This window comes from Gallinula chloropus (assembly GCF_964237585.1).
Source record: "Gallinula chloropus genome assembly, chromosome: 5".
Taxonomy (NCBI): Eukaryota; Metazoa; Chordata; class Aves; order Gruiformes; family Rallidae; genus Gallinula; species Gallinula chloropus.
The window spans coordinates 38,841,903-38,913,991 of NC_140090.1; the positions used below are offsets into that span (position 1 = coordinate 38,841,903).

At 36.6% G+C, this 72,089-nt stretch overlaps 1 protein-coding gene across 2 annotated transcripts; it reads right to left on the reverse strand.

The window, feature by feature from the left end:
• Window positions 1-15,089: 15,089 nt before the first annotated feature.
• TFPI (tissue factor pathway inhibitor) lies at window positions 15,090-44,269 on the reverse strand. Of its 2 annotated transcripts, XM_084265374.1 has the most exons (9): window positions 44,211-44,269; window positions 38,470-38,589; window positions 28,991-29,191; window positions 25,548-25,586; window positions 22,382-22,558; window positions 20,755-20,850; window positions 20,176-20,268; window positions 15,744-15,926; window positions 15,090-15,378 (listed from the first exon to the last, which is right to left on the reverse strand). In XM_084265374.1, the coding sequence occupies exons 2-9, from the start codon at window positions 38,582-38,584 to the stop codon at window positions 15,266-15,268; spliced, it is 1,017 nt and encodes a 338-aa protein (XP_084121500.1). In that variant the 5' UTR covers window positions 38,585-38,589; window positions 44,211-44,269; the 3' UTR covers window positions 15,090-15,265. The 2 variants fall into 2 exon arrangements, with proteins under 2 accessions (XP_084121500.1, XP_084121499.1); XM_084265373.1 differs by lacking the exons at window positions 15,090-15,378; window positions 15,744-15,926 and adding an exon at window positions 19,279-19,511.
• Window positions 44,270-72,089: the final 27,820 nt, after the last annotated feature.

Here is a 72,089-nt window from a genome sequence, read left to right on the forward strand (position 1 = left end):
ACACTTCATCTTATGGACAGCAGTATACCTTGACATGCTCTGGTGTCCCAGTGGCCCCACAGAGACAGCACAACTATTTTGCCATCCTTCCAACAAACCCTGAATTACTGCCATGCCCTTCACTGGGTTGTAATGTGACTCTAGGAAAAGCTTAGCATGTCAGCAGACTATTTTATCTCTGCTGCTCTAAATAAAAAGTGTCCAGTTAAAAACATTGGCTGAATCCTACCCGTGGATTGCATGCATAGTTTTTAGAAAAGTGATCTTCTCTAGATATGAAAGTCTACTTGAACAATCTATTCTGGAATAATGGGGGGGAGGGGAGGAGGGGAGAAAAGAAAAATACCTGGGCCCAGCAGCTACCCCAGTCGATCAGGCTGAAAGGTTAGGAAAAATCCGAATGATGTTATTCTACCTATGTTCCTAGGAACTTTGAAAATGCTAAGATAGCACATGCAATGCGGGGGGACATAAGGCCCTTGTAAGACTGTGCTGTGACATCCATAATCAATTAAAGAATGACATTGCTGAGATTTGAAGATTGCTTTAGTCAGAAATTAAGCTTTTCCAGTATAAGAAACTAAACATAAATTTAAATTAATATAAAAGAATAGCCAATGATTTACTCCAGACAGAATTGTTTGATCTTCCAATTACAACCATTACTCTTGTGTTACATAAATCCTACATTGTGATACCAAATAGAAATTAACAAGTTTTCTATTTCTACTTTGCTCACTGGTGTGTAATTTGTTTCAGTATAATTACGCTTATGACATGCAGAAAATGACATAAAGGATACAACCTTTCAGATCTCCCGTAGTGAACGAGAGGATGAGATTCCCCAGCTCTGTGGGGCAAAAACTCTGCAGAGTTTGACTTGACGGCAGTTCTTACTCTAATTTGCATATTGGTTTCCAAAATTATTCTAGGACTATAATTTTTCTTGTTTGTATTCAGCAGAAAGGTTTTTGCACGTACACAAAATCCCTCTTTACACACTCCTTCCCCATAGTACTGAAGGGAAAAGTAACCAAACCAACAACCTAAAGGAAAAAAATAACACCCCACCCCACATCCCTCAAGCCCCACACTACACTGGCATGCCCATAAGCACAAGAAAGGCTGCAATTTAGTTCACTGTTTAAGTGCTCACTTGGTGTTAACTATGTGCTTTTTCCTACTGCTACCAAACTACACAGAAAAGAACAATCGTGGTAGCCATCCACGCATTATGATGCAATAAACAACGCATTTAATCAAAAATGAAGAATGCAGAATGGCGGCCATGCAATGAGTACCTGAATAACACTCAGGAAATAGCCTTAATTTTGTTTTTCCTGAACTTGATTAACTTTTCCCCCAACAAAATACTAAATCAACTTTAGAAAGGTTAACAGTCTTAAGACTTTATTACAATACATGAATCTGTTGTTCCTCTTCAAGGAAGATGACTATGAATTTCAATACATAGTCATTTATGGAAAGGGTTCTCACCCCCACCTCCCCCTTCCAAGAAACTAGACATGTGAAGACAGACATTTCTCTTTGAGAGGAAGGATAAGGCAGAGGTTAATTTCATCTGCCCGAGCCAGTGTAGGATAAGCTGTTGGAAATATTGTCAAGCCACATTCTTAATGCCTGGCAAAGTGACTCATTCAGAGTCATCACAGGAAAGGAAGTTGAATAGAATAAAAACGGAACAGGATGGGGGCTTAAACAGGAGAAAGAAGTGAGAGAAAGGAAACTGGATTGTTTAAAGTGGCCTGAGGTTACAAGTTCTATAATGAGATGATTTTTTAAAAATATACATGTACGATAAACCCATGCATATGTAAAAAAACAGATATAAATTTATGTATATATAAAAATACACATATGCATGTTTGCATGTATTCATGAGAAAGAACTTTCTGTTTGAACAGACACTGGTGTTTGTGGATTGCCTTCCAAAGCAGCCTGCTGAGGTCCAAGGTGGCATTAATGCAGTTTGGGAAATCAACAAGAATCCCCTCTAGAAACACACAGGTTTTTAACAATCATGCTCCTATTCCACACAGTGTGGAATCCACAGGATATGGAATTACACACTCATGTAAAAACCCATCAGAATGCAACAAAGACATCGTTGCACCATTGCCCTGCACAATAAAAAAAGACTTATAAAATCATTTTTCAAAAAAAAAAAAATACAGCAGTTACAGTTTCTGTTCTCCAAATATTTTTACAGTGAAGTTTTCAATAATTAGCCATCTCTCATGTCAATTTTAGCTAATTAAAACAGAAAACTATATGTAGACTGTTCCAGCAAATACATTCACTTACAGCACCCAAATGCAGAGCACCTCCTTGGATTCGTCATAACCAAAACCACATTATTTGTGCAACTAGAATTTCCTCTCACAAAAACAACAACTTTACTTCCTGGAAAAAAAAAAAAATTACAAAAGCATTTTTTGATATTATAAGGGAAATATTCAACTGATTCCTAAGTCTTTATGTTTCAAAATTGACATCTGTGAGTAAACCTTCTCATTGTATAATCTAATACTAACTGCTGTGTCATTTTTAATATTCAAAAGGGTACACCCATTAAATCACATAATTAAAAAAGGAAACTTAAAAATTAAAAACGCATATATATATAGTGAAGAAATTATCCTGGAAAAATGTATTAGAATAAATACTTGGAAATTTTATATCACATATCCCAAGCAAAATTATCTGTTTGTGAAATATTCCTTATTTAATCCCCAGAGTGACACCTGCTGGATTTACCTAACAGAAGCAAAAGGGGCATCCTTATTATCCAGAACACTTCAGGATAACCGTTGCAAAAATGTGCCCTTTTAGTAATTAACGTGGCACATTATCATATTATTTGCTCCATTTAGGGCAGTAAATAAATACATAAAAGGAGTAGGATGTCTAAAGCTCTTAACACTGAAATACTTATTCTTAAATTTCTACCTAGAAAGGATTATAGAGCATAACATTAGGAGACACAAACTACATTCACTGCTGAAAATATAAATATGAAACATATTTGTGAAGCCTCAAATAAAATAGTGTTGGTATAACAAATATGTTCTCAGTACAGCTTTTGATTTGCTTTACTGAATCTCTACCAGCATTGTCAGTATTAAAATAATACAAAAATTACTAATTACTAAGGTTTTACCACCATAATCTCGGATAGAAGAAAAAGTGATGGGAAAATCTAAATGGTAATACAAAGATTGACATTTTAAGACCATGCAAGTATCAAGGTTGTACAGTTTTCAAGCTAACAATCAGAATACATGGACAAGAATATATAGTTTCTATGAACTAAAAAGATATTAATCCTAAACACAGCTGATGGCATAGCACAGAATATGAGGTACATAAAAATCAATAAAAATATATTACTAATGACTGTGTTTCACTCTTTGCCTTTGGTATTATATAGGAAGTCAGACTGGTACGTACTTCATGAAACAAAACTGTCATTAATTTTGTTTGTGATACTTTTTAAATAAGACCTGCATGATCCAGGCATAAATCCAGAAACACAACATTGTTTTAATTTCTAAAATAAATTAGTACCTTAATGGTCAGCCAAAAGAATGGACAAAAGTGTCAGAAAAGTCATAGGTGACATTTATGCAACATTTCTGCTATATTAAAAGGTAACAGCTTCAGAGGCACATGCAAGTTTACACCAGTTGAGAATCTACTCTCTTTTCTTGGAGTGAGTACATTGCTCTTCTTATGGAAAGCCTTTTTGTAATGCATTACCTTCAGTTAAGTGCATTTCAAATGCATCTTTCCAGGGAAAAGCAACCCTAAATAAATCACTCCTGTTCTTCAGGACAGCATATACTACAGCAGTGATTGAAAGTGTTTGCACAGAACTAGGACAGAAAAAGAATGACTTTGCTGGGAAAATGTAAACAGCATAAACAAGCTTGTGAGACTAAAGCAGATGTGCATGAGAGATAGCTGTGAAAACACAACACTGAAAAAGTGAAAGTTTAGCCTTCCAGTTTTGCACAGATTCTAAAATAAAGCAGAAAGAAAAAAGTATTGCTAAAAAAAGGGCTCAAATGGAAACAAATTTAATAAGATCTTATATTGTACTGCACTGACTGTGGAATTCTCCATTAAGATAACAGGTAAGTAATAGGCTAATCTCTGCTGCTCTTCGCATAAGCCTATCACACGGAAAACATCAGAATTGCCACCATGACTACAAAGAAGAAAAAAAAATTGATTCGTGAACACCCATGGAAAGCTTTCTCCTTTTTCTTTTAAATATAAAAATGAATCAACACTCAAATGTATTCAATTTAAACTATTAACTCTCATGACTCACTGTTTTCTAAACAAAGGATGATGTTTAGGACTAATTTACTTAGCAAGTCTCTTAAAACATGAATATTCTCTCTTTATCTGACACATCAGCAATAATAACAGTAAGTATGATAGAGTCCTGCACATATTATACATATGTACAAAGAAATACTATACTATATATATTATACATCTAATTCACATTAACACATATACAAACACACTTCCAGATTTATTATTTTACTGCTTAAAAGTAGTTTGTTTGTCAATTCACATCTGTTTTGGTAATAGAAGACTTAAAATATTTCCCACTAACAGCATAGTTACACGAGCAACTAAGAGACTGTTTTCAGTAAGCATAAAGTTTAACCAAGGAAACTACTACTACATACTGAAACCAAACAACATAGCTACACATGCTTTTAGAACCGAGGTGGCCATAACACTGAGGTAATGCCAATATTGTGTACACACTCTATAGGAATGACAGCTAATCAGAAGCACAGAAGGAATTTTGCTAGCAGATCCAGAACACTATAAACATATTGGGAACAGATGGTAACAGCTTCTTAAAGAGAAATTCAATTTTGTTTTCCTAACTGTAGTCTTGAACTGCTCATTGGAGAAATTCCTTTGATTGCTTTCATGAATAGCTTATGTTCAGTATTTACTATAGAAGTGACTAGATAGATAAATTTTAAATATCACTGTGTACATGTTATTACTAAAAACAATAGTTCCTTCCAAATAACCGTAGGGTGGTTTGAAACTTATCTGTATGATTTCCCAGACTCTTTTGGGCTCAATCCTACTCAGCTCTTGCACATGCTAGTAATGCTGTTGGAAGCAGCCAATTACCTTGAATGCACAGCATACAGAACTGAATTAGTAATTAAATCAGTGACAAAGTATTAATGTGTTTTCTTCCCTCAGTTTTGTTAATTGTGTCCTAGTCTGAATCCATATTGCAACACCCTGACAGCCCAGAGCACAACGCTGCATTCCCAGAGTACACCCCCATCGTTTAGCCAGGTAAGACATTAGTTCCCCCAGAACAAGACATGCAGATGTACACATTCCAACTTGGGCATTCAGAAATTACAAAGTTATAAAAACCAGCTGCCAACAGACTGCAGAACATCAGTGACTGGGTGCATGATGTATGTGTAAGCCTTTCAACAGAAAAATACCCCCATTTAGGAATATCTTGCCCTTTGACAGTCAGTGGAAAAATTCCCACTGACTCTCAGCGGGACAGGATTTCAACAGTGGTGTGGTATCTGGAAAAGCCTATTCAAAGGGAGAAACACTATATTTCTTATTGCAAGGGAAGACTCCAGCTAATTGGGAATTCAAAATATAGTAACATTTGAAGTGGAGAGGACACACATCATGCAATTCTTGAAATTACAATGTATGTTCTATATTTAGGTACTTAGTTTTGTCCACAAGAAAGTGCAATCACACTGTTCTACATCACTATCCTGCCACTGGCTTTGCTTAATCTGCAAATAGTGCAGGTTCTGGCATCAAACCTGCAAACACATGCATGGCTGACACTTCCCATGTGGGCAGTCCTACCACAACCTAAACCAGTTACTTGAGACTCTAAATCATTTAGCTAAAATACCTCAGAAGACAGTTGTTCCTACTGCACTGATCAGTAAAACCACATGAAAGCTTTTTATCTGAAATTTCATCTTGTTTAATATCACCAAGTGCTTTTTGTGCTGAAGATTTTTGAAGTTGGATAAAGACTTTGGGATTCCTCTAATATGCAGTGAAGTCAGCAACAGTTTAAGCACACTACAAAAGCATATACTTTGAAATCAGAGACCACTATTTTTAATTGAGAATTTCAGCCAGTACTGAAAGAAAGCACACATTCAGACCCGGTCTTACTCATCACTAACAGATCTAGTGTGTCTAGACCTCAGATTCAGAGCAAGTCAATCACTGATCTATACGGGTTTGAGCTGTTATTCACATTATTACTGCAAATGAATGACAGGATCACCAGTATGCACAACATGACTGGAATGATTCTGCAGTGGTGGAGCAAACTGGCCCCCAAGGTGTCTGGCAGAATTTTTTTTAAAGTAGAGAGAGAAAAAAAAATCACTATTATTTAAATCTCAACCCCTATAAAAAGTATGGATGACTAAATGAATTGCTGTAGCTCAAATCTATGTGTGATTTATAGCCTACAGCATTTCTTAACTATCCTTCAGAAATGAGATTTCTTTTCCTGATTCCACAGATCCATTGCCTACACACACAAGCAAACAGATAGACGTAGTAATCTCAGTAATGCAGCTGTATTTTTAAAAACAGAGGATATTGCATCTGTTATGGAAAGTAAAATAAGTTACAAGAAACTGAACTGTCTCTAAGCTGATGCTGGGAAGGCAGAGTCAGACACTTTCTACTGTTCAATAGTTTGTTGAGGAAATGAAATAGTGGACAATTACCTTTCACTGAATCATTTTGGTGTTTGTGGGGGAAAAACTCAAAAACACTAACAGCCCAGCAGCACACAAGCTTCAAACTCTAGCTAACTTTTTTCTCAGGCAGAAAGTCCAAACAAAACATAAGCTTTATCTTTTTACTTGTGTAATTACAACACAAAACCTAATTATGAAATAACTCAAGTATGACCTCTTTCGGTACAATAACGTCAATAAGATTAAAGGAATACTCAGTAAGAAAATCTACACCACTTTATCACCTAATTCAGCTCCTTTTGACAGAGCTCCAGTTGTATTGAATTAGTCTTAAGGACTCTTTTCAAATCAATGAGCCTCTAATTCTCTCCAGATGCAAAGACAGAAATACGTTTAGCTAATATTACAGGGGTTTAGACAGAATCTAGTGGTGAATAGAGTATTTTATCTCCCTTTCTACCTATTTATCGTTGATAAGATCCTTAAGGATATATTACAACAGCACCAATTATAAAATCAGCTCTACATCTTGCTCACTAAAAATAAACGAAGCTTTTCCTCACACCCCTTTCTCCCTGCAGATTACATCTCGCACGTTCAGGATAATGTGAAAGCATGCACACAGGCGTAACTGCGAACGCATGCAGAGGGCACAAAAACATTGTTGTTACGTAAAACAATGAAACAGTTTTGATCAGTACTCACCGCACCGAGTTTTTACGAAAACGGGTTCAGATAAATCAGTTTGATTTCCTTTTTCAGTCAGCGAGAAAGATGATGTTTGATTATCTCACCTCCCCTGCCAAATGAGATAGCTAGGACAGCCCGATCCTCCCGCGGGGTATAATCCAGGTACCGAGCCTGCTGGCTGCCGGGGGAGAGGTGCCCCGGCCGCGCTCCGCGGAGAAGCGCTGCTGCGGGCTGCGCCGGGAGCGTGTCAGATTGTACGCGGGGAGCGGCGGCAGCAGCGAAACATCAGAGCTTCCTGTTACATCACCCTGACCCCGCCTGCAGTCAGCGTTAAGTTACTTTTCTTTCTCAAATGGCACGTCCCAGGGAAGCCGGGCTCTTGTGGTATTTCTAGGCAGGAGCGGGGAGCTGCCCGAGTCCCGACGGTTGCCATCTGCTATCTGACGGCAGGGCTCCCGGCGGGAGGCGGTCTGCCCGCACCTTACCCGAGGTCGGTAGCAGCTCGTCCACCCAAAAAAAAAGCTAGCACTCTGAAACGAGTAGGAAAATACTCACCCGTCGTGTTGGAAAGAAGACCACGGGACCTATCTTTTCATGCATCGAGCCTGGGAGATTTGCCCTCCTTCTCAAACTAGAACCAGAGAAATACGCCAGTTTGAACCACTGTTCAAAGACCGATAATATATGATAGCCACATTCCTGTTTAACACAATTGAGCTGAAACACCTCTGCCACAGATCACAGGGGCTGCATTATGTCCCATACTGTAACTGTTGAAGAGATAGCACTACAGAGTAGCACACTGTTATTCCTCAAATGTAAAAAAAAGGTCAGAAACAAATTTCGAAATTCAAGCAAGTGCATAATTTCCAGTGTCACTTTGTTTCATACCCAGGGTAAAAAACCCAACATATTTGTATTTAAGTAAATAATTCTTTGAAACACAAGGGTAGAGAAAAGGCAGCAGGAATATTATTACTGCTGCACAGAACCCCTGGCTGTTATTTTTTTTAAATACCAGGGATTTGAAAGCTCACATTAGCTACCTGGTTTGAAAACTGTCATAGCTGAAGACAGAACAAAATTAATGGCAGCCCTTCTACTAGCTTCAAAGAACTTTGCATCAGCATCTAAAGATGCTTCAAGAGCATTTACAGGCAGGGTTGGTTTGGAACAGCCCCTAAAACCCATCTAGTTCCAAACCCCCTGCCATGGGCTGGGACACCCTCCGCTAGCCCAGGCTGCCTAAATCCCCATCCAGCATGGCCTTGAACCTTTCTAGGGATCCAGAGGTAGCCACAGCTTCTCTGGGCAACCTGTGCCAGGGCCTCACCACCCTCACAAGGAAGGATTTCTTCCCAATACCTAATCTAAATCTCACTTCCTTTGGCTTAAAGCCGTTGCCCCTTGTCCTATCACTCCATGCCCTTGCAAGCAGTCCCTCTCCAGCTTGGCTGTAGCCCCTTTAGGTACTGGAAATCAATAGACAGTTGCTGTGCACAACTAACAATTCTACCTTGAACCAATAAGGAGTTCATGGAGCATTAAGTTCAAACAATATTAACACCCATAACACCACCACCCCTTATGGAAGGCCATAAGGACCTCCCAAAGCTAGTGTTCTTTTATAAGCACTCATCAAGATTATAACCCTTTAATTTGCTCTTGAAACAAGATAAAGTATTCTGCTTGATCCTCACTACCTGTTACACACCCACTCTTTTTACCAGCAGAAACTTTGTAGAACAAGTTGTGAATTGGAAGAGGGAATTCATCTGGCCTTTGAAAATCTTTTCGTCAAAAATGGTAACAGCAAGAAGCCCAAAGTAAACAACCCCAAGCCAAGATCAGGAAAAACTGGATGAGGGAAAAAAGGAGCAGGAATACTTCAAATCCATTCAGCCACTGGATAATACAAATTGTGAAATCACACTCTAAGGTCACTAAAAGAGCAGGCATATGACTTTAATTTGGCACATATGAGTGTTGGTGCTTCTACAATCTTACATCAACAGGAGAATGTTTGAGTTTTATAATCAGTGAAGAACTAAGAACTGGCATGTTAAACTTCTAAGCAATGTAAACAGATACAAACCAAGGATTAGCTCTGATTCTGAACATCGATGGAAATTGACTTTTCCGAAGTAAATGGTATCACCTCAAGCAGTAGGATTTCATCAGAAGAGAGCCTGCCTGCATCATTTTAGACCAATTAAGACTAGGCTATAGAGTACAAGACAGTATGTTACACACTTGTGACCTACAGAATAATCCATGTATTCCAGACAAACATGCATTCAAGACAATCGTCTGAATTAGCTGGAGAGATTTATTACATAGACCATGTTTGATTTGGCATGTCAAATTCATTGGACTTGTGTAAGGTTTTAGATTTTTAAAAAAAAAACATTTAAAAGTCTCATATTCTACTTATTTAGTTATTGTTGGAACTTTCTCACTCCTACTCTACAGGTATTTGAAACATCTCAGCTGGTGTAATCTGCACTTCAAAGACTGTGAAGGCCCCCACATTACATCAGCTATCCCTTCTTCTGGCTGAAAGGCACATAAATTACACCAATACAGGCTACCTTGGTTATCAACAGCGTGGGCACGAGCAGTTCAAAAGGGATCTGAATGAGCCCAACTGACTGTACTTTAACCAAGAAAAGCTTAAACCCGTGCAAAGGAAAAAAAAGATAAAATTCTTCTACTTATAACAGATCTGATCTGAAAAGTTCAGGGACAAATATTGCTTTGCAAATAATGAGACTACTTATGATGGGCGGTAAGAGTCTCTCCAGCACTACACTTGGGACAGACGCCTCTCCCGTGACGATAAACAGACCGCAGGGGCAGGCAGTTTTTCTCCAAATTTCCCTCCCGGGCGGGCAGTACAAGCATAGCAGTGCCCTCACACGGTCTGCTGCAGAGGCCCAACTCGCTGAGCAGCTCTTGCCAGCGGTGCCCTGCAGCAGCGGGCCTTGTGCCCCGTCCCGCGGGGGGCCCGGCCGAGGCCCCGCCGCCCCACACCTGCGCCGGGCGTCCTGCGGCGCCCCCGCGCGGCAGCCGCGGTGCGGTGCGGTGCGTGGGGCCCGGTTGCGCGGCGCGGCGCTGCCACCTAGCTGCGGCCCGACCCCCACCGACGTCTGCACCTCGCGGGGAGTACCGCGGGAATATCCGTACGGTGCGGCTCGTTCCTCTGGCGGCAGGATGCCTAACTCACGCGTGGTCACTGACACCACAGCCGTGTGAAAAAAAAACCGTGGCAAGGGACCCGCACTGCGGCATTGTTACGGCTTCAAAAAGGATTACGGGATAAACGAACCTTGCACTCCCCAGGTCTTGCTTATGTATAAAATATTAAGAGTTCATGTGGAAATACTCAACCATAAATGCCTATTCCACTTTATTTGAACCTGGTTGTCTCTCAAAGAAGATATAACCAAGCAGCTGGCTACCAAACATAATCCTTATGTCCCCTTTAATATGTGTAAAGGTAGAATCTAGAAAGATTAAAACATTCTCAAAATGTAAATAAATCTATCAGTTTGGAAATAGTAGCTTGATTGGAGATGGAGGGAGAGATGCTGCCTCAAATGAACTAGAAAGTAAAAAGAAACAGGGGATAGAAAGTAAAAAGGAGAATAAGGAGGGTGTACCAGAAAAAATGTGAAGAAAAAGAGAATGAAAAAAAAGTCTTTAAATAATTCCTCAAAGACATTTTGCTGCTTCATCTGTATGGACTATGGGCACATACCAATTTATTGCTGGTCAGATGATATGTGGAAACACATCAAACCTCTGTAAAATTGGTTCAGCTTGTTGGGTTCCATCACACAAAGTGGGAGAAATTTCACAGGCCTTGCATATTTCCTCCAAAGCAACCGGGGTAGGTTGTGGAATGAAATGACTGTACGAATGGACTTGTTAATTGGAAACGTACAGTCACCGTAACTCCTTAGCATAGCTTCGTTTTCTGACCCCCGTGCTATTCAACCATCTGACTCCTCCTCTTTTCTCTGTGCGGTGGATCAATTACTCCTCTTTCTGCACTCATACTTTAATTATCTTTTAGTAATGCATAAATCTTTTTTTCTTACTTTTGCATTTGGTTATTCTGCACATATTGAGGATACAGCAATGAACCGAATCAAATGAAGGATAAGAACACAAAATAAACTTCCTGGGTAGCTGATGAAGATCAGATCGCATTGCAACTTGAACTTTTTATGGGAACCAATTCCATGCTCTGTAGAGCTACACAAAAACAAGATAGGAATACAGCTGGGCAGCTGGTATGGTGGCCAAACTGAGCACACATGAAGAGCATGCACTCTCAGATTAAATCTCTACAATTATAATCAGGTCAGTTATACAGTATACAACATTCCAGTCTTCTTTCTCATTGCACTAAGCAATGAGGCTGCAAAACAATTCACTTTGTAACATTTTCTTAGACAACTAAAACAGAAGTACAGTTGAGAGGCTATAAAGCTTTTTTCTGTCTCAACAACAACAAAACTCTCAATGGATCACTTGTTTAGTCACTGTTACTACAAAATGAATGCACAATAAATTTCTTTAGTATAACATAAGTAGGGAGAGTACCTGTTAGTCCTGTCCTAACTACAGCAGTTCTGGGAGAAGACTGCATACTTCTGGACAGCAACTAAGCACAGTCAGTAAGGACACCTTCTTTAGTGTCCAAGAGAGCTCAGCAAGCAGGAGACATGGAACACTGGCAAGCAGACACACAGCCAGGTTTCTGCAGGGACAGTAAGGCTGATTTTTTCCTACACTTCCAAGGTGGATTTTGTAAGTGTTGAATCCAGGCAGCCAGGGACAAGTCACTGAACCAAGAGGGAGCCATGAAACAACACAGTGATCACAAAGCACTATGTGTACAAATGCATCTATTCTTTCCTAAATTTTGTATCTATTGTCTCATTCAGAATATTCTATTTTAGAAATCTCACCATTCTACTTCATAAGACTTAGACTTTACAAATCCTTGTTAGCGTTCTTAGGGGGACTGCTTTAAGCATGGGCAAACCCTTTCCCCTTCCTCCCATCCCCTGCAAGGCTCCAAAGAGAATTGCATCACAAGTGAAACCACCATCAGGTTTAGAGCTGTAGTCACAGCTAGAACAGCTGGAACAGCTGGAACAGCTCTGTTCCCCCATCACCTTTATTTGGTCTTGATGCTGAGAGAAAACTCTCCGTAAAGAAACACTGCTACCAATAATGCAGACTCATATAAACACTAGTTACCTGAATGTTCCAGTCCCACTGCTAAAGAATGAGTTTCATTCTCTTCTACATTAACATTCTAAGAAATGTTTTTAGAGCAATGTGAACCATGGCCAAATACTTAAGAACTACGCTAGAGACTACCACCTTTCTTTGTAAAATGTTTTGAACATGGTGTAGGACTGCCTATGTGTCAGACAACAGTGATAGAAGGCAGCTGTTGCAAATGTGTTGCTTACCCAGCACTTCACAACTTTTTCTGCTTTCATCTGAAACCACAGACCCAGAACATCCTTACTGAGTCACTGAGCTGCTGGAGAAACCAAGTTGCACATACCTCAGCTCTCTCTATTACTAGGTACACAACACAATCTATCAATTCCCTAAGTTTTAAAACTGGTAGCCCATGGGACATTATTATGACTAAGAATGAAAGATTAGATATTTTACTGCCTTCATGATAAAACTTATACAAGAAAAGAGGCAAGCACTTGTGCACTCACCTGCACTCCTAACCAGGCCAGTGTCAGTGCAGAAGCAGGGTAAATGTGGCATCAGTAGGGTGTTCAGCATGCTGGGAAATCTTGACTCTCCCACATCTCCTGTGGCCAAAGCAACTCTTGCTTTTGAGGGCCATGTACCCTACTGTACTAAAGCAGCTGCTAGGCTGGGAGCATCTTAAACCACAGACTCTCCTGCTTGTCTGCAAGGACAAACTGCAGTTGGAAAAAAGTATTCAACCTACTGCTCTGCTCCTGTGCAGTGCAACTCACATCTACAGACTAAGTCCCGGCACACGGAGTACAGATGGGAGTAAGGAGAGTAAAGTCAATAAAAATGATCAACTACAATAGGAAGATATCAAGCTAGAACCAAAAGTGACTGGTAACAATGCACCAAACTAATTCTATGTAGAGAACTGATGTTAGTTTTCAGCAGTCTATGGAGTTTATAAGCTTCCTGTCAGAACTGCACTTCTCTGATTTATATAGTTACTGCATTCTAAGTCTGTTTCTCATACATTTCATATGACAAGAGTCTACATAAATATTTTCTGGTGTTCATTTCAGTTTCATGAGCCTTTTCCAAATCAGACTTAATAGATCCTAGATTAAGAGAGTCATGAAGGGACTTAGGCACCAGAAAATATATTTGGACAGTATTTCTGTGAGTTTTACTTACCTCCTTAGATTTAGAATGCATAAATGCTTTCATTTTCAGCAGTAAAGCTTAGCTTCTTTATAGAGATAGCCCCAAATTTATCACTGTGGTAGTTAAACATAGGTTTTCTGCAACCACACGTGCAATTCATAATGCACAGGAAAAGTCAGCTCGGTCCAATAGATCATTTGTTATTCTGTCACTGCTGTCCTTGGTCCTTGCTGTAATAACTGAGCTGCTCACATCTATTTTAGATACTTCTTTCCACACCACCTCTCTCACAAACAGCAGTTTAACTATTCTCAGTAGTTTTAACCATGAAAAGATGTGATACATTAAAAACAAATAAAAATATTTACAACATCAAAGAAGAGTTTCAAAAATATCCTATCTTTTGTTTCATAGACAGCAACATTTTTCTAAAAACCTTAATAGGAAACGAAGTTGGTTTTTTTTTTTTTCCTTTAAAAATATAATCTTATCATAAAAGATTTACCCAAGATCAGAGAAAAACCTCACAGAAGGGCAGGAACTGTACCATTGTTTCATGTCAGCCTTAAAAGAACCCAACCAATCATCAAAACCAAACCAAAAAAACCCATTTGAAGTCAACTGAAGAATAAACATAGTGTTACCTCTAGAGGAACTGTACTTATTTCTACGACAGGAATTTGTTTTGTTTTTTATAAAAATTTATTTCTGGAAATTATTAACTTGCTAGCCATGAGTCTAGTTCAGTAACAAGGACAAACACCAATCACCCCAGCAGATATATTTTAAAATCTTTACAAACATCCATCACATAGCTTCACAAATTTACAACTTTAATACTTGATGGATTTGGGTGGGTTAATTCTGACCTCCCTCTCATTTTACAATAGTGTAATTATAGGCACTTTGATGGAGTTAGTTTCAACTTGCATAACCTAAAATAAATCTGATTAAAACAAACCCAGAGTCAATTTCCTCTTTATAGCAATAGACTTATCTTTTAATCTATGACTGAAACAATCATGTCTGACAAGTGATTACTCTCTGACAAGCATTATGCTTTCTTTAGCACAAAAACAGATTTAAAAAAAGAATAATGGGGCAATAAAGTAAATTTGAATCTTGTCTACTTTTTAATCATTTTAAGTTATACACCCACACAATATGCTCTGTCCTGTTTCAGGACAATTATATACAATTAAACTACAATTTAAGAACTTTTATCAAAGTTAATGTTTATTAACATGAATAAGGAATACATAATAAAATATAATACAAGCAGCTTAATAATATGTAATCAAAATAATCGGTACAGTAAATACATTTAAATGTTGTATACTAAGTCTTTAATTCACAGGTGAGTAGTAGGTTACTTCACATCTCCATAAAAGTCAAACTTGTATTCTTTCAGGGATGATTTCCTCACCCAGAGCCTTTACTGGCTGTTTCTTTCTCCTCTTCTTGATTTTTATTAGTCTTCTTTCTCCTTTTTTTGTATTGAATCCTAAAGGAAAAATGAAGAAAGTAAGATTAGATGCTGTATGGCTATCACACACCAAATTATCAGAAAAGAGACAAGTCTTATGTTCAAGAAATATTCTTAAAAAAAGAAAAAAGAACATTGTCTTACCTAAAGTCTTCTCATGCCTGACCAATGCCAAGTTGTCTTATGTCTGTTCTCGTACACTGTATTTTACAGTCCATCTTTCTCTACCTCTGTCTCTCTTCTGATTTCCATTTTCTCTTTTCTAAGACTTTCAACTATTACATCTTATCAGGTCACTGCTTACTAATGAAAGTTGCAAGAATGTTTCAGACTGCACAATGTTTACCTCTTACTATAGCCTGTGACTGTGTCACTGCCCATACCTTTGTTACAGATCCTCAAACATGACTTTCTGGAGGTGAAATTATTTTCATTTCCAGCGCAACCACTGTAGCTAAATGGGCGACATCTTCCAGTCGAGTAATTGTAGAAAAATCTTAACTCCTTGGCTCTACAAAGTCCTCTGTCCATGGGGGTCATGCACAAAGAAGGGATAGGAGGTGGTTCTAGAAATTCCAAGAAAAACAAGGTTAGAGACAATACTGCAGTCTCTACCAGTTTTCTGTTTTGTTGATATTATATTTAAAATTTGAAGCTCACAGAATGTTGAATTTTTTATGAAATTTACTGGAAAATTTAACTCTGTCCTCTTGAAAATACAAGATATTTTATATAAGTGTCTTTCATTGATTACAAAAAAATACCACAGCAAATATTATTCTCTTTCTGAATTCCAAAAGCCAGCAAAAGCTTACCTCAAAGCAAGGTTTGTTTCCTATATATTTAGTGATGAAATTGCCATATCTGTGATAGGAGATATTATTCAAATTCAATTAAAGAAGTTTTAAGTGAAGTATTTGTGGAAAATGAAGTTAAACAAAACTTGGACAGCTTTAATAATATGGTAAATATTTATGATCATTAATTAAGTGAATTTTTCTAATTACCTTCTATTTCATTTCAGAACATCCAATAGTATAAGTATCCAGCATTTCCAACGTAAGATGCAATATCTTAGTATTGGATTTGTCAATGAATACAGAAAGCTTGACCTATGTAATACAATCATAGAATAGAATCATAGACTATCTTGAGTTGGAAGGGACACATAAGGATCATCAATTCCAACTCTTGTCTCCACACAGAGCCAACCAAGACAGAGCCCGTGACTGAGTGCATTGCCCAGATGCTTCCAGAACTCAGTCAAGCTTGGTGCTGTGATCACTTCCCTGGGGAGCCTGTTCCAGTACCCAAACACCCTCTCAGTAAAGAGCCTCTTCCTAATAGTAGAATTTGGTCTACTAGAAAACGCCAAGCAAGTATCATGAAGTAGCTTTTAAGTTGCAGAAAAACAAAGAAATGAACGTGAAGAATAAGCGCACAAAGTGACTAAGATTGCGGTGCTTTAGTGCTGCTCTTAGGTCTTTACCATTCCAAGGAGAAAGCAGATGGCTTGTTTCATCCGTGTTGCTGCAAGTGAGAGTATGAGAACTGAAACACTGGAAGTGAACTTTGGGATATCCGAAGTATCTGGGCACTGGAACAAGTTCAAGAAGCAAATCCATGCCAGAACTCCCAAACCCGGAGAAACTCCATCATCTGCCACCCTGGAGTGACTCATACACAAAATCAGAACCAACACAACTGCTGCACAGGATGGAACAAACTGATTGGGAGCTGTTATATCATCAGTTATAAGGGACCTACAGGAGTACCATTTTCCTTCAAGTAGCAGCAGAACTGAGACAGCAGAGATCTGAATGCATAAATGGAAACATGAAGCTAAACAATCTAACTAATGCTACCTAAGCAATCTTCAAATGATTGCAGTTTAAGATTTAATTATTATAATACATCCTTTTCTTGAATTCCCTCTGTGGTGTGAACAGATGACATGATCATACTTCAGGTTCTCTGAAACATGCATATTCAGATACAGATTAATACTTATCAAAAATGATCCCAAACCTGCTTTGCAACAATAATTGTTATCTCTCAGGCTTAGCTGGGGCTGTGTGACAATAAAATGTTAATTGATCACAGTACAAAAGAAGCTTGAAATGATCTTGGTGAGCGGGATGAGAAACAACATTTACTGCATTTTCTTTCACTAAACACAGTGTGTGACACTCATGAAGCTTCAGATTTTTTGCTAGATTTTTGATATACACGGACTTTGGCATCTCATTTCTGGTTGCAGCAAAGAGAAAATAAAAGAATCTTCAAGTAGCCAAGCTATTACAAAAATGAGTCACTTGCACTTGACAGTACTCTATAGGTATAACTTGGTGCAGATCCATTACAGCAAATAGAACTGTGTCAATTTATATCAGCAAAAAATACGGCCCTGACTTTGAGAAGTAATAACGGGAACTGCCGCTGTGTGCTATTTCATATTATCTGAGTTGAAAATTGACTTTTGATCTTGCATCCCACTTAGATCTCACAAATCAAATGTAGAGTATAGCACTCATAATTTCCCACTATAGATCATTTGATGTAATCTAAAAATGAAAAGTTTGATTCTTGGCTTCACTTTCTCTTAGCTTTCCCAGAATAAAAGTTATTTAAATCTTCCACCCAAGTAAGACCAGAACTTTACTCTCTGCAGAAAGTTCATTGCTGAGAGACAGCACTAGAAGTTTCATGTTTATACACAGAAAAAAGCTGTTTGTTTTGTTCAGCCATAGAAGAGCTTAATCTTCTGAAGATCAAGAACTTGGTTGGAAATCTGTTAATCTGATATCATTGCAGAGTTACAGATATCACCAATAACATGTTTGAGGGTTTTTTCTTGAAATCAAGATAAAATAGCATTTCAATTGTGAGGTAAGGTTTTCTATGTGAAAAAAAGTGTCAAAACCCCTTTTTTGACAGTCATAGGTACATAGTCAGGCCAATATACATGTAAAACAGATGTTATAAATGACAGACCAGCTACTTTGCTTGTGCTTGAGAAGATGGGTATCAGCCACTCCATCGCAAACAGCCCATTCTGACCCTCATAAGTGCACAGCCAGATTGCTGTCCCTCACTAAGGACCATGGGGTTTCATAGGGCACATTTGTGTGAGATTGCTCGCTCTACATTGCAACTTCAGTTTACATCTCTACCTCTAGTAATAGCAGGAATGGAAGCTATGTTCTCTCCATCCCTGCAGAAACATCAGCTGTCAGTTTTGGCCCTACCCTGTAGTGGGACTGCACAAGGCACAAGATTTTAGCCCAACCCAGTAGCCTGAAAGGTACAGGCTGATAAACAGAATGGCAGCAGGTGGGTGCACAAAGCAGGCCAGTACAAGACAGACATAGCTGATCTAGTAGGGAACAACCTGTGGGGTCTTCAGACTTTCTGCTGCAACACACTGGTCCTTCCAAGACCATGTTTCTTACCTGATCCATCCAGCTACACTGACTTCACCCACCCTTGATCCCTGAGTTCTTCCACCAACTTTCAAGTTACCTCTCCCTCCCAAAATCGGTTCTACCAGAAAATTCACTACTGCTGACATAATCAAGAACCCTTCAGTTTCCTCTGACAAAACATAATGAATTATGTCCCTTTGCTTGCATTGATCAATTGTTTTGGGGATTTGAGGATTCATATTATGAGTAAAACCCTTCAGAGGAAGTGTACACTCTTATGTCCCTAGAGTTATTATCAGGCCTTAAATCACTAAAATATTTTTTAGTGAAATAAGTTGCCAAAAGCTTTACTGTTTTATATTTGGTGATTTTAGTAAGAGTGCTTTGGTGTTTACTCGTGCTAAGCAAACAATCCAACTATCACAGAAACTGAACCCAACATTAGTTATAGATGACAGTGCAGGCAAAAAAAAAAAAAAAGAAAAAAAGAAAATACAACACACATTCAAGCTTTATTAAACATATTCTAAACAAAGAGCACAGGAATGTTATCCTACATATCCATTATCTTGCAGATCATATTAAACACAACAGCCTTAGTGAATTTGTAAGCCATCACTCAGTCCCCAAAAGCAAAAGAAAGTGTAAATGCAAAAAACCCCAACAGAAATACTTGGTAAGAACGCTCAGGCTTTTTCCAACTGTTTCTTGTTTCCTCTTGCATAACTGTGGATCATAAAAATGACATGCCTCAAATTCAATCACCCTTTACAGCACGAGCAAGTACGAGCAATCTACAGTGGACAACCTCCAGCTGTAGGAGCTGTTAAAACCTGGCCCTCCCTCTACTGTAAAGATTCAGATTCTCATCTGCATTGTAACACACAGTGCAAAAATACCCTGATGCAGAGACAAACTTAGTTCACTTAGATTATATTCCAAGAACTGAGTTTAGTATGGCCTTAGTGAAAACAAAATTGTGATGAATATATTGTACCGTATTTCAAAATACAAATATGGTCCTTTTCTAACTGTTAAAAGGAGATTCAAATCAGCTGCCAATTAATTACCCCCTCCCCCCCAATACTAATTTTGACTAAAAGAATTTGCATCATTGCTTTCAGTATTTAAATTTTTGCATTTTTTTATTTATCAGACCTTCAGGAAGTGCACACTTTCAGAAGAGCGTGAGATGTGGTCAGTCTTTCACTTTTTGATACTTATTGCTGTAAGTAGCAACATATTTCATTGCTTTGACTTTCTCTGCTTACCAAAACATTTGACATAAATGGAAGCCCATTCTTTAGTCTCAGATAAATGGGTGGAAATGGAGCAATCCGGAATGCATATGAAAGACCAAGAGCTAAGTACTGCAGAAGTGAATTCTTACCAAAAAAAATGGGAAAGTGGTTGCGCTCCTCCTTTGGGGAACTACTGTTCAGAGTGTTTGATTTCTTATTTGGAGCAGTTGACAACAAATTCACTAAAATTAAAAAAAAAAACAAAACAAAACCAAAACCAAGTTGAAACATTAAGTGACAGGTTATCCAGATAGAGCAAAGCTCTGAAAATAAGCTGTAATTTTTACTCGTTAGTCTTGCTCTATGCCAATATTCATACCACTAAAAGGGAGCATTTATTTAAGTTCCAAAGGCACAGGACACTGATGTCCTGAGGCAACTTTAAGATGTATTTCTTTAATTTTACTGATAGCAGATTTAAACCAAACATGGCTTGGTAAAGTTCTATTTAGGTAAACTAGCATTCTAAGCTTTGCAATTGTAAGTTTTTTGCAAAATACGTATTACTGACATGAAAATGGCTATGAAGCTAATTTTAATGTTACTGAATTCACTGTGCTTATATATTTCAACTAACATTCATATCTTCAAATAAACAGGAAAACAAGTGGACAAGACAAGGTTTGTCTGCATTAAAAAAGGGATAAAGAGGAAAATCCAATTCTTACCAAAAAGTGGAGAAAACTGTTTGGGTTCTTTCTCTGGGGAACTACTGTTCATATTGTTAGGATGCTCCTCAGATGGAACAATTGGCAATGAATTTGCTAGAAGAAAACCAAAATGAAAACAATGAGAAAAAACACAAAACCAAATTGGTATCAATGATTTAGTATCACTAAAGGTAAAACCTTTGATCTATTTGTACCATGGCAATAGTCCTTAATCCTCTCTTTCTTCTTGGGTATTCAAACAAATTTACAAGGAGATGTTACTTCAGATTAAAGTCTGATAAAGAATAAAATTCTGCCACTTTTAGTCTGGAAGGTAAAAGTGGAATCAGAGCCCAGGAAGAAATGCTTCAGCAAAAGTAGGAGAAAAGCATATTGCTCTACATGTATACCTCAGAAACCAAACAAACCCATAGCACGTCTTTCCTTTTCTACATGTCAAAAAGTTCAAGCACCCCTTGCCAAAATGACAAATGTGAAGCAGTACTGGAAAAAGTCCCATTAGAGACAAGCAAGAAGAAAGGGTCTGGAGGTGCTGGGTGGGAAGATGTATTCATTTTAGGAATAAAATTAAGTACTTTCTGAAAGGTAGAGGAGTTATGAAGACTACCGTATTCTCATATAGAACAATTCATAGGAGCTGGTAGGATAAGGAAGCAGACAAATGATGTCAGTCAGTCTGAATGGCTATTTTGCACCCCAAGCTGCACACCACATCATTCAGAAGTGAGGGACAGATTTCCCATAATTCTTTAGTGGAACATTAGCAACACACAATAAGGAAACTGTAAAACCAGAAATTCCTACATTGGCACCTCTTTTCATTACTAGACTTGGCTTGAAAAAGATGTATGGGTTAAAAAAAACCAAGCACAAACCCACAATGTTTTATGATACTATAAAGCCAAACAGCTGGCAGAGTTTAGATTAGAAAAAAAGATTTATGTGTCTGTAATCAGAATGGGTCCATTTCTTCATTCCCTGTCATTATAGTCTCTATTACTGTAATCTCTCTACCTTCCTCAATATAGGTAGCAACATTTTTACCATTTCAAACGTAATTTCCCCAAATTTCCATCCTAGAAAGTGTGTTCATACACTTTTTCCTCTAATGGTAAGTTTAATGGAGAATTGTGATGCTCTAATGTGAAAGCCAGGAGAGAGTACTCGCTATGGACCAAATTCCCTCTCCAATTGAAAGTGATGTTATTTCAATTACTTAATCTTTCTGTATTGCTTTTAAATGCTTTAATTTCAAATTATAGAGCATAAACTATTGGTTTTAACTTATATATGTTAAACAAACAGTATACAGATTACTGAGAACCTTCTTGTGCAGATAGATTTAACAAATATTTTGTATTAACATATATACAGAGAAATAGCTGTCATGAGAAAAGTAACAAAGGACTCCTTTAATATTAATTAAAATTAATAGTACCTATCAGGGCTATTTTTTAGTTTGTATTTTTCTTTTTGTATTTATCTTTAAACATATCTATTTAATAATTAATTTCTGACATAAAATATTGCCACCTCAGGGTTCACTAAGTTGTCTTTTTTTCATGCAAGACACAGCATTGTTTATATAAGAATGAAACTCTGAATAATGAGGACAACAACTTACAGTTGTCTTGGCAGGTAGTCTGGCATTCTTCCAAATTCTTGAAGTTGTTCTGGTTTCCAAGGCACCCACCATACTTGAATACTTCACATACCTTTGTCTCTTTGTTGTAGAAATACCTGGAAAAGTACCCACGGCAGATTCCAGGGTCTTTCTTATGAAAGCAGAAGTCGGGCTTTTCTGTGAATAACAGCAAATGATGAGCATGGTGGAGGAAGAAAAGGAAAAAATCAATAGACTTCCAAAGACAACAATAGAACTGGACAAAGTTTATACAATACACTTGCAATTTGGGATTAAAGACTAAGTATAAAATGATTGCTGCTTCATTTTACGTCTTTTGTTCTATATATAACCCTGCAGTATTATGCTGGAGCATCCAGGGGATATTTTATTACTTTTCCTCTTTTCAAGCTGCCAGTAAATTGTATCTTGAAAAATGAGAACTAATGATTACTTTAAGTGTCCTCCCACATTGATGCTCTAAGAAGAAAATTCTTTTTTACTATGAATGAAAACAAGATTTGCATCTCAGCTAGATCTAAGTATACATTCTTCTCATTTATGTAGTCATTTTAGTAAATGTTAGTATGAATTATATAGAAAGCAATGTTAAAATAGAAGGAAAAAGGAAATGCTTTTAAAAAAAGAACAGAAAAAATATCTAACAATGATTTTGTCTGGGACAGTCTGCTGCTATAAAAGGTTACAGGAAACTGGGAGACAGAGCAACTATTCTAACTTCATTTTTCAGTCCCAGTTCCTAATTTACAATGAGTAACTGCAATATCAATCAAGAAAAAGTTAATATGAATATCGAGGCATGATATCGTGCCTTCTGGCAGAGAGGAAAACCACATAGACATAAAACAATCCACAAATGTTGGCTTCTCACTACATTATTTTTTTTTCCTCAAAATTATATTCTTAAAATAAAAGAATATAACCAATAATGAAATATATGTGTATTCTCAAATTCTTTCTTTTAATTAAAAATATGATTCTTGACTGAGGTGGCTTGCAGAAGAGTATTTAGCCATCACATAAGACAATTATATCAAGTGTCACACAAAGACCTTTCTTACCTGTGAAACTGAATAGGACATTGAGACTGAAACAGCGCAGAGGGCTGCTTTTTTAATAAAAATGTCTGCAGAACAAGTACTTTGAAGTCCCTAACATTTTTGAATAGGTTATGGAGTTGTGAGGAAGTTAATCCAATTACATGTATTTTAGACAAATAGCAAGAACAAGAATAATATTGATACACATCATATATTTATATAAAACATTATAGTAGCTCATAACTAGTGTTTTAGCAAGAAATCATTGTCAGTATCTTATATGTCAAGTGTTATAAAGCTTAATGAACAGCAAAATGTCATTTTCAGAGATCACACAAAGTGAAACCATTAAAACATCTTGCATAAAATAACAAAATCAATTATTTTAGGCACTCCTGGATAGCTTCACTTTTATTTTCCACTACAAGTTGTATTGTCTGCCAGTAAGTGTATGTATTCTACAGTTCAGATATTTCACATTTCTTACAATTCAGATGCAGAGCCTACTGACATTCACAGATTCACAAAAATAAGTTCCCATAGACTAACAAATACAAAAGGTATGGGCACAGCATAAGATATGCTTTCAGCTGAGAACAGAAATGAGCAGATAAACAAGAATCTACCAGAGTGGTATCTATTCCATATATCATTTATCAGGAGCTCAAAACCAATAGGAGCTACAGAAAAAAATATTCCATCAAATATTGGATAATATTGTGGAATAACAGAATTATTAGATAGATATTGAGAAAGGAAGGTGGATAATAATAAGGGTATGTAAAGTAGACTGCAAGATTATGACGGATTCTTAAAAACAGCTGCTCTTCATTTAGAAAATGCCTTATATTAAAATGGTTCTTGCAGAAAAAGGAAATGAAGTCTAAATAAGTTGAGCTTGCAACTAACTTTTATATCTGCTTTTGGAGAGAGACGTCATGAAGGCAATATAATCCTAACTATACTAAGTATTATTATACTTCTAAACGTACTCCTCTTTCTCCAGTGACTCAGTATTTGAGATCACATTACTGGAAACAACAGTAAACATGTAGTCATGTTGACATTAGTCACGAGCTGAACTGAACAGGGTATCTTCTATTTTGTCATTAAAAGCAGAGTACCAGAGTCAGACCTTAAAGGAAATAATCCCAAATGTCTGCAGCATCTGTGGAAAAACAACTTTAGTAACTTCCATAGCATAGAATCAAGATTTTTTTTTTAATGTATTAAGAATGGAAAAGACAGTACACAAGGAAAAGAAAACCATCATCCCAGTATGAATATGTTCCAGAATATTATTCTGCAACAATAAATGATTTAATTCGTCTATTTCAAACCCTACGTGCAAATAGTGCTATTTCTGTGAGGAGTTAAATGCACACCAATTCAGGAAAAAGGAAATGTAAGGAGGGATAAAGGAAGGAGGTTAAGCAGAGAGAGAAGTTTAATTGTGAAGACATGTACTCAAGTCTGTATTTGGGGAACTCTGGCTACCAGCATTGGGCCCAATCCATATCAGTTTCTAATATGGAAAGAGAGGGTGGGGTGGACTACACCTTCACAAGCTCTATTACAGATGTACAATTCCCTTGTTAGGAACACAGGCTACTTCAATAGACAAACAACCTTTCAAGAGAAGTGATTCTTGTTGCTAAAGCAGAGTCTACTTAGCAAATCTGGGTATCAGGTATTTAAATTTCTGTAAACAGTCCGCCCATTGAGGAGTAAGAAACTTGTTCCTTCATAAATAATTAGGGGACGTCCCTAAACTCTGTTGCCTATGGAGGCAATGCTTGAAAATTTCTGTTTCAGAGTGGTATTTTTATTTCCCATCATGGCTAATTATATAATGTTGAAATCTCTGCAGATCCCTTTTGTCTTTATTGAAGAAAGAGAAGTGTCACCATGTATTTATTTTGGGGAGAAGAGATTGCAGCTCCTATCTTCAGTAGCCACAGCTGTCCTCAAATGGAAATAAGAGCTCATTTTACTGTGACATTTTTGTTTCCATGAGGAGATATCTTGGAACCATACATAAAGGATTTACCAAAAGAAGCTAAATCCCTAATCACTGTGTAAGAGTCTTAAATAAACATAATTACCTTTCTTAATTTTCGCTAACATCATCTTTGGAGGCAATTCTGCAATGTAAATAAAAAGAAAAGTATTTAGCAAAAGTATACATGTTATGTGTTACCTGTGATACCAGGGTACTTTCCAGTAACTACCAACACTAGGGAAGAACAATTCAACCTTTCTTCCCCTTCTTTATTAGTGAAGTAGCACAAAATCTTGTTCTGGAGGACTTAAGTATTGTTTCCTTCATATGTGAAGACCTGCTGTATTGAAAACTTGAGGATATGGAAAGTACTGGAAACAAGCTATACCAATATCAAACTGGACAGACAGATTCCTCTTTGTATTACTGAACCAGAATCTTGTATTATGCAATCTTACTCTCAAAAGAGGAGTAATTATCCCATTTAATTAACCCAACTGTTGTACCTACTGATACTGTAAAGAGTTTTGGAGCTGATCTACGTAGCAACAGACCTCTCTCATGCTAATTCCATTTCATTATGATGTTTACCATTTTAAAGCCCCTCATCCATGTGTGTCCAACTATCTATAGAGTAGTACAGGGGACAAACTTGTTTGTACTGTACTTTTACTGCCTGATCAGCAGTGAAGAAGTTGCTATTATCATTTTTAATGGAGAAGCCTGGGTTCTATTGTACATGCTCAAGAAGCTGGGTGTCTAAATTCAACCCCATATACCTTTTCAGCAACTGAAAACAAACCTTTCTGCCCTTTTAGTAGATTACCTAATCATAAATCTACAGAAGAGACCAAGGGGAGACTGACTCAGCCAATGTGTAACAAAGGCTGAAAACTTTTCGACACCCAAGAGAGGGAAAAGTGGCCAGGGATAACTTTCATATTTTCTATTACAGATCTTTTGCAAGGCACACAAGATACTAGCTTCTGGACTTCACATAAGTTATCTGAATTGTGTTGCTTCATAATTCTTGTTTTGCACCTGTGCTTTTCTTCATGGCATTGTAAAATCCTACTTTCTACAAACCCTCCTTTGCCTGCTGACCTCTTGCAGGAGGACTAAAGTGGTGTAGCTAATGCCTTGCTTGAAACTGTCTGCTGAAAAGCAAGTGCAATCTTATTTTGTATTTTGCTCTCTCAGGCAATCAAAAATGATAAGCACTCTAAGAGTGATATATCATTTGTCTGAATATTTCTCCAGTTCTTCCTATTAGTATCAGGCTGTGCCTCCAGCATTTAAATCCATGCCCATGGACATTCACGTCAGGCTATTGCACTAATTTCACTCAGCTGTTCCCTTCCGGCCAAAATCGACAACTGTACTTTGGCATATCACCTCTGCTTTTCTGACATGGAACAGGAAGAATTTATCATGAGTTTTAACCTTACTACTATGTCAACAGGGTCTTTTTGTTTCTTGTTTCAGTCAAAAAGCCAAATCCACAGCTGAGTTAATGTCTTCTTTGTAAACAAACTGTATTTCCAAGTAAATCTGCTGCATAAATAATAGACATTCCAATTGCTGTCATGTCCAGAGCCTTTTATCAGTAGGTATTGTCCCACGTTAGAAGATTAAGTAGCCTAAGATACATTTCTGAACTCTCTATATATGACATCTGAAATATTTCTTAGTCTTGGGGTGTGCAACCTGTAGCTGGGCTCTCTGAACTTTCTTGGACTGCCTTCAGTCATTTATAGGAATTACTAATTTCTATCTTTGATAGCTTATTCATTCAACAATTTTAATAAGCTGCTCTGTTTTAAGGAGGCTGGCAATTCACTCCTGTTGGTTCAGTTATTCTTGCATTTGTGCCTAATATTGGAAAAATTTTGACTGCTCACATTATTTCTTCTAAATTTATGCATACATATTAGCCTAATTTATGTTGAGCTTATTTTCAGCAGTCTTGACCTTCGCATTCTTCACAGTGATGATTATCTGAGTATCCCTTTTATTTTATTTTTAAGCATTTCCCTATCACTCATACTCTTTTCAGTCTGATTTCTACAGTTACTAAATAGTGATTCTCCTGCAGTAATAAATACTGAAAACAGTAAGTAACATGAATATAACCATATATTGCAAGACTGCACAGAGACAGAGAAAGATTTAACAAATAGAACCTACTGAATTATATTTGGTTTTAGGGAAATATGTTGGCTAACTTATTAGTTTATTTTATGGCTGATGGTTGATAGAATACTATGAGTGCCACCAAACCATTTTATCAGTTGCTATTCATTCAGAAAATACAGAAATGATGAGCCTTTATTGCTCCAGTTCCTCACAGTGGACTCAACACTTGCAGTCTTAGATGACTCTCATGAATACACCAAATATTGTACTTTGGTTGAATACCAAGATGTCAACACTAAGCCAGTTCTCCTTTTGAATAACTGAGTCTGAAAACTACCTTCTACTGAGAATGAATCCTATCTCACCTCAAAGTCTAAATAAATGAATACCCAATATGTGAATTTATGTGCAGAAAACCCCCATAGTTGGTATTCTATCTAAGGATTATCACATACCTTTGAGGAGCTATTTATTCTGGAATTTTCCGTTTATTTCTATTGTCTCCCTTCAGTACCTCCCTCACTATTCACTTCCTGTTTACACAAGCAGACACATTCCATCCGATTGCCATGAAAGCAAGATCTATATTACATAGCCAGAGGAAATACTCATTAAGACTTGAATTCCTTTACTCTCTAAAAATACCGTTTTGACACATTTCTAGCTCCTCTGGCATTAACTTCCAATTTTAACAATCTTCTAAACTTCACGTATTCCTGTGAGGAACAGGAGATGGTTACTTTGACAAGGCTGAAAGCTATAGTTAATTACAAGGATAATTTTTAATAGCAGAAGGAAGTTGCTGCATATTCTGCTGTGATTCATATTTTGATCTCATTTTCGTCTTTTTAATGATTACTTCAGAAGGCTTCAACAAAACAGATCTTTGAAAACAAACAGATATAAATGACATTTCTAATGAGAATTATTTACTACTGTAGTTCTAATTATGTTCAATCATAGCAGGTGTCCAAAATTTTGGACAGCTTCTACCTGCTTGTCAAGGAGAAACTTGGGATGAAAAAATTGGATTAGAAACTCTGAAAGCAATAAAGAACATCCATGCTGCGCACCAGCTTAGTGCAGCTTCAAAATCAATTTCACTTTAGGAACTCATTCAAAACAGGGCTCTAACTAGAAAATAAGTCTGCTTACATTGGACTCCATTCCACAGGTCCACTAAAAAACCCACACTTATCTTTGACCTTTCTAAATCCCAAATGTTTGCTTGCACAAAGTGAAATAATTCAGATAACTACAACACAGTATAATACCGAGAACATAGAGGTATCACCTTACTATAATAGGAACTGAAGAGGGCCTCTACTTCCAAGATTCATATGGTTTGTGGGTGAGAAATAACAGATGCAAATGAAGAACTGATAGGAGGATAAAAGAATGGGTACTGGCCTGTTACCACACACTTCTTCTGACATTCTTCCAGTGACAGAAAGTTGTTCTCATTGCCATGGCATCCACCATATTCAAATATTTCACACTCGTGGCTTTGAATATTGAAGTAATAGCGCATGTGGATTGCTTTGCACGGGCCTTCATCTGCTTTCATACCACAGATTGAATGCCCGAGTTTCAGTGGTGGCAAAGCAGCACCTGTCATATAGAGGAAAAGAAGAATACTTGTTATTAGGTCAGTTTGCTTCACTGCACAGCAAAACTTCAAATGAGACTGCTCACAACTTCTAGACAGGCACTGCATAACACCTGGCTGTAAAGCTCTGAACACCTTAAACACACGTGTGAAAAGAAAATCCTCCTCTGCATTGGAATATGAATTCCATTAAATCAAAACAAATGAGTTGTTTTGATTTTCAATCAGAACCGCTCACCTTATAAACTTAAGCTCCTCGTCATAAATCTCTAAATAGCTATGAATAGTGGCTCCATCACAGGGGCTAGAGAGAAATTCTGAACAGCAAATACACTGAGAAAATCCTAGTAGCTCCCTAAGACACAGTGACTACCCCTTCATAAAAAAGGCAGAAAGAGGGTTGTGCTCTCTTCCATGTGCTTCTAACAGTGACATAGCTCATGAAGACGGACATCTGACCAGTGCGGGATGAACTAATCCAGACAGCCCTGCAGAGGGCACCATTCCCCTATCAGGTTACACGGTACTGGTACATAAGCCTGTCCCCTATAATTGAAAAGTCATCATTCAGTCTTTTTTTCTTTGATCTCACTGTTCTGGCATTAGAGCCTTCAAGAGCTAACTAGTACATGACTACAAAGGTATGGTGAAACGAAACAGTATCTTTCCAAATCGTGTCATTTATAGACATTAGTAGATCAGGGAATGTTTTGTAAAATACATCATATAATATGTCACAGTTTCACACTGTGAAAGTCTATAAAGAGAATTCTGAGTGATGATCCAGTTCCTGATACTGTTCCTATATCAACATACTGTTTAATAGCTTTCCCTGTTTTGCTTTTCCATGGAACTATTTTAACCTAAATGATTTTGAAAATTTTACAGAGCTTGTGTACGTGGTACAGCAACCAGAAGAGGAAACCTGACATTTCTCGTTCATTGTCCAAAGTTAATCACAACACTGATGCTTCTTAACATGTATCTATGAGTGCTTTCTTCAGTGGCCTGGGAAACAGGAGCCAGGGTGGCAGGGGGGGAGGGTGGGGAGAAGATGAGGACAAGAGTTTATATGATCATTGCACTGCTTCCTACTATTAACTAGATTAAGATTCCAGTTTTCATTAAAAGAAATCCACAATAACTACATTATTAAAATGAAATTGGTATAACTAGTATCTATTTGCTCTGTAGAGATCTAATTTTAATGTATATAATTTGCCTTATACAATCTTTAAATGAAATTCACAGCTGAGATACAGCCTCAAAACTGATGTCAGTATAAGTTTACTAATTTTATTCCATTTGAGCCATTGATATCTTTTAAACCTACAAGAAAGAAAATTTTCAGCATTAAAATCTTTTAATGCATAGCATTTGAAAAGTTAACATCCTTCATTACACAGTCACTGTCAACACAAAAATCATAGCACACAATTACATCTTCTAAAAATGGATAATTTGGTGTTAAAGTACAAATTAAGAAGATTAATCCAAAACCTCTCATTAAATATTTAGTCTCTAAAATAGTTTGTGACTGTTTCCTCATCAGTGAAATTAACAGTTACAGATTTTCAAGTTAGGAAAATAGATTTGAAAATATTATTGAAGACTAACAGGAAATGTGGATTAATTAAAAGAAAGATTTTTATGAGATTCTAGATTCAGTAAACTTCCTATCGTGCTCAGCTTGCCAAACAGATTTCTGAATTTTGTTTCTTGACAGTTTCCTTATCTGGATTTTCCCGAGTTCATGAAAAATTAGGATTTAGAAGTCACAAGAGATTCTCAGTTGGACATCAAAGATCTGAAGTTCTCCAACAGGTTTGGGAATCCTTTGGACAGGACTTAAAAAGGTTAAACTTGAAAACCTGAGAGCATATTGCATTTCGAAATTAAACTTTGGAATTTCCCTGCTTGGCATTAGGGAAAAAATGCCTTCAAAACATTGAAGTTTTCAGTATTTTTTTGGAGTAACTCCTGAAATGGTAAAATCAAACACTCAGAGCTCCACAGAAACAGATACAACCCAAATGCAGATGGAGTGAGGGCTGGCAACTGTTTTATAAACATGTTATTTTCTTGTCATACAAGAAATGCCATTTCCTATGTGACCTGTGCCAGAGACCCAAGTCAGTATTAGAAGAGGTTTCAAACCATAGTAGGTTTCCTAACTACTGGAATTTCAGAAATGGGGTTATGTCCACTCATTTTCTTGGTACGTTATACGACACCAATATTGTGCACTGTCAAACAGATACGGCACGCAAACAAAGTTGCAAAACTACACCACAATGATGAACAAATGGCTTAGTAGAGTTTATCTTGGGAACTTTCTAGTCTGAACTCACAGCCTTTTTCCCATCAAACCCACAGAACTAAATCATTGTTTTGCTTACCTCCCAAGGCCTTTCCTCTTGCAGTCACAGTGACAGTGTTACCACTGTCAGATGCACTATCTGCTGCCATTATGACTGTGTCACACTTTTTGGCAATCAGACACTTATTTTACTAGCAATGTTAGTAAGTTACTATACTATACTGACTAAAATTTGTACCCTGTGAAACCCCCCATGGGCCAAACCCTCCAACCTGGAACACTAAACCAGTTACTCTAAAGAAAGAAAACGAAAAGGGATGCATGGGAACTGAATCATTCTTGAGTCTGGGAACAGTAGAAGAATTCTTCCTCATTATTTTATGCTTGGGAACAATTAGCTCACACAGATGATAAAAAAATAGCTTTCCTTCTCAAATTAAAGCAGCAGATGAGAAGGAAAACGTGTTTGGCCAGTAGGACAGCATGGATATAAATTAGCCTGTACTTATATCATACATCGGCTATAGCTTGAGAAAATGAATTCTTAGTATAAGGCCTCCTCCTCTGTTCTTGAGCACTGGAACAAATTGTTCCTATGTCATTTTAGGTTCTGTGTGAAAAGCACAGGATATGACAACTAGGAAAGATGTCTCTCAGGAAGGTCTCTCCTTGAATATTCTTCAATAGAAAAATGGGAATTTAAACTGGAAGTAATTTTAATGGAGTTTCTCATTGAGGTTTTGGCATATTTTTGATGGAGTAAACACCTTGAGACCTTTTCTAACAAATGTCCAAATTGTTCTTAAAAGCTCCAGTGAAGTAAAATTCTCAGCAACTTGAAGCATCCAGTTCCAGGATTTAAACAATATACAGGCTAAATATTCTTTATTGAGTATTAAATAATAATTAAGAGGATAATTTAAAACCATACAATCTTTCTGTCTTTTGGAAGGACTTTGTTTCCTCTTAACTATCTCTACATTAAATAAACACCCTTCTTCCAATCTTTTTATTGGCCTTGCTTTCTAACCCTCTTACCACTCTCCTTTGGATCTTTTCCAAAGGAAAAGATCTTGATTACTGTTTAGAGTGTGCTGTCCAAAGCTGAACATAATCCTCTCCCTAAGCCACTACTGGTACCAAATAAAGTGGAATAATTACCCTTCATTTTTGTCTTAATACATCACAGAATTACTTGCCTTTTTTTACAACATTGCATTATTTCTGCAATGTTCTGCAGCTTCCACTTACTTTCTGGTAAATATAACCTTGTTAGACAGGTGCTTCAATAGTTATTTTCCACCATATATTTATGGATGCATTGTCTCTCCTCCTTAAGCATAGCATGTTGAATTTGTAATTTTAAAAAGAAAATTAGTTTCATCCTCCACATTGAATGTGGCCCTGTCAGATACTTAATACTCATTCAATTTCAGCATCTGATCCAAATAAACTTAGAAAATTTATAGAGTTGTAAGACTATACTACCCTAGTCCAAGAACATCAAGTTTGTTATACTAGAAATACATTAGGGTTACACCTGATGGTCACCATCACACAGAAGTGATTACATGCCATACTAAAACTGAAGTGAAGCAAAGCAAAACCTTCTCTAGTTCTCCCCTACTCCTTGAATTTTTAATTTAATGACTTTCTTATATCAGCTGTATAAGTTTTCATAACAGAAGGCACCAAGTGCTCACTGCTCTGTCTTCATAATTCTTCCACTCCACAGTTTCTGGTAAGGGCAAAACAATGCTGTCAAACTGGCTCACAATGAATCATAGAATCATAGAATTGTAGGGGTTGGAAGGGAACTCGAGAGATCATCGGGTCCAACTGCTCTCCCTCCATCTACCCATCCTGTTATGAGATCATAGAAGGCTATGAGATTGGTCAAGCACGATCTCCCCTTGGTGAATCCATGCTGACTACTCCTCATGACCTTCTTCTCTTCCAATTGCTTGGAGATGGCATCCAGAACAAGCTGTTCCATTACCTTTCCTGGGACAGAAGTGAAGCTGACTGGCCTATAGTTACTAGGTTCCTCTTTCTTGCCCTTTTTAAAGACTGGAGTGACATTGGCTATCCTCCAGTCTTCAGGCACTTCTCCTGTCCTCCAAGACCTGTTGAAGATGATAGAGAGCGGCTCAGCAATCACCTCCGCCAGCTCCCTCAGCACACGTGGATGAAACCCATCAGGGCCCATGGATTTGTGTGCATTAATCCCTTTGAGCCGCTCCTGGACCTCCCCTACCTCAACCAGAGGGAAATTCTTTGTTTCCCCAACACTCCAACTTTCATACAGGATCTGTGAGTCCCGAGGGGCCTTTGAAGTGAAGACCGAAGCAAAGGCGGTATTCGGTATCTCCACCTTCTCAGCATCCCCCGTTACCAGGGCACCCTCCTCATTCAGCAAGGGTCCTACATTATCCCTGGTCATCCTCTTACTATTAACGTATCTAAAAAAACCCTTTTTATTATCCTTTATGTCCCTTGCCAGTTCATTTCCAAGAGGGCTTTAGCCTTCCTAGTTGCATCCCTACAGGCCCTGACCACATTCCTGTATTCTTCCCAGGTGCTCAGACCCTTTTTCCACAATTCATAGATCTTCTGCTTCTCTTTGAGTTTACTCAATAGCTCTGTGTTCATCCATGCAGGTCTTCTGCCTCTCTTTCCCAATTTCTTACTCAAAGGGATGCATCGTTCCTGTGCTTGGAAGAAGTGCTGTTTAAATGTTAGCCAGCTCTCACAGGCTCCCATTCCTTCAAACAGTGTAGCCCACGGGATAGCCCCTATTAAGTTGTGGAAGAGATCAAAGTCAGCTCTTCCAAAATTCAGGGTAACTATCCTACTTTTTGGCTTGTTTCTTCCGCCCAGGATCTTGAACTCGACCATTTCATGGTCGCTTTGTCCTAAGCTGCCCCCGACCTTCACTTCCCTAATGAGCCCGTCCTTGTTAGTGAAAACAAATCCAGCACCCGCCCTCCCCTTGTAGGCTCCTGCACCATCTGTAGCAGGAAATTGTCTTCAACACACCACAGAAATTGTCTGGACTGCATACGACTGGCCGTGCTGCTTGCCCAGCAAATATCTGGATAGTTGAAGTCCCCCATAAGGATCAGTGCCCAGGATCCTGAGACTGTTTCTAACTGCTTATAGAATGCATTATCAACCTGCTCCTCTTGATCAGGGGGCCTATAGCACACTCCCACAACAATGTCACACATAGAAGTTTGCCCCTTGATTTTAACCCACAAGCACTCAACGGACGGTTCATCCTTCCCCAGGTGGAGCTCAATACATTCTAGGTGCTCTCTCACACAAAGAGCAACTCCCCCACCTCGTCTCCCTAGCCTATCTTTCCTAAAAAGCATGTAGAACAGGTTTAGCGTGGATATTTTATGTTACTGCCTTCTCCCTCCACTCCTTCAGTCTTCCTACTTTTGGCAACTGCCAGAAACACGATACTGCCAGGACTGTTCCTACAGAGCACAGTTATTCTCACATACCTTGTCATTCACATGGCAACTTTTGCAACTCAAGACATGGCTATTTAACATGTGAACAGCCACTATCAAATAACATGCAGTAATTTCATTGTGGGAACTGCAGTTAGTCATGCTATAGCCCTGAATGCATGGACCTTATATGACCAATGCAAACCATATCACTTTACTAGTAAGCAATATAACATTACAAAACCAGAAGCAGTGATTAATGTCACTAATCCTCCTGCATGAAGTAAAACCAATACTTTTTTCCCTGGCTGTAGACACAAGACTTTCAGACCCTTCAGGGCTGGTTGTTAAAAATGCATCCTTTTAATTAGAAAGTGAACTGATTTCTGTATTATACCAACAACAGAACAGATATGAAAGACAACGGTATTACTGCACAGCTGCTTTTTTAAACAGAACTATAGAAACTAAATTGGGAAAATTTCAGAGCTGGGGCCCCCACATGAAGCTTTTGGAGTGAGTCCAGAGGAGGCCATGAAGATGATCGGAGGGCTGGAGCACCTCTCCTCTGAAGACAAAGAGTTGGGCTTGTTCAGCCTGAAGAAGAGAAGGCTCCAGGTAGACCTTATTGCAGCCTACCAGTACCTAAAGGGGTGCCAGGAAATCTGGAGAGGGACTGTTTACAAGGGCACAGAGTGATAGGACAAGGGGTAGCGGTCTTAAACTGAAGTGGGATAGATTAAGATCAGATATTAAGAAAAAAATTCTTCGCTATGAGAGTGGTGAAGCACTAGCACAGGTTTCCTGGAAAAGCTGTGGATGGTCCATCCCTGAAAGTGTTCAAGTCCAGGTTGGATGAGGCTTTGGGCAATTTGGCCTAGTGGAGTGTGTCCCTGCGCATGGCAGGGGGTTGGAACTAGGTGGGTTTCAAGGTCCCTTCCAATCCAAACTAGTCTGTGATTCTATAAATATAAAACTTGGGGTCAGGAATATTTCTAACATTTTATTTAAAACACTTTCTGGTTTTGTTTGATTAGGTTACGGGTTCTCAACCTTATACAATTTCCTGTGGTTATCCTTAATTATAAAAATACGCTGTGATCTTTCTCGGCATTCTGGTAAATGTCTCTCTCTGATAAGTGATATCAATACTAAGCACCTTGTCACTAGTGAATAGCTGTTTTCTCTCTCCATCTTTGTCACTTTGACAGCTTCCCACCCACACACTGTTAAGTACTCTTCCTACCCATGTGTTTCCTACCCTTTCTTTAAGCAGTCACATTTATTCTTCATAAACTTTCACATATGAATAAAAAGCATATTCAACTTGTGACTAATTTTCTTCAGGCTTTGAAACATCAACTAAAGTGCTCCCAACCACATATTGTTACTAACAATATAGATAATCCAGGGGTTTTTTATATCTTTTATTTTTGTCACCACCCTTACTTATTGGTGGAAAACTGACAGTTTTTGCCAGAGGAAATCAAATTGAGAACACTTTTTATCCAGTTGGAATTGCAACCTTAATTAATGCTGTAATTGAAATACTAATAGACAAAAAAAGCCACCTCTCTCTTCGATTCACAATACATTTGTACCCAAAGTGATCATAAAGAAAGACATTATGAATAATGGATGTACACAACTTACTTTACCCTTTAATAACTGGGATGTATTGAATTCCAGAGTAAAATATGTCTGTTTTATAACTAACTCAGAAAATAAACACTATCAAGTGAAATTGCAACCTATAAAAATCTCTATTGTTCAATTCACTGAGACTAGACTTTCAATCAAGGAGACACAAATTTAATTAGCAACAATCTAATAATTTTATAGAAATAGTACCAGAAAAACTTTTTTTTTTTTTTTTTGTAAACACTGCAACTGAGTCTTCAGTAGTCACAGGAACAGGGTCCTAGTTTAATTTCTAAGTATCCCATTTGATTGTTTTTTACTCTGGAATACAAGCCCAGAAGTTCAGAACTGTTCCTTGTACTAGATCAGTTACTGGTTGTATAGCCTTGAAGGATTGGTTGGAAATAATTGGTGATAAAATAGTGCCCAATAAAAAAAACTTCTTTTTTGAGATTATTTCCTTATTTTCTTTCATAAACAAAGTCAGTTAATAGTGGAAAAAAAAATCCATCAGATTTCTTGTTCTGGTGATGAAGTGTCTTAATTTAACAATCAAGACAAGTTTCATTTCATGAACCACAAGTTTAGGTAAGCATTTTTACAAAACTAAGAGTTTCAGGGTAGAGCAAAGATGAATGTGACTTTGCTATCAAACAAGAAGGGTGTTTATGTACTTCAGGGTTAAACAGAAACAATTTTTTTCTGTATGAAATGGTCTTGACTATAAAATCATGCTAAGCATACCCTTAATGCAGAATGGTGTATATCTGCACTTGTAGTGACTGATTGTGACACAGTCCAAAGCAATAGCTTCATTTGTAGTATAGTCATGACTTTGCACAGTATTTTTGTCTCAGGGAACACTGCTACAAAAGACAGAGAAAGAAATAACTGTGATGGAAATTGGACAGACATATGTAGTGGGTTAAGTAGAGTGCTAACAAAATATTAAGTTCTCCTGAGCTGCATTTCCAGTTAGGCTTCAAAATCAGTCCTGTCAAGTGGAAGAAACATCTACCGCATAGTTCTCTGCAGCTTAAGAAAGAGATCACAACCATAAATACTTTTTCAAAGCAAAGAAAAATAGTTTAGCATGGCCCAAAATGTGTAATTTTGCCTGGTGTACTTTCTCAAAATTATTTGGGAGGAAATGAAAATATATTTCACAATGATGTGCAGTACAGACGTTCGATCCACTTTAGTTTCACTGAAGTGAAAGGGAACAATGATCTTACAGTGGTAAAACCCAGAAAACCTCTCCAGTTTTAAACAGTCAAGCTTCTGACATTTTTTAAATAAAAATTTCTAACTGGGAAGTTTTTATTTATCCAGTGATTTCAAATCATGTGGGGATATACAAGCATTTCAAGGCCCAGAAAAACAATCAGGCTAGCAATTGCATCACTTTCAGACCAAATTTTGCAAATTGACTGTGACTCAAGAGCTGTGCACAGGACAAAGCAGTATCAGCCTACAATATTAGTAATTGTATTTCTGCCCCATTTGCATGGGGAGAGAAATCCTGAGTTTACCAGGTGTTTGTGCTTTCTCTTAAACACTGAACTTTACCATGGGTCCTTAAGTAGAGATTTAAGGCAATAATCTTGATATCTAATGCAGTATTTGATTCCAGAAAGCATGGGAAAGATAAGCCTTTTTAGAAGGCAATTTGTCAGAGTTTAACACAAAATTATGAGCATCTCCCTGTTAGCTAGAAACCAGTGTATTTTTAGCTTAGTTTTACTTTCAGAATTTCCCAGAAAAATTCTCAAGTACAGAATTACATCTACAGTGTATTTTAACACATTGAGTTTCACTGTTTGAGATTATTTTATGTGACATTTTTGTAACCTCTTACCCAGAGCATCCTCTTCTTCACCATCATCTAAGTCAGTAGTTGCATGCCCAGTGATACAGACAAACAGCAAGATAAAGGTTAAAGGCAAGGAACATCCCTTCTTTCCTTCTTTCATCTTTCCTGTATAACATATAAACGACAATATACACTTCAGTCAAATTCCTGGAGTACTCTGCAAACTCATTAGCAGAGTGGTGCACAGCCATATTGGTAGATGTATAAACTGGGAGCTTTGTAAATAACATGACTTATCTTAGTAAAATGTTATATTGTAAGGACAAACATTTCTAAATAATGCAATGTAAGATTATAACACAAATCCAAAATAAACCAAGAAAATATCCAAAAAAGGAGTACTAATGACTGTGTTTCTGTAAAAAGTGAATAGAAGTTTCAGTCTTTATAGTTCGTTCTTTACCCAAAGTTTAGAGAAATAGTTACATCAACTTTTTTATTCTTCAACCCCCAATCCATTTTGTATATCACAAGCTACCATACATAACTGTCACTGTCTGAATATGAGGATAAATTAGTACATTTGTACAGACAGCAAAAAAAAAAATCTTACCAGGGTATAATACTTCTATTCTTCTACTTAACTCCTACATTTCTCTGAAAAGAAAATTAAAAGGAAGGCTTCCTGATGCTTGGATCATTTCCCAAGATGAAAAATTTAGGCTGTATAATTGCCTATCTGCCTTACTGCAGAGTCAAGTGACCAAACACCTTTACATTCTTGCAAACATTACCCGAAGGCCACACAGTTCCAGAATGCTGTGTCAGGTATGGGTCCAGGTGGGACAAAGGCAGTAAATATTTTAGTACTGAAATGCTGATGTCCTTCTGTAATTATTTCTTCCAATTTCTAAAGAAAGAGTGAAATCCAAGATCAAGGTGAACTTGGCACTGCTTTTTCAATTAGAAACCCCAAGCCCTCTAGAAAAGTCCATGTTTTCTGCTTTAATGTTCATCTGCCTAGAAACAGAACTTTATAAGCCTCTTATGATATTATTTTATTTTTAATGCAGTCTTTCTTTTTAAATATAAGGAGTGTGTTATTCAAAGCACTTCATCTATGACATACGGATCAGTAAAATACTAAATGCACACATTTATTATGTCATGGGAAAGATAGGAAATGTTTTGAATTTCAGTTGTACATATTAAGCGGTCTTGTTATTTAGGCCAAATTCTGAGAATCTCTGGGAGTAAATATAGCCTCTTACTCCAGAAAGATTCTAATTTAGGAAAGCCAGGAATAAATCCAGGATTAATATCAGCTTCTCTCTACATCAAAGTGTCATAAATTCCTTAACTGTCATGAATTCCTAAGTACTAGCACTCTGCTACTCCAAAAGTACACTTTGAGTGAGACATTTTTATATCTGTAAAAGACAACACCTAAGTTATTTGACAAAGGAAACCAAAGGTCTATGAGCAATAATAGGCATCCATTTATTCACTGTTTTAATTAAATATGTGAATACCACCATTATTCCCTCAAGCTGAAATGTAGGTAGACAAAGACCACAAGCAATCAAAGATCTTCCCAGTAATAGATTCTTATTTCCTGGTCTTATAACTAGGCCTTCTATCCTGCCACCTAAACACAGAAATACAAAAAAGCTCTAAAGATTTATTTTTTTGCTCAAGGCAGACAAGTAAGTATAAAACTCAGTGAGTGTTCTCCACTCAGTTTGCAGCTCTTTTATGTCTATATTTATCTCTTTTTTTTTTTCTTCACTTAGCAGTCTCTTCTATACCAATTTCTACAGTTACCAGAATGTTTAGAAGCAAAGAACACTTCTGCATGGTATTTATCTCTAACTAGCTAACTGAAAAAACCCAAAATAAAAGCTAGCATTTCCGGTAGTAGCCAAAACCAGACAGCTTTAGAAAATGGCATAAAGTGACATTGTAATGACTTTAAAAGTGACTCATTCACACTGACAGCCCAGGAAATGGAAGCACACACACAGACACACACACAGACACACACATGAAAAGGCAAGGATATAAGTAAATAGAGGAATGAATAATGAATAGCAGGAGATAGGGCATGTGAAGTCAAAGGTGGAATTTAGCATAGCTAAAAAATAAGATAAAAAGCTCTAATTAGACAGGATTATAGCACCTCTGATATAAAAATAGACCTTTTTAAGTTCACTATACTTCAGAGGCATTAAACGTGCCTTATGATATCTTGTACTATCTACATACTAGGCCTTGCATGGCAGATATTTAATTAGACATACTTGTAGCATTGTCTCCCAGCTGGCACAGTGAATGTAAACAATAAAGAAACAAGCAAGTTACTTAGATATGGCAACTGCATCTATCCAGCACACCACATCCCAATCTGAGGAAAATCTCTACTCCACATATTCATCCTGTTTTCACTGTAATGTAGCTTTCAAAAGGGAAAGGAAATGCTCCTACCAACATATTTTCAAATGTGGACTAAACTGAGTTACTAGTTTACATACTCGTAAAATGTAATTTTATGTTTTGTAAATCTTCAACAAAATACCAAACCCATTACACAGAAACCTGTAATTGGACAGAAACTACCTGTTTGTAGCAAAAATATAGGTCATACAATCCTATTTTCAAATAGGGAATGCCTTCAGCATCCTAATAGTAGCTACTCTCAGAGCATAAAAGCCACTAGGAAAACAGATGTACAACATTATTAGTTATGGTTTTAGGAACACAGCACAACAGTCCCACAGCATCAGCATTATAAACACTATTACCTGTTCTTTTCCTAGCAGTTTGGACTGGAAACATATAGGGTGTGCTTTCACATCTCAGCTGTGCATATTGGTAAAGTCATGTATTTAGATTATATTATCACAACCTTTTCTGATGAAGAGAGTCATTTCAGCACTGTGTATGTGTTATCAACCCAGTTGTGGATAACTTCACATTGTACACACTACAGAAACATAGCTACTCAATTTCACTAAAACCAAGCTGTCAGTTAACTGAAAGTGTAACAGGTAGGCACAGGAGGAAAATACATGCCACACTGATACTCTTGTAACTGATTTTGAACTACTTACCTACTAACCTTTTGTAACCTCATCACCCTATTTTGCACACATACCAAAGACCACCAAAATACAAATTTCCTTGCTTTGCCAGGAAAATACAGCTCATCCTATCTCCCCAGCTAGAGACACCGCATAAAATACTATTGAAATGGATGTACGAGCTTTGGATCATCCATCACACGGGTTAGAAGTGCTGTAACCGCCATCAGTGGCAACACCCCCAGATTAAGACTGCCTCAGATTACCACCACACAAATACTTAAAACTAACATAAAATAACACTGCCATAGAAAAGAGTTATATTCCCTTCATGTCCTACTATAGTATAGAGAGTGCTGCTTATTCTGACAGCAGGGTCAGCATCTGTGGACATAAGACATTCACCAGACAAGGTACAGAGCACAAAAGACTTGATCCATATCTTTCCACACAACTTTTTCTCTGACTGATGAAAGTATAAATCATTCTGCAGAAACACATTATGTTTGAAAACTTGTGAATATAGAGGAAAAATATTGCTTCCCCAAGTAGAGGATGTTTAGAGAAAATGCTAGCACACTCCTGCAGGCCTTTCTGTCAAGTTCATAAAAATTGTATCAGCTAAGCATTTCCTTCACATGCTACTTGTATTTCTAATTTACTTGCTGCAGTTGCTACTTTGAATAGAAGTGTTTTAAAATCAGCTTTTTTGGAATGCTCTACTGTCTGGAAGAAGGCTGGACTTGTGTCCAGGTTAACATGTTCAAACACCTAGTTTTCTTTATAACTGAACAGAAAATCAAATAACTGGCTAACTTCAGAGGTATTCTCACTTTTGAATGGCACATGTTATGGAGGATGACAGCAATAGTAAAGAAAGAAAATTAACAGCTGTATTAATAGCAACAGGAAACAATAAAGTAAAAAAAAAAGGAGTTAAGAAAGAAAATTAAAAGGACTAAAAATAAGTCTATTTTGCTGTGAAATAACTATGAGAAGAAAGGAATTACACAATTCTCCATATGGTTTTGCTTAATTCTGTCCCCAGGGGATTGCTTGCCATACTGAAATGTAAAAGCATTTTCTCAGGAGAAACACACAGAATTAAGCAAATTGTCCCTGTTTTTTTAAGACAGTTCTCCCTGGTTTCAGTGAAAGGAAGAATTTTAGATTGAAGACACCATCTTCAATGCTTCCCAAAACACCTATCTAGTTACAGTTTGTTTAGGAATTGTCAGCTTCTCCTAGTTCTTAGAGAGAAAACACAACTGTTCAGAATATAGTCCAAGCAAAGAGAGATAGTAAGTACTGGAATGAGACAGATGTTAAATAGTTTGCTCCAAAATTGAGAGATATGAATCACACAATTCTTGAGGCTCTTAAGATCTACTGATGTTACAGGTTTTTATTTTTAAAATCTCTTTTCTTGTTCCTGTATACATGGTCTGAGTCCCTCTGGCAGATGCTCTCAGAATGTACTGAACACACACCAACAAATCATGATAACTACAAAGCACTTCAAACAGCTACTACTTTATTTTAAAATGTAGAATGGTCAGAATCTCCTTTTTTAAAGTAATCATAGGTGCTGAAGTATCTTCCCAGAACCATGAAAGACAGTGTCAAAGTCTCTTTTTTTTTTTTTTTTTTTTTTCTCCCAGAGGAGATTTAAACTTTATGTGCTACTATCTGCTCCTGTTTATGCACTTAACTTGGAAAGGTTATTGAAGAAACACGAACAGTCCTTGAAGCTAGATCTGGAATATAGTAATCCTCCTTCTCTAACTGTGGGCTTGATCTAGCTGAAGATAAGTGACTTTATAGACAATCACCAACTCTTTCCTATTAGAATTAAAGAATGAACAAAAGATTACAAATAAAAAAGGCTGACAATTTTTCCCAAGTAGGGAATCCTTAAAGTAGCAATCCTTAAAGCATGCCTTTGCAGTTCGTATCTATACTGACAGCTGGACTTCCCGTCTTTGCATTTACCCATAAGACATTCAGGAAGGAAGGTTTATATCTTTACATGTTTTCCATGAAGTACTTTGATGAGTAATTCCCAGAGGACTGAGTCACATTGACCTTTCACATATTCCCCCATCCAAATTGTTATTTTTCTCCATACTCCACTTTTCTCATTGTTACATGTCCCTTCCTCATTTAAGTTGTATTTAGATTTTCATTTAAAAAAATGTTATTTCAATTTTAGCTAACTTCCTTTTTAAAATATAGGCTAGTATAACTGCTTTTCACTACAGAGTTACTGAAAATTAAGTTTACGTCAATTCTTCCAATTAAGACAGTAAAATATTTCAAAAATCTCTAGTTATGTTCATGGACTTTGGGGGTGACCAGCAGTGTTTGTATGTTGTCACCACTGTCAGCCCCATTCACTGCCCTCCTCATTGTTCAAGTGTCTTTAGTCACTTGAGAATTTCAATATACATTATGAGTGAAAGTGGTTCGTAGCAGCATCAATGTAACATTTCCCTAAAATGTCCTTTTCCTACTCAAAATACTGTTTCAAATGTTATATGTCTTAGAAGGATTTGAAATAGCCTGGCAGATCACTGCCTGAACTAAGCATTCCTTTAAGTAATGGAGACATTGCTTTAAAAACCGAGAGACCCTTTTTTTCCTTTCTTTCTCCCCCCTCTCCCCCGCCTACCAGCTTCAACTGTTGATCAAAATTAATGTACTCACCTTTAGGATGTCTGTCTTTCAAAGAATGGCCTAGCAGCTCAAAAAACCTTAGTCTGACATTCTGACAACCAAGGATTAGTTGTATTAGTAAATATAAAAGTATATTCATTGTCTTAACTGTTTCAAATTTTCAGAGAAAGTTTCCCTTCACAGCACTCATAGCTGGACTTTGAATCTAAACATCTGACCGCTGCATCTACCACATTCTAAAGTACACACTCCTGCCAGCTACAGAAAAACAAAGATCTCTCACTTAAAACAAACTCGGTTACAAAGTACTCACCAAACTGCTACTAACACTTGAAGAAAGAAAGAATTCCTGAATCAGTGCTGAAAATGATCCTCCCCCTGTTAATGAAAGTTGAAGGGGTGTGGTGTAAAGCTACAAAGGCAGGATTGCAACCTGATCTGTCTAACTCAGGCTCCTGTCTGTGGCTTAATCAGCTACTGCTTGTTCTTGCATTTTGTAGAGCGCATGGGTTTACTCTGGGTAGAAGTCAGAGGTCTACAGCAGTGGCAGGGACACTTCCTGTTTAAAGTTTTTAGGTCTGTCAGCAATTTAGAACTGTTTTCTAAACACCACTAGCTGAAATGAAATGAAATGCATTGCCAAATATTCTATTCACTTGGCCGGTTTTAATATGGCTCACAAGGATGCTATATTCACCCCCTATTTAAGAGAGGTATGTTGTCATTTACTGTTGCTTTTTGTTTGTCTTTTTAAATAAAGCCAAGCTCTTCACTCTAGATCGGGCTGCATTCTCACAGTGTCTGGAGCTGTACTAAAAGGGCTATTCTGCCTTCAACTAGAATATAATGTCTATGTAAAAATCACACCAGTATGTGCTAAAACTGAAGTTAAACATCACTAAGAGTACCATGGCTTAAGACAGGGTACCTAGTGACCACCAGAATCCTAGTCCCAGACACAAAGAATGAGAACTCCTCTAATAATGAATTAAATATGCAGTTACTAATTACGAACTCCTAGCTCAGATAAAGCAAGGAGCAACCCAGCTCAGGTCAGTTGAATAGAAATGGTCAATCTATCATTTATGTGACACCAAGTCACTGAAAAACTTCATTTGGGTCCCATGTGTTAATAATTTGTATCTGGCAGTGCTATCCATAAATCTCTTTCAGATTTTTTTCATTTAATGACATCATTTTGTAAAGAAATCTCAGTTTGTACATTTATAATAGAAACAAAGCCAACTAGATTTTTAAAAAAATCCTTATATTTCCTCATTTAGCTTTTCTTAAAATGCATTTATATGGATGAACAGAGAGACTTTAAAATTTCCTCCATTCCACAAGGCATTTACAGAGGACATTATTTTCAGTCATACTAGTCAAAATGTCAAGAGGGCTCTTTTGATTTTAATGAGAAATAAATATATTTTTTAAAATGAACATTCAAAACAGAATTTTCCTTTATAGGAATAGCTTTTGAGATCAACAGGATGAAACCTGTGAGTTCTAAAGCTAGTAACTGAAAAACATTTTTCGACGGTCCTGTGGGAGTGTAGAAATCTCTCAAAAAAAGTAAAACTTGCAAATTACATAACTCACTAGCCTAGCTTCTCCTTGAGAGATTACTTAACTGTGGCTACTTTTGTTAAGTTGTGGTGATGAAGAACCTTACTCAGGGAATGTCTATCCTTTGAGCATGTGACTTCATCATTACATTGTCTCTTCATGCTTATTTGCAGCATGAAACAACTGCCAATAATACAAAGATTGGAAGGTTGTCATTGCACATGACTTTTGAGGTGAACCTGCAGAGTCAAACTCTGGACAGTTATGTAACAATAGAAACTGTACATGTTGCTGAACATGTGAGAAAAGACCATTCACAGTACATACCGTCATTAGGCTAGCTACCAAATTCTGCTTGCTTTTTACAGATAACGCTGGCATACAGCAAGGCCAGTACAAGCCTAGTATTCCAGTCTCCTTTACAAGGTGCTTTCTGCTGGCTGGTTTTGATATCACTTGGTTTTGACAGTCAAAGAAAAGTCCAAAAAGCATTTCATATGATTATTCTCCTAGAACCAGGATAGCTTTATCACAGGCCCAGTACATCACAGGTTAGAGAAGGGCAGTGAGGGCCCAACAGGAACATCTGAAGTAGAGTAGAGAAGACCTGTGCTAACTGAATGCATTCTTGACTATTCCATAAAGAAGTTTGATGTGAGCCCAGTTTATGCTGCATTTCAATAAAAAAAATTTCACCTACAGCTCTGTTATTTGTGAGCTTCACATGTCACTATGTATCAGTAAACAGAAATATGCACAAGTGCAGCTGAACTAAACCAGAGATACCATAAAAAAATGTTTGGTACAAATTCTTGGAATAGTCAACGGTAGCTTGGGGCTGGAGAATTCCAAACTGAGATGATTAGATTTTAGCCTTCTGGCAGCACATAGAATTGCTATTTAAAAAAAAAAAAATAAAAAAAAAAGAGAGAGAGAGAGAGATAGAAAAAGAAAAAGTGGGAGAAGCTTATCATGAGAGGTCAACATCATTACAAACCTGATGAATGAACAGACAGTGCTTGAAAAGGCACACTGGCTACCATCAGAAAAATCTTTCAACTCCAGGTTCTCAACTGGCAGCTCTCACTACAGACCGCTTTCTGGTGACAGCTCCATTTTTTCCAACAGCAAAATCAGAAGAATATGTGCTATTTCAGAACAACCCCTGTAAATGTAGAGCTCTGTCTTGACTACTGGTCTGCAGAAGGTAGGAAAGGATGACAATCCTAATGGTAATAGTCTTAGCATTTGAAAAATGCTTATAACCCACAGCTCAAAACCAACTGACTCTTTATTAAGGCACACTAGTGACCTGAGGTCAGATATTCCATCCTCCCCTCTCCATAATCTGCCATGGTATCAGCCTACCTTTCCTCCACAGTGTGGCAAGATATCACTGCTTTTACACCACTGTTAGTGCCAGCAGGACATCTGGACAATGGAAGACAAGGGCTAATAACTAACCTTATAGCTTCAGAGGACTGGGGCAGCATCACTGTTTCCTGGAATGTCAGTCATCAGTTTGGCTTGGGGGTCATCCCAAGACTGAAATGGTAAGAGGGAAAGACAATGGAATTTTCCTATACCATGCATCTTTATTTGTACAAAGTGGATAGGCTTAAGCAGACTATACTATATTTAACTATAGTTCTAAATACGGCAATTAAAATGATGTGCAAATGTCTAATCTTGTTATTGCTTTACTATACCAGAACGTAGGAGCGCAAACTACACGTAAAGTTTTGTGTGTGCTTATATAATACATGTATTACTTTTTTGAGCTCTATAAGCCCTGAAGGAAGATTTACTATGTAACAGTTTGAAAAACATAAAAGCATATGCTTACACAAGCTCTACTTCAGGTCATAAAGCAAATACCTCTTGGTAATGGTGTGACAATAACATATGGTCTTTAATAACATAGATGTTTGCAATGCTTAGTTGCCCTCTAGTGACAGCACTTCATTTTTCCACTGCTTAGTGCCTGAAAAATTTTCAGAGACAAAAGCTTCCTATCTCCCACCTACATTATAACTAAATACTTGGTACTTGAATTGCAAACTGCAACAGTGCAGACACTATCCTCTTCAGAGTGCAAGTTTGTTGCTTTTGCAGATTTTTAAAAGCACTGAAAGTTGTTGCTTCCCATATGGAATGGCACGCCACAGGAAACAGGAGGGGACAGTCGGCTACCTATCACAGACTCCACATTTGCACTATTAGTAGTCAGTTTTATAGTTGTCACATTAGCTTAAAATTATTTAATCTTTTTGAGAACACAGAAGTATGTCTGTTTTTTCAGCTGAGATCATCTACATGTTGATGACATACAATTTCAAAACCCCAGCCAGGTTCTAAGAGTTACTTTAAAAGATGAACTTAAGTTCTTAGTAAGAGTCTCACAAATGGCTCTATTACTCTTTTACAATCTATCTGTTGTATTATTTTTATTGTGGTCTTCATAATATTTAAAATGCACCTAAAAATACATGACAGGAAGTGAAATTGGTCTTCTCCAGTGTAAAGAAGATCAGAACCCAGCAGCTGGCCCTTGAAAACCCCTTTATAACACACTCCTCTTTTCCCCTTTTTTGTTCTTTCTTATGACTTCCTGTTCTTACATAAAAACTATGGCTATATCTCAAGTGTTTTCTCAAGACTAAATCAGAATGAACAGGGAGGGTGACTGCTGTTGCTGACAGCAGAATATTGAGACAGTACAAAGAAGTAACTAAAACACAGGCTTTGTTTCTGTTTTCACTTCAAAGGTTAGAAAGCATATGACTGAAGGTGATTAATAGAAATAGAGGAACAATTTTAATGGGGAGACAATCTTCAAGTTTCTCAGGCTTCACACCCAAACTCATTTTATCACAGATGATTTGGGGTTTTCTGCTTTCAAAGTGAGACATGTGCCAAGGCTAACAGGTGTTAATATGGAATATATATATGTATATATATAATATTTTTAAATGGGTAACGAGGACAAGAAGCAGTGATGGATGGATGAGAGGAAACTGTCAGATAAATTTCTTACTGGTTGAAGTTTCCCCTTATGTGTTTAGTGAACTGGGTCTGCTTCTGGAGCACACTTCTGATGAATGCAGCATGTGTCCCATTGTTTTGAGCTGAAACATGTATCATGGTAAATTTACTTCCACGGTACTCTGTAAATGATCATGTATATTCCTTGTAATCAGTTTTCTTTTCAATTTTCCCATTCTTTCAGTCCATACCACTTGAAAAACAAACTGAGAGTAAGCCTGATGTTACATTCCACTTCCCAGTAATTTGAGGCACAGGCCTAGAACAAATATCACATCTAGAGCAAGCAAACACAGTATGATATCGATTTGATGAACTTGTAAGCTTGTTCTTAAAACTGTGCTTTTGGTATTTAATCAGTTTTTCTGTGCATTTCCTTTTGCTTATGAGCTTGCATCGCTCATAGGCTTGTTTCTTCATTCATTCATCAATTTCTTAACAGTGAAGAAAAGTGAGCAACTTGGAGCATGCTTTGAAGTTGAAATCCTAAAGAATTAATTCCTATTACTACCTCTTTGAAAAGCCCAGAGCTTTCAAAAGCTACTTCTATATTGTGATCACAATAATCAGAAACTGCAGAACATAATCATGTAATATTTTGAATAATCTATAGATTTCAAGACTCATTTCCAATCAAAAACCTTTTGGATAACTGAGGAATTAGGGATCAGGTCAATACCAAACATCACTCCTTTTTAGCTCCAGAAGCTATTTGAGGTTTGAATTGCATCACAAGTCTCACAACTATTTTAAGCAGAGTAAGGGGCTTCTCACACAAAAAGGCAGTAAGCATGCTTTCCTTATTTCTTTTTGGTCATTTTTTATTTCATTAATTTGATAAAAATCAAAAGAACTTTCCGTCATACAGCTGTATTTAGATCTGAGGTAGATCACATCTGAAGCAAAATATAATAGAAGTACTACCTACTGAATTCTGTTACTATTGTTAAATAATAAAAAAGGATGTTAAATCCTGCATAATCTTGTTAAACAAATTGCCTTACTGGACAAAGCACTTATTTTGAAATAAATTATTCCCCACTTGGCTCAGCAAATACGTAATTACAAACCAGATATGGGTTAATTAAGAATTTATATAATTTTTCTACATTAGCTATTTATCATGTTTTGCATTCTCACGCAGTGTCTTTATCCTCTCAAAGAGTAAAAAAGCCTCCCTTACCATCCACGTCCTTAAGCATTGACTCCAAATGTAGATCAAGTCTAGAAGTAACTGGCTTAGTCACTGGATGTCACTGTTGCACCACTAAGCTTACGCATTTTATCTGGAAACAGGAGGCAAGTATAGTATGTATTTTATTCCTTCATTATTATTAAAGCATTGCATTCCTGAACAGCTTGAAGTCACTGAGTTTTATTATAAAGTCGAGTACTTAAAAATCTCCAGGCTGGACAATAATTTATGCTTTCAGGGTACACTATTCTAATAGTGGCTTTTCATAAAATTTTGAAAACTCCATTTCTGTTTTAATTGAAAAATGTGCCTTTTCTTAGTTATTTTGTTTCTGCTGCTCTGAGGACAGTTTTATAACTAAATTTTTTATATATATACACAGTACACAATTCTGGTACTTATATGCATATGCATATACCTACAGACACTAGTATGAGAATTGTATACATATTTATCTATATGTATGCACATACAGCATGGACATAAGATTTCTAAAAAAGTTCCAAATAATCTTTTTCTAAGCAATAAATTTTAAAGGATTTGTTACTGCAAAAATAAAACACCTACCCTTTGCATTAACAAGCTGGAGGGAAAGCTAAACAGTAAACCAAACACCAATCTACATGTTCATTGTTTTGAAATCTGAGTAATTTAAGCATGTGCCTAAATAGCTTACAGAGACTCTGAATCTTATTTCTAACAAGAGTTTTTCCAAATCCCCCTGAAACATCATCACCAATTTATCAACTATAAATATGCTAACACTATTCTTTAACCGTTTTGAACTCTCATTTAAATGAAACGAAGTCAAACTAAATAGACCCTTGTTTTAGATAGACAAGCAGAGTTCCTCTTGATTGAGCTTTTGACTAGTTCCTCAGAAAATTGTGAGCATACCAGTAGTTCCTTCATCGTGACAAGCAATGAAGAGAAGTTATTTTCTCTATAGTGAATTTGACTGGGAGATGCTAGTTATAGATGCTTCTACAAATAGCCCAGGTCAATTTCTGTGCCTTTTTATGAAATGGTATGGTTGGAAAATAAATAAGGTACAGGAGATGCTCAAACCATGACATAAGGAACACCAATACAAGTTTCACAATATGTTTTCAGAAAAATATTTTGAGGGTACGAGTAAATGAAGAAGATGGCAATTGAGGACATCTCTATCAGCTGCCAGTTCTGAGAAGTCCAAACAGCATGAAACATTTACCAGCAAACATGCCAAACCTGTATCTACCTCTTAAGCACCTGCTGCTGCAGTGCCAGACCTGCTTCCTTCTGTTCACCCTTCCTCAATGCTGCACCAACACTCTTGCCAAGAGCAGATCTCATCATACTTGTCATGATGGTAATTTCTGTTCTATCGCCTGTTGACTCCCAATGTCTAAACCAGATGTAGAAGCACAACCCAACCAAATAAGCAGAAAACCTGTTTCCCAGTCCTACTTAGCTGCTAAAAAAGAAAACAAAGCATTACAACTACTTTGATGAAGACCTGCACTCCCTGGGGCTGGCTGTTTCCTCATCAACTCACTGGCTTGCATTCTGCCAGGTGACAGAAGAAGCTTCTCTGGGAGATACTGAGAGCACAAATGTTTGGCTGTCTTCAGCTGCTATCTGGTATGTAAGATGACATCTCTAAGCTCAACAAGCTCTTAAAGTGTTCTCCTAAGAATTCATTAGACAACTACAACCAGCCGATTGTTCCTGTGTGACAGTGCAGGACCCATGCTTACCACAGAATGAAGGACTCCATGTTCATAACTCCTAGAAGGCACAGAACAATGGTCTGCCCTTTGCCATGTTTCTGGTCAGCAAGAAGCTGGGGACAATTTCAGTTTTTTTCCCAGACAACAAAACACAAATCCACCTTCAGAAAACTCATGCTGCCTTCCAGCATTATTATGGTTTTTTTTCTAGTAACAGAGAATAAGTAATAAATAATGATCAGAGTAGACACAGGAAGGAAGTCTAAATTTCAGTCTGTACTTCTAGAAGGAGGTAAGTACTGGTTTTGAATTGCAAAACCCAAAGCATGTTGGAAGTCCTCTATCATACTATTTCAAAGCTAATCAGTCAAGAGAAAGCTGTCCTGAACACAGAATATTTTGAACACTGTAATACTGAAGCACATGACGCCATATTAACAAATTTCATGTCACAGGTTCTGTGAGACTACTCCAGGAGGAAAAGCCATTTAAAACTCAGTAGGTAAGAGTTACCTTAGATAACAACTATATATCAAGTTATTTACTGGGTAATATAATTTGTTTCTTTATTTAGTAGCAAAATGACTTCAACTCATGTGCAGGATTCAAAACATCTCTTATGTGCAACAGTTTTGTTGCACACACACAAAGCATCAAAAAACCAAACCAGATCCTTTGCAAGATTGCCTGTCTCATGAGATAGGAAATGGAACATAATGCCTTTCAGAAGAGTTTTCCGTTTGGGCTTGATTTTTTCCACAATGAAGAATAAACATCTGGGATGCTGACCAGCCAAAATCACTTAAGTGTGTGTCTAACTCTAAACACATAAGTAATAACACTGGAATAAGGAAGTATTTTTAAAAGCAGAAAAACACATAACAGGTTGCTACATAGAATTGTACTTATTGCTACACACTTGTCTCATCTAGCAAGTTCAGACATGTTGGTCTGGTTAGTGACTGGATGAATGAATCAACTAAAACCATATCCATAATAATTATTTAATAGAAATGAATTAAATTAACAATGGCTCATGTGAAAGATTTATTAATAGTTTTACCAAAGGGTAACTTAGACAGGAAACTGAGAGTGTAGTCTATGGAAGACTAAAAACAATGCAATGATCCTGTTTCACTCATGAGAAAAAAACAGTATTTATAGTTATTTATAGTATTTTAGGGGACTAAGTACATCCTACAGCATACTTCAATCCAGTTCTTTGGAATACTTACAAGAAGTTGTAGTTACAACGTAGGGAAAATTCTGTGGCTTCTGTGAATAAGTCTGAATTAAAGATTTCTATAAAAAACTAATTTGCCAAGTGGCTTTTTTTTTAAATGGCAAGTATCATTATTTATATTCATATAAACACTTTTTTTCTGTTTATGAAAGACAACTTAAAAATAAATAAAATAAATCAAACAGCACCATCACACTTTTGGATCTTCCTCTGTACTAAACTTAAAAGATATATATATTTTTTACAGATGAGATTCCTTGTGATGTTAATTTAGTAATGTTTTAATTATTCATCTTTTTCATTAAAAATCATGGTGATCTTGAAGTCTCTCCTCATCTTCCCTGAATTAGCACATTAAAATAAAAAAAAACATATGGAAAAGAAGGATTTTTCATAAAGCTGGTCGTAGAAGATTAAGAATTACTCTACATTTTCCTTTGATCCTCTGCAATCTCTTTCCAGCACCATACAAATCTCTCTAGATTCTGGCAGAAACCTGACAGAGTATTGAATTTCTTTACAGCATGTGGGACAGCAGGGGTGATATTTTTTGGTTCCTTACACTACACAGTAGCAAAACCTGCCCAGAGCCAAAACACTGTAATACACACACCCTGTTCTATTACACTGCACAACCATTCTAATAGAAGCACATAAATTTATTTCACAGAATGGCACTCATACGACCAAGTTGCAATTGCTTACACCCATGTTTCAAGGAAGCACTTAATACAAACTAATTGCCGTAATTTTAACTGTAACAGTTTCCTCTCAATAACTAGATGTAAACTGAATAAGGGTTCCTTACAGTCACCCAAGATATTTCAATGTTCCCCCCAAAAGACACTTTTTTTCCACCAATATTTTTCAAATTTTGTTGCTTGTTGGAGAAATAGCTGATGCATAGATACAAAACACGTTTATGGCTTTTCATTATATAAAAATATCAAATGGAAATTAATATTTTCTTCAGATATTTTGTAATCATATAAATTAATAACAACCTAAAACCTCTTATAGAAAAAGACTACAATTATTTAATAGAATAGGCCACTTGAAAGCTACAAAAGAAAGTATGTTACTATCACACCAACTGAAAGATTTCCAATTTCAGATCTTTTTGATGGAATACTGGGTTGTTGTTATATCCTTCCCTTTTTTCACCCTGAAAATCTGGAATGCATTGACATGCGTAGATTTCAGTCATGAATGAATATTAACACAAGAGATATATATTTAGAGATATAGATTCTGAATACCAACATCCTGTAAGAAGACTTGATTCAATTTGTTACTTCTTCCAGTTTGGTTTTACAAAAGCTAGTTGTAAGATCTTGACCACTGTGCAGATGGTTCTACACTAACTGGCCAGTCCCTGGGATAGCTCATGTATCTCACATTAATCTTTCTTGGGCACCATCTGCACCACAAAGAGACTCATTTTGATAAAACTAAACTCAATGGGGCACACCGAGCTTGGAAAAAAAAATACAGCAGTCGACAAGTACATGTTTTGTATCATGATCCTCTTCATACACATAAATGTCTGCATATACGTACAGCTGGATTAACATTAACTCAAAAAAAAAAAGTGCACATCAGACAAAATGTGAACTTTTTCAAGTCTCATCAACTTTTGTGGACTTTTTTTATTTAATAACCATTTCTGTACATGCAGTTCTGAGCTTCTGGTTCTTTGTACAAACTCAAGTGCTAGGTAAATACTGGGAAGAGCATTGTTCCGAGACATTGAACATGATGAAAAATTCAACACACTCTCCACTGGGAGAGCGTGGAGATTGCAGTATCATTCTGTACTTAGAAGAGATGTCATAGGTCTGTAGCCTATGAAGCATTGCAAGAATTGAGCTATATTATACAGTGTATTTCCTCCTTGCTCAGGACAGAACTTCAGGTTTTGAGGGTGAATCACAGAAGCTCCTTAGGGTAATTTTCCAGACTAAATTGGCATAAATATTTCAGTTATGTCTCAAAGAAATAACTTTTCTCATTTTGAACTCAGCAGAAGGGCACCATGGACAAACAGAGTTCACCTAAGTAAAGAAATCTTTTAACTGTGCTGCTTTACTGTATTTCATGCATCAGTTCCACAAATTACGACTGATAATTTAATGAGAACTGTGGCAAAGGGCAAACTTCTGTCTTATATTTGTTTCACCACTGCTGAACTGACAAAAATAGTTAGAAGTATGGGTGGTTTGTAAATGGAAGGGACCTGAACAGGTTACAGACCCAGAACAGGGTTAGAATTGCTCATACACTGGAATGCAAGAAGAAAAAATGTTTTGCGGGATGTGTTCCAGAGATATAAAATCATGTGTATGCAGGCAAAAGCTTTTTTAAAGTTCAAGATTTTTCTTCATTTCTGTTATTGCAGTACATGGAATGGGGGATGAAGTCAAATTTAACAAGAAAGCAAATTGTACTGTGCTTCAGAGTAATCAGTTGTTCATAAAAGAAATACTTTGCAACCTATCGACAAGAACATAAAATTTAATCACTTTAGACATTGGCATTATGGTTTTGTATCTTGCACAGACTACTAGTTCAACCAGTGTTATTGATAAGGATGGATTTTTTTTTTTAGGTTATTTCAAAATTTTGCTCCTTGTCCTATCACTACATGCCCTTGTAAACAATCCTTCAGCTGTACTTTTTGGATACAATTTGTAAGCAGGTGGACAGGCCAGCTGGAAAGCAGAAGGGAAAGAAAAATAACCCAGAAAGAATTTACAATTGCCCAAAGCAAAAGACACATTTATTTAAAGATGAATCCCTAGGGAGGTTTTGGACGTATTTTTGGAAATAAAAATATTCATGCTAAATTAGGTCCCCTCTTAATAAACAACATTTTTTTTCTGAAACTGAATTGCTTTTTGCTAAACATAGTTGATTCACATTAACAACAGAAGATCCTTTGATTTTTACAGAGAATATTCAATTTTCTTCTAAAAAAACCTCAATCTCAACCATCAATTCTTTGCTCACAATAGACAGCAGGAAAATGATGAAACCAAATTTCCATGTGAATAATGGGCTACCAGTTCTTCCTAATTATGGAATTAAGGTAGCACTAAAACTGTCAAGTGATCTATTGAGGACATAAAGCTTACCTGGATGTAAAGCATATCAAGGGGTATGTGCTTAAAACATCAAATGTTAAAACAGTTTCTTGGTGATTGATTACTGTTCTTTGATAAAAAGAATGAAACTTCACAATAGTTAATCTGATTACCTGCTAATGATTTTAAAGACTTGTGGATTAGGTAGTAGGTTTTCCTACCATTAAAGTAGAAAAATTGTATTTCTTCCTTCCTTGTTGAATACTGATCTATCAAAGAAAGTAACTGCAGCTATGTTATAAGAATGGCTGAACAGAGTACAACAAGCCTGTAGCTTCCTCCTAGGCTTGCAGATAGACTTCTGTGCCAACACCTGCAAGTGTCTCAAAATAACCAATATACTTTTTAGTTCATAACAGACTGGAAAAAAGACAATCCACTCAGTGTAGCTTTATCATTGGGTTAACCCTCTCCCCCCGGCTGTACTAGAACATACACATTTAAGGTAAACAGTATAGTATGTTACTGAATAAAAATAGGATTTGTGAATTCTTTCGTCACTGCCTGATTATATGCTGATTTTACATTTGTGTACTTCGATTTTCAAAAATATTAAAAAAACCCCAAAACCCAAGCAAACTGAACTGGTTTTTTGGGTTTATTTTAAAAGGTTGTCCACCTATAAGTGACCCAGCAAATATTTTCTGTGTGTACTACTAAGCAATGGCTGTGGGGAAAGAAAAAAGTCACTTCATCACCGAGTATATTTTTGTAAAGTATACATAATAGGAAAGAATCACACTAGGACTCTAGTATCGAAGTGGCTGCTCATCAGAGCATCTTTCTTCCTCCAAAACAAGCAGAGTTTAAAGGAAGTGGAACGCTGAATATTTATCACCTCACAACATGGAGAAACTCCAGCATCCATCCTCTGGTAAATCTCTGCAGGTGTGCATCTCTGGTAGATTTTAGACTCCACTGCTGAACCATTAGAGTGTGTGAGATATTCCTAAGTGTTGGGCTGTCCTAGTGCATGGTCAGAATTTTACGTAAACAAACCATTAACATGAGTTCTGTATCATTTGCTGAATACTTTAAAAATTTTCAACTGCATATCCTACACGATCATGGAATTAAAGATATCAATCAAATTTGTGGTGTTTCAGTAAACAGGATCATATAAAAATCTGTGAGGTACGACTCCTCTGTAGCTATAAAAGGTTCCTATGAATCCCAGAATTCAAAGTACGAGAGTCTGTAGCCTGTATTTACAACACAATCATTTTTTGCTGGAATGACACAAATAATATAATATGGTAGAGAACTCTGTTTTAATTACTGTAACAGGAATAAGCTTTAAGCCTTTAAAAACAAAGCCAAAATAAAACATAAATCTGATAACTTGCTATCTAAGCAGAACTCAGTAATCAATAACGCAGATTTGCTCTACAGTCACAGAATAATTTATTTAGAAACATGGAGCATTCAAAAATATATTGACTGCTTTAAAAAGGTTTCTAGAGGAGCTTTAGTATCTCTCAAAAAATAAAGCAGTTGTGCATTTGGACACTATCACCAGAAAAAAGATATAAAATTCATCTCCCTTACTCCTAAATTTTTCTATATGCTATTATTAAAGTCTTTTCAACATAGTTAAGGCATTCTACATAGAGCACTCCCATGTCTTAATGAATATTTCTAACTAGATATACTTAATCTTTGGTATCTGCCATAGGAAACATGCATAGTGTCACGATTGACTGTAAAAACAGCCCAAATTACAATTCATAGCTCTTGAAAGTGAACATATAGAACACTCTTCCAACAAAAAGGGCTTTCTACATGAACTTAATTTCCATTCTGCGCAGGACTGTTTGCAGGACCATTTTCAATGAGCTTTGTGTGTAAGTTCGTACATGAAAACCCAGTATTTAGTGAAAACAAAGTTTAAAGGTCATCTTCAATCAGACTGCTCAAAAATCTTTTCCTTAGGACTCTCTTTTCCTATTTTTTCCATTACTAGAGACAGTTGTCACCAAGAGTTGTCCATACAGAATAACACATAACCAAAAAAAGTCTGTTTAGAGAACAGATATTACTTAAGAATAAGAGAAATTCTGTAAACACAGGCTCCACATACAAGGCCTCAACTTCTAAAATTTTAAGCACTAAGAAGCAAATGTTTAAAGCAATTCAAAGGCAGAAGAGAAATAAAGACGATTCCACATTCCTGACATAGTGTATACAGAACACATGGAAACCACAGAGAAAGTCTGTGAATTTGATTTTAAATTGTTTTCCTATCCTGGAACCAATTGCAGAATTAGCTCAAGAAGGCAGCATTCCACCACTTTGAATATGTTCTAGATCTTTTTTTCTAGTTCCCAGCTATATTCTATTATCACTAAAACTGCTTCACAGAGAAAAAAAACAATAACGTAATAGTCTAATATTAGTAAATTAAGGGTTTTGTCAGCAGTATATATACATTTAGGCATATTCCTCTTATAAGATGGCATCTGGCTTCTTTAAATCAAAACCAACAGAAAGAAAATTTTAAATGAATACTGTGATTAATGGGAGTATAACCCATTTGTGTTTTGCAGGATTAATCCACAGGTCACTATACTATTTGCCTGTGGATTTGTGGCTGACAAAGAGGATTTATTATTCAAATTAAAAAGAGAAACATCTTAGCAGAATGACTTGCTAACTGTTCCTGTCCATAGTTTTAGATCTAAAGCAGAAGAAGAAAAAAAATACCTGAAAGAAGGAATCTCTTTTTTCATTGTTTTATGAGGTGTCCTGGTTATCCATGGATGCTGCAGCATAAAAAGCAAAAAACCACAAACCAACACCCCAACAAACCCTTTGTTTGACACAACCTATTTTCTTAGGACAAGCAACAGGTAAAAAGATTTCACTCTATTTTCTACAGTAAATCAATGGATGCCTATATTCACACTAGTATCAACTCAATTTTGAAAACTAAAATGACATGATAGAGGAATAAGTTTCTCTGACTCTAAGTCTTCAGCCTACCCCCACCTAGCCACTGTAGTTTTTCACTGGCTTTGCTTATTTATTCAGGTTTTTTGAGTCTGAAATATAAACATACAAAGTCCATGGTTTGGGATAAATCAAGTCTTAATCAGTTAAAGACAGAAAATCACAGAAAAGGGAATAAATAATGTAATTAAAAAAGAAAAATGTTATGGAGCAGCATACCTTAAGAAGCAGGAGATTAAATGTATTATTATTAAATTAGAATCCATTCTGATTTATTCATGTTGTTTATTTTCAAAATAAAATCTTGAAGTGTTCAGTGCTTCCAGGGATAATGCAAAGGTATTAAGAAGCTATGTATCAGTTCTGGACTTTTGAATACCTAGAACCAATTAAGATTAGCTTCAGCAAGATACAGTTATTTAACAAGTTACAGAACAAGGTATACTAGCTGGCAACAAAAAAGCATTTCTGTACGACAAAATAAATTAGAGAAACTTATAAAAGAAACTAACCACCGATATCAGGATAAGTATAAAGTATAACCATTGAGGAAATAAGAAGTTAACCCTAGAATCACTGAGGAAATAAGAAGTTAACTCTTTGGCATTATTTGATGCTGTGAAAGTATAGAATGGTCTTGCTTTGCATGAACAGGATTTGAAAGTAATAATTGTATCACAGGCTTTCAATCAGTATGTAATATGCAAATCCAATGCATTAATAAGCAAATTATTCACAGACAAAATGTGATGTAAATGGAGCTAGTCTTAAGCAAAGCAAGTCAGCTCTGTCACTGTTCAGAGGGTGAGCCCCATGCGCTGCTTTTTGCATTCTTAATGAGAAAGACCAATCTGACAGCCAAGGAATTACGTATCTTCTGTGCCCCACAGCTCTCAAGCTAAGTAAAAAGGAGGCTCACAATGACACAGTCCTGAACAACTGCAGCAGAGCTTTAGAAAATTTTTATTTCATTGGAATAATATATTGTTCATTTCCGCAAACTCCTATATAGATTCACATTCTATTTCATCAATACTGAGCAGAGAACGAGGCCCACATCCCCTAAATGGTTGTTTTTTACAAAGGCTGTTGTGAACAACATGCTCACATTGCTGGCTGGTTATGAACAACCACATTCTTGACACACAACCAAGCTAAAAGGCTATTTTCTTTAACTCTTTGCTGGGTTACTCACACAATTTTATAGAGATGATACTGTGAACTTCAATAAACATCACATTTATGAAGCTAAGTCTCATCGGTTATTGCTTGTCACCATTAATGAGTGCAAATTCCTCAGATCAGTATTGTACCAGCTTTGTTGGCCAGTAATCAACTTATACACTTCTACGATCAAAGTGAAGTACATTTTAATTGCCAGGCATTTAATTATAGATAATGAGTTCCAATGATCATCAAATGAGAAATAAAGAAAAACCATTTCCTGCCACAGTCTAAGAAAAGGGAAGATACTAACAAATCCTGCTGACATGGAGTGTTCAAGCTTTCAGATAGGGGGTGTGGTATCTTAAATATTTCTATGGATCCTAAAAGCCTAGAAGTCATGATGAGTTCTATAACACAACTGCCATTTTCCAAACATTATTAATGCTGGGACATGAAATCAGGAGCAGTACAGACTACTTACTGGCCTGACCCTTCACAGAGTCCCTAGTGGGACCTTTCTTACTCCACCCACAGCAACGTGTGTTCTTTACTAGGCATTAGAGAGTTTGAGGAAAATGAGTACTTCTGGTTTCATTTAGAGAAGTGTCATAGATTTTTGCTGGGGAATAACCTTATCCTTTCTATTCTTGGTGCTGGAAAGACCATTTAACTCTCCCATTGCCACTGTGTCCTCAGCCAGCATTTCAGCTGTGTCAGACATTTATATTCATTTGTTTAAAAAAAGGTCGCAACAAGCAGGGGCTGCTAATTCTTGTTTTAGTTTTTAATGGCATAACTTGATGGTTTATATATTTTTATGTTTCTTCTTTTCTCCACTCTTCAATAGCTTTCCAAACCTGTCTCTTCCTGACAGATCAAATAGTGACATTTACAGCAGAAACTTTTGTCCATAGAAAAAATAAAGCACAACACAATAACTGTAGCTTAGAAACTACCTGTAGACACAGATGATATCTCTGCTATATAATGCTGCAGGAACAGCTATCATAACCAAACAAACCTTATTACAAAACATGAAGTTCTGCAGTGAAGTTTCCTCATTTTATCTGGCATCCATCATACTAAAAGGGACAATTTCTTCCGTAATTCTGACAATTCCTCTTACTACTAGCTACAGCACTTGACTAGGAAGAACATATCCCTTCCTATTTATTTCCATTAAAGACACAGAGATGAAAAGAGTCTGCTACATTTGATCCTTGTCACAATTTCTAAAAATGTGTGATACTCTTAAACATACTTGCTTGAATTGGTGCCAGTGGAAATCTAATCTTTGTTAGAGAAGTGAAATACAATAGCCTTAACTGGTTTAACTATAGCTCAACAGCAAGTAACACCAATACTTCATAAGATGCAATGACAGCATCATAGTGATGTTATCATTTGCCTATAGTTTAAATTAAAATTTAAGACAATGGCATAAGAAAACACTTGGACAACAGTACCTGGACTCTTTGAGGTGAGTAGTAGGTTACTTGAGTTTCAATCTCAGTTCTAAATGTCATCTCATTCGGGGCAGGATGGGATGAATGGAGCAGGGGACGGACACAAGGATGGCTGCTAATTATTAAAATGAAGATTAAATGTTACCACCACATTTTGAAAAATGCATTTACACAAGCCATCTGCCTTCTAACATACAAACAGACAAGTAATTACTTATTTCCATGTGTCATGGATTTCCTCATGTGATTTATAAATGTTACAATATTACAGACTATGCCTTTGAGTTCAGAACATTTGAGTTCCATGCCATTGTAAATGTTGACAAGAACATCACATACCATCTATAGTTTATTATATGCTATATCTATGTGTACACTATTTCTTACATTAAAAAAAAAAGCAGATATAGCCTCTTGAAGTTCTTTTGGGGTTATTTCTTCACATTTTTGTTCAGACAAATTAGCAGGAATACTGTACTTCATTAAAATCCCTCTCATAACTTGGCAATGGTGTAAAGTGATGTGTCAAAAGGAAATTAAAAATCATTTCAATTTCACAACAAAAGCCATAATTTTAACCCCTGCGACTAACAAGTCCAGCTGAGATGCTCATTACTTAAAGAAAATATTTTGTGCTTCACCCAGCACTTACAACCCCCAAAAAGGCTGTCCTAACACCAGAAAGCTATCTGCATGTCATACCAACAGCACTGAAGGCTTGAAATTAAAGCAGATTACCACATTGCTTTTCTTAGAAATCTAAAGTATTGTTAAAATCTAAAAGCACAGACTGAAAGACTGGACAAGTGAATTTCTAACCTGAAAAAGTAGGAAAAATAAATACAAATAATAGCACTCTAAGTTTTCTTCTCCTGTGTTACTATCTGTATCACACTTTGGCTTTTGCTTCAAATCATCCTTTTCCACATTAGCAATTCAACAGTACCAGCAGAGAAAGTGAAAGACTCAGAACACTGAACACACCTGCTATTCAAACGTAAAAAATGCTGCAGGAGTCTAAAAGTTATTTAAAGAAAGTGGATGACATTTATAGATGGAAAATATTGACACTAACCATTATTATTAAAAATTAAGAGATATTGGGAAAAAGAGTGGTATAAAGGCATTTCCTCCCTGGTGTTTTATTCTTCTCTTTTATGGATAATCTTAACAGTGATAATAATCTCAAACCACCTTCCTTTGCCACTACAGTCACTAAAGCAATTCTGTCATTGATGAGGTCATTTAAGAATTTGCTGGAAGCAGATATGTATGTACCCAGGTGTGTAATACTACAGTACTGCCCATCTTCCTATACTGGTATAAGAACAAGACCAACCTATAGAAGTGAAAAAAAAACCATTACAGAAGCACATGAATAATTTTTGCTGAAAGGACAGCCCCCTGTAGTCACAAACAGAAAAGTATCTTGAGCAACTCTGCTAGTCTTCAAACCCGTCAGTTCCTGAATGACAGGGCTGAAAAACTGGCTTTGCATTAAGAAACTCCGTGAGATTTTACCGACCTATTCAAATGAAAGCAAGATCAAGCTCTAAAACCCAATGAAGTACTCCTTTCACAGATTAGGTCCTGGTTTGTGGCTTTAAGCCACGGAGTCTACCATGCCCTCCCACTGTTAAATGGTTTTATAAACTCATTCTATTGTACACTCAAAAAAACTGACATTCTTAAAATTCTGAAGAGCATTTTTCCTCTACTTTGCAATTGAAACATGCACTACAGCTTTTACTTTTTCTTCCATTCTCTGAGGATAATTTTCAAGATTTGCATTATAGACTAATAGATTATAGAAATAGAAAAAAAAACCTGCAACGTTTTCACAATCTAACTTGTCCTTTTACTAATTTCAGTTATTGGCAATATGATATTTTTTAAAACACATACCTAATCTTGATTAAAATACTTAATATCATAAAAGTGTGTCCAAATACATCTGCTATCTAATAACTCTCACTGCACTCATCTTACTTATAAATAGAATATACTACCCTTGGTTCCCAAAAAGGTAGCTTTGTTACAAAGTCAGCTATCAGAAATTTCATCCCAAGCTATTATAGATAGAAAAAGACAACATAATTTTGATTGCTTTTAGAGTGAAAATTATTTTATTTCTCATCTTTACTCACTCATTACCTCCCCAAAGGATGACCAATGAATAATTAAAGTTATCAGGAGTATTGTGATTGGCACTACTAGTGCTATCAAAAGCCTTATAATTTTTCAACAAAAATATGTCAGTGACAGACAATGTGCTAGCTACAAAATAACGTTGTAACTAGGTCATTTTTCTGCATTTGTGTATACATGCTAAAGTACTAATCCTTCACAAGGTAACTACACAAATAGCAGTACAGCTTGAACTAGGGATTTTCAACCAGTACAGTTCCAAGCAATGCCCACCGAATGGCTGCTCTGTGATAAGAGTGAATTTTCACCCACTATTAATTAGCAAGATGCAGATGACATTGTGTAGAATAAAACAAACTCAACTAACTTATCTGGATTGGAATAAAACATTAAAGAGTTATTAAGTAATTGTGCAAAGAGAGGATAGAAATGTATTAATGCTTTTTGCAACTTTCACCTGGGTGCAGATTCCATAGAACCTCATAAAAGGAAAGTTACCATAATTAAAACTCCTTTGTGATTATAGATTTCCCAGGAAAAATGAGGAGTTATTAGACTGATTCATTATAATATACTGATGTTGCTTTTTAAATATTCTTACTTTGATTTCAGCTATTGCAGTATGTCTTGACACAACTAGTTAAAGGCCTCACCACAAAAAGGAAACCACAGCCTTAAAGAATCTAGAAGAATAAATGTGAAAGAAAAACTTTCTTTGTGCATCAAAAAGAAAGCTTTGTACACATGTCCTGCACTGTAATCTTATTAATTTTTTGGGGGTTATTTATTATTTTTTTTTTAAGAATCTCTTCCTAATCTAAAATTCTCTCTCTGAAAGGCTATTAAATCGTGTTTACACACAAATTAACAGCCACCTACAATGTCAAATGTGGATTTGGGAAGGGAAACATTGTATAAACGTGGATAACCTGTAAAATTAGAGACAATTCACCAAGAAACAGCTTTCAATCAGAAAATGCCAATTCATTAAAATTTAAGCCTTTTTGGGGGAATATACCATCAGAATGCTACAAAAAAATCTATGCAGAATGCCAGAAACTGAAGACATGTGCCAGATATAAAAACGCCCTTGCAATTAAGACAGTTTTCTCTATCAAGTAAGGCCTAAGGAAGTGCCTCACTTAACAGTCTGCTTTATTTTGCCCTTTCTGTTCCCTGAAAAATCAGGGGGAATTTTGCCTCCCTCTCTGCCTGAATCAACTGTTAGGACTGAAGAACGGGAATGGGCATGATGACAGACATAGCAAGAATGGAAACTCTCAAATCAAAGTAAGTTAGCAGTACCAATATGTCTTGAGCCATCTTGCGGTGAAATACTGGCATGAGTTACAATCAACTATATCACAAGGGCACCTTACGCACCACAGAAAGATGTGAAGAAATGTATATATAACAACAGTGATCAGGATAATCGCAAAGAAGTGATCCGAATTCTTAACATAGCTGAAATGGAAGCTGAATGACACTGCATGATACTGAAGAATTAATAATCACTTTGCAACATCCTGTCTGCTTTGGAATAGGCTTAGGACAAGAAAAGAGTAAAACCAGAGTTATGCTAAGAATGGGGAAGAACACGAATTGCCATTGGAAATATGGGACAGGAAAGCACTGTCCTCTTTGCACAGGTGTCTGTGAAGGAACAATGCCAAGGCAAGGCGATCATTGAAATGGGGACATGAAAAATGGGGCGGATAACATCTGCCTTATGCAACCTGAGGGCTCACATTATCCATTTCCTACACTTAGCTCAAGCTTGACAGTTTCTGCCACTACATCCTATGTTGACATAATAACTTTCGGTACCTTATCTCTTACTACAGTTCTCACGACCCTTGTGGTCTGAGTTTCTCCTTGTGTACAAGACAGTGTTTGGAGTATTTCTAAAGCTAATCCTGTTACTGTTTCTGCTCAATCTGTAGCCAGCTGTGCTAGACCTCCCCTGACCTAGCTGCAGGTCAAAAGAACCAAAATTTCTGACTTCTCACCAGTCTCTGATGTGACAGCTGTATGTAATACCTTCACCTGACACAGAATAGATTGTGGTCAATGCATGCTTTTGATTTACACTGTTTGCATTATATTTTCATTCATTTCACCCCACTCACCATTACAACCTAAAATAACTTTGAGTCCTTTCATTTTATTTTCTTAATTACATCTTCCTAGAACAACTTGCCACCAGTGTTTCTTCAAGTACAGTTTCCTTCTCCTCTATTTGCACACAAAGCACATGGCTTCAAAAAGCAACCCTGGAGAACTACTGCTGATGAGGTTGTTTTAAACCTTAATCTAAAGACAAATATATTTATTACCTTTAAAGAACACTTTAGACTTCTCAACAATTTTTGTTTAGCCAAGCAACAAACAAATCCAGAAATTTCAAACAGGTTTTGGAACCTCAATTACCTACTCAGTATCTTCAAAGAACATAACACATTCAAAAAAACAAAACCAAGACAACTATAATATAAAACTGCACTCCAAAACTTCACTTTCTTAAATGGAAGCAAGAGACATTAATAAAAATCATTAACAGCTGCAGCATTGGCAAAACACATGGAGACAACCTGGTGTTCATTCAGAAATCTTCATTAACTTGATTTTTGAAAGTAATTACAAGATAATACTCTCTTTCTCCCACCCTCTAGTAATTAATCTGTGGGGTTTTTTTGCAGCTTGTCTCATCTGACTGTCTCCCTGAACTAAGACCCTTGAGCTTTCATGTGGGTCCCAACAGCCACTGCAGAGCTCACTGTGGGTCAGAGCCAAAAGGCAGATTAGTAATCAGGAATTTTACTGAAAACATGACATTGAAATTTTACCATGAAAACTGGACATGCCTGTTAACTAGTGCAAAAAGCCTTTGAGCAGTTAATTGACAGAAAAAGCTCACACTAACAGATCTCTGCCAATTTACTCTAGCAGAAGAGTTGTGTCATTTTATTTATATCTTTCTCTTGGTGCACCTGGAGGAGGATTAGAACATTCAAACTTTGGAGAAAGAAAACCAACACAAGCACTAAACATAAAGGAGACTCTCCAGCTTCATTGCCTTGAAGGAAGCTACTGAAAAACAGTCCTTGCGATTCTTTTGAATTCTTTCACTGCCTTTTCTCTTCCTGAAGAGTTCATCCTCACGTAAGGTAAGCACACTCTAGTTGCTCTCTTCACTCCAGAGAAGCTGCTTTTCTATATGAGCATGGCAGATGTAAAAAGCAAGGATTCCCCATCACCCATAAAATATCAAGACAGAGGAAGTGCCTGAATTTAGAAACTTCCACACAGCTTGGAACTACATAGCACATAAACAAACCACTGCTGTCTGGCACCACTTTATATCTCTATGAAATATTTTAATTGATCACAAAAAAGTGCTACTGTACAAAAGCTACCCAAAGCCTCTTCTCATGAAAGAGCTCATGGAAGCTGTTTCATTTATGCTGAAACCTGCTCCACCGGAAAACAGATGATTTCAAACAGGTTATTTGCCTGGCAGAAATGAAAATAGTAAGACAGACTTTCTTAGATTTCATTGAGATATTTCTATCGGCTAATACAAAACCCAAATACCATCTTTTAGATTATTTTTTTGATAGAGAAGTATGCTGCAGGCTCCATGAAGAAATAAACTATCAGACAGATTGATTTCTTTGAATAGTTGGAGATGGAGACTGCTGCATCTATTTACCTTTATAATTTGGCTCATATTTATAATAGCAATGACAAACAATAACCTGCAATATCTTTTCCATAAAGTTATTTCCATTTTAAATAAAATGAAATTTCACCTTTCTACCAGTGACCTAAACTAAAATCTACTAGTGACCCAATAACTGTTTTTTTGCTTGTATGCTTAATAGTGTCCTTGACTGCAATGCCACAAAATGAGAAAATAACCACCTACAAAACAGCATATTACATACACCCATGACCAACTGTGACCACCAAAAATTCTGGTCATTCTTCCTTTATCTATTCTCATACAAAACTCTGCTTTTTTCATATGTCAGTATGAGTGGATTTCCTAAGGAAATAAAGTGCCTTTGTTTCACATGAGTTACATCACTTGCTACCCTGAGTTCTAATCTCTGTACAACGCTCCTATAGCTATAGAAAAATTTGGTCAATAACAATTTCACACTCAGAAATACAAGCTAGAAAGCCCAGAGTACTGTCAAAGGCCATCCTTGCTGTATTAATCAATAAATCAGAATGCACAGGTCTCCATTTTATAAATTAAATTGCTGTTTTAGCCAGTTATACAGAGAAACTGTTTAGACACAGCAATAAGCTTCTACTATGTAAAACATAAAAATAACATTACAGCCCATGCAATGAGTATTGTGTCCACATAGGCAGAACAGCTTGTTCTTTCTTTGTTATTTCCTTGCACTGTTGACAAAATAAATCCCACTCTCTTGGGCCTTATGCCCACAAACAGATCACGAGTATCTTTCCACCCTACCATGTGGCACTACAGATTTTATGTACAGAACAGGATGGACAAAACAGTATCTCAATTCGCCTGGAGTACAGGTGCAGCAGGCATTACATAGCTATTTATGACATACAGTGTATATTTTACATATTCAGGGTGTATTTGGAATTGGTAGTGCAGCAATGATTACATAAATCCACTAGTTCCATTACCAGAGTGGAAAACCTAAGCAGTCATAGAAGAGTCCTTAACAAGTTCTCTTCCCCGAAAGTAAATTCAGTGCTATGGTCAACTTAGTGCGATAATGACTCTGAAGAGCCAGCCTGAACAGCATGTACTATGTTGTAGCAATAAACCACAGCACAGATTATTTTCAAAAAATTCACTCAAGCAATGCAGAAAATTTTGTTGTTTCACTGCAGGAAAACACAACATTTAATGCAGTTGAATAGATTTTACTTTAGATCAGGTAATGTATTATAAGGCTTCAGGTTTTGGTATAAGTTTTGTATGGCTGACATCATCTCACCATTAAAATAAACCCTAGAAAAGCAGAAAACTCAATGAAAAAATGTTGTTTAACCTATAGTTAAATTCCAGGTACTGCACAAAATATTAACATGAAATTCTGTTGATACTGGCAAATCAGTACATATTTTTTTCCCAAGAACTCTTGCATTTCTTACTTTTGAGATACTTTCTACTAGAGATCTGAGTTTAAAAGGCCAGTAGTAGTACCACTCTTGCTCAATTCCAACCTACGAATCTTTCCATGTAAGTGAGAGACTGCCTTAAAATTCTACTAGGTACTTAGAACTCCTAGCCATACTGGGATAAGTTTAAGGGTAAACTCCAGTTCCGTGTTTTTATAACAGTCAAATGAGAATAAAAGAAGTATTCTAAAGTATATTCATCTATGAACAAAGAAGAAATTTTACACTATGAAAATCCTGTATATGTCTCCCAACCTTTCAGTTACACAAAGGGGCAAAATCTTGGAAAATTTAGACTTTTTTTAGAAATTGCATATTATTAAGGTTTTTTTCATTCTTTCTGATCACTCAATTTTACACTAAATATTTTTTCAATAAAAAAGAGTATTATGACCAAATTTCAAACCCAGATGAAAATTCAAAGTACCTGTAGCATTAACTACACAGTTGTCATAAACAGCCCGTTTTTCTATAAATATGGAATCCATTTGCTAGTCCTGTCCACAGATCTAAGTATATTTCTTTTAAACACCTTTAGGTGGTGCTGAAATACAGCTGTTTCTTTCAGAAAGTTATAATCACAAATCAGCTCTGTAGCGGAGCTATCCATCAAGTTAGATAGCCATTTTGGTTGTGCATATTTACTTAGCTGAATCAGAAATCAGATTTAAGTTTATTATTTTTGCTTTCTTCAGGTAGCTATTACAACAAATTTTCTAATATGGCCATCTCTTATAGCCAAGACAATTACCAAGACCGAAGTTGCAAGGTATAAGGGTATGTTTTAATTGTTGTAAATACCCACTAACAACAACAACTGTGAAAACATAGCTCTCACGAATATGGCCTATCTACAAAGAAAAGGGAACATAAATGTGTTTCCCCAAGAATTTCCCTTGCAGGTTGCACATTTCATCCTGATAATCATAAATTTTGCCATTTGCTATAAATTATAATGATGTAGTTACTAATTACAGTTCTCTGGGCATCATCCCAGCTTGCTGAAATGAAGCAGAACTAACTAGCTTCTCCACAAACATATAATGGAAAAGAACAAAACCTTTGCCAGGCATAATTAACATGTGGTAACATGATAATCAACACCAGATGAATCCATACTTTCTGGTTTCAAAAAATACATAATAATTCCACATTAGTGGTTATTTATAGAAAAACTCTGACATGTTTCCAATTATGAAAATACTTTATGGTAAAAGTCATAGCTTGAGCCATTTCCTATAATGCTAGCACTTCACATGTAATTTCCAAGCTCTATTCAGCTTTTTAAAGTCATGAAACTTACAAAAACAAGTAACAGTAAGAAAATAAACAGCTTCAATAGTTTTAAAGATAAGTACCCCAAAAAGTCAGCAAAAATTTGTATAAATCATTAAATGCTTATAATGCTTGTGATGTTCATGAACAAGGTTTCATGTATAACATGGAAAAATGAACAACATATAACATGAAGGGAAAGGGACCCCTTATACTCTGAATCTTGCTCCATCTATACGAAAATAGTTACAGAAGAAAAGTCAAAGCATGCAAAATAAATTGCCTCGCCCTCCTCTTGAAACATAAACTGCGAGCCACAGACACACTTTTCCTCAGAGTATCATAAAAAACATGGAAAGCTACATTTACCCCTGAATTAACAAGAAATGAGCAAGAAAGAAATTATATGAGTGACATACTAAGTCCCTAAAAGAACAGGAAGTTTAATTGACAAAAATAGTGTGGAAACTGACATTTATTTATTCTAGCATTCCTTTATTTGCAAGGTTAAGCTACTTTCAGGAAAAAAGTAGGTTGCATGGGAAGTAGAATTCACACAAAAGACTCTTTAATGTGGAGTCCTTCACAAGGAGGTGGTATACCACTCAGCATATTTTTTTGATTAAAATGTAATCCATGGTTTCTTCCCCCTTCCCACATCTTCCAGATGTTAACCTCTTCCTTGTTGCTAATTTGGAAGTTGAGGTACAATATAACACTACTAAGATACAATAAGGCACCATACAAAGATAGGTTTAAACCAAAATAAGAATTCCATAGAGACCATGCTGTGGTTTCAGAGCTAATCTAAGTTTTTCTTCTAAACATGAAAGAATGTTCTCTTCAGGCCTTCAGAAAATATAAGCAAATATATTTAAATCTGGCGAGGCCAAAAAAAAAAAGTTCAAAACCCGCACGGGATGGACAATTCAGTTATTTCCTTTAGCAAATCTTGTCTATTTGCCCACCTCTCTTCAGAGGTCTTTTTGGAGTAGATGGAATCTTCAATAGGCACTTTTGCTTCCTAACCTTCCAACACAAACCATTGTGTAATTCTATGAAAGGATGGAAACCTGCTTCAATAACCTGTTTTATCAGTTTAACACATAAGCCAACTCTGACCTGACAGCTACATTTTTCAAGTACACTCTCAATGTTAAATGCAAAAAAATGGCTCTGCTTAAGTATATTATCTTCAAAAACCCTAATTTTGTTAGATGAAATATATAAATAGCCAAGACAAACACTATGCATTAAACCTTTAGTCGTTATCTGGCTTGGCCATATAACTCTGAGGGTTCATAAACACATCTTGAGGGACCCAGAAGAGATTAAGTTGATGTCTTAATTTTCTCATTTAATAGGCTGTTTATAAATTAACTTTTTTCTGACTTGACTCCCGTTCCAGTTATCACTTCTTGCATGAATGACTACTCCTTCTCACTCGGCCCATTCTGCATGCTTTGTCACAGTGCTTTTTTATACTTCCCTATATATTTAGGGTTGGAAAAAAGAGCATCTGACACATATGTAGCCATTCATCTGAGAAGTAACTACAACCAGACTTGAGCCATCAGCACTGAAGTTGAAATTTTATCTCATCTCCCACTGTTTTTCCAATTATAAAAGAACTAGTATACTCATTTGTCAAATTCTCACTGTAGACAGCTCAGATAGAGAATGTAATACCCTACATTCTTTTTCAGCAGCTTCTGAAGCTGCTTGGTACTGGAAAGTATTGAGGTAAGTTATTTATACTGTATGCTATGCTGTGCATGGATCAAAATCAAGAGCTCAAGTCTAGCTCAAAACACTTTTGGAG

Excerpts from the sequence above, each read along its gene's own strand:
- TFPI (XM_084265374.1), bottom strand. The coding sequence starts at position 38,584 with ATGAAAGAAGGAAAGAAGGGATGTTCCTTGCCTTTAACCTTTATCTTG. Across the intron at positions 29,192-38,469 it reads TGAAGAAGAGGATGCTCTGG|GTGCTGCTTTGCCACCACTG; the intron begins GTAAGAGGTTAC and ends TCTATATGACAG. Across the intron at positions 15,379-15,743 it reads TTTGAGGATCTGTAACAAAG|GATTCAATACAAAAAAAGGA; the intron begins GTATGGGCAGTG and ends TTTTTCCTTTAG.